General features: G+C 35.5%; 1 protein-coding gene across 3 annotated transcripts; it reads left to right on the top strand.

Moving 5' to 3' along the window:
- The first annotated feature begins 16,297 nt into the window (after positions 1 to 16,297).
- NAPB (NSF attachment protein beta) lies at positions 16,298 to 71,174 on the top strand. 3 transcript variants are annotated; one of them, XM_072634616.1, is made up of 11 exons: positions 16,301 to 16,613; positions 48,790 to 48,869; positions 52,231 to 52,347; positions 54,324 to 54,370; positions 54,521 to 54,598; positions 57,321 to 57,376; positions 57,558 to 57,642; positions 58,076 to 58,180; positions 59,250 to 59,318; positions 60,225 to 60,275; positions 65,728 to 71,174. In XM_072634616.1, exons 1-11 carry the CDS (start codon positions 16,516 to 16,518, stop codon positions 65,836 to 65,838), a joined length of 897 nt encoding a protein of 298 aa, XP_072490717.1. In that variant the 5' UTR covers positions 16,301 to 16,515; the 3' UTR covers positions 65,839 to 71,174. The 3 variants fall into 3 exon arrangements, with proteins under 3 accessions (XP_072490718.1, XP_072490719.1, XP_072490717.1); XM_072634617.1 differs by lacking the exon at positions 58,076 to 58,180 and having other exon boundaries at positions 16,298 to 16,613; XM_072634618.1 differs by lacking the exon at positions 54,324 to 54,370 and having other exon boundaries at positions 16,300 to 16,613.
- The last annotated feature ends 915 nt before the right edge of the window (positions 71,175 to 72,089 follow it).

Genomic DNA, 72,089 nt, shown 5'->3' with positions numbered 1-72,089 from the left:
TACATCCTAGAATAGTGATTCTTGACTTTTGGGGACAGAGCCAAGATGGCAGAGTAGAGAAAGCACTTAGCTGAGCTCTCCCAGGTGGTGCAGTGGATAAAGTACTAGGCCTGGAATCAGGAAGAATCCTATTCCTGAATTCAAACCCAACCTCAGATACTTAGTAGCTATGTGACCCTAGGCAAGTCATTCAACCCTATTTGCCTCAGTTCCCTCATTTGTAAAATGAGCTGGAAAGGGAAAAGGAAAACCGTTCTAGTATCTTCACCAAGAAAATTCTAAAAGGGATCACAGAGTTGGACATGACTGAAAAAATGGCTAAACAAGATTCTCCCAATATTCTCCTCCAAATAACTTTGCAATAACATTTCAGCTCACTCTGGAGTGGCAGAACCAACAAAAGATCAGAACTGGACATTCTTCCAACCTAAGACAGTATAGGAGGTCAGAAGGAGAGATCTGTGGTGGTGGAAGAGTTGAGATGAGGACTGGACAAGAGTCCACACGTTAGTGGGATTAAGTAGTGCTTACAAAAGCAGCAGCATCTTTATGAGCTCTCAAACCAGAGACTGTCAGAGGACCTGGAAACTTATCAAAAAGAGATTACAGAGTTGGGGGCGGGGGCGGTGTATGTAGCATTGGACAGAGAACCAAACTCTGTGTGGCAACTCTGTTGCCTATGCCCATTCCTGGATCATAGTTCAAGGGCAGAGAGAAGCATTTTTGGTAAAGAAGGAGTGGAAGTCCTGAGGGGTAATATCAGTCTCTAGGGATGAAAGATCCTGGGAACCAGTGTCAATTGCAATCTCAAGGGATCAGGGGTCCTTCCTGGGTAAGGATCAGAGTGCAGACCAAGAAAGTAGTCACCACACCTCTCCCCAGATTATACCACCCTGGAAGCACTGAAAACTTCCAAACTCTCAGAACTAGCACGAAAAACAGCAGTGTAAAGAAACCTGAAGCTGAATAAAACAAAACAAAATAAACAAAAAACCCCACCAACTTTACAATATAAGACTCAAGGGAAACATAACAAGGTAAATATGAAAGAGAAATCATAAGAGACTCAAAAATTAAACTGTTTACCTTTTTGTATACTTAAGATAATATACGTATCTTCTAAGACTCATTGTTAGGGCAGGTAGAAGGATTCTGCTTGGAAAGAGGGTGCAGGAATGAGTTGATTGCGTTGGAATATTTTTAAAAAATGGATAGGTGGGAAAGAGGGATGCACTGGGAGAGGAGGGAAGGGAGAGAAAGAATGGAAAAAATTATTTCACCTAAAAAGGTGTTCAAGGAAGAACCTTTGCAAGGGAGGAAAAAGTGGGGGCAAGTGTGTGTGTATGGAGGCAAGGCTTGAGCCTCACTCACATGTAAATTGGTTCAAAGACATATATATATATACATATATATATATGTATATATGTATATTTACATACTCAACTGGTAAGAGAAATCTGACTTGCCCAACAGGAAACTAAGAGAGGAAGGAGAATAAAAGAAGGGGGAGGGGTGATGAAAGGGAGGACAGATAAAAAGAAGGCATTGGTCAGAAGCAAAACATATTTTAGAGGAGGAACAGGATAAAAAGAGTGAGAAGGATAAGCAGAAGACAATAGGATGGAAGGAAATATACAGTAAGTTCATAAATGTGAATATGAATGAGATAAACTCACCCCTAAAATGGAAGTGGATAGCAAAATGAATTAGAAACCAGAATCCAATAATATGTTGTTACAAGAAACACACTTGAAATGGAGAGATATACACAGAATAAAAATAAAAAGCTGGACCAGATGCTATTATGCTTCAGCTGAGGTTAAAAAAAGACAGGGGTAGCAATCATGATCTCAGATGAAGCAAAAGCAAAAATAAACCTAATTAAAAGAGATAAGTAGGGAAACTATATTTTGCTAAAAGATACCTTAGACAATGAAGTAATATCAATACTAAACATATATGCACTAAATGGCAGAGCATTCAAATTCTTAAAGAAAAGGTTAAATTAGTTAAAGGCAGAAATAGATAGTAAAACTATATTACTGAGGGACCTCAACCTCCCCCTCCCAGAACTAGATAGCTCCAACCATAAAATAAATAACAAGATGTTAAAAGATATTTTTTAGAAAAGTTAGATATGATAGACCTCTGGAGAAAACTGTTGTTGTTGTTGTGTTCATCCTTCAGTGCCAAAGAAGACCATGCCATCAGAGAAATGATGATATGATTTGCACTTGATTTTGTTTTGAATGAGGGAGGACTGTGCAGGTCACCAGCCTCACTTCTCCTCCAGAGCCATCTGAATCCAGTGACCAGATATTCATCAGGATGACTGCAGGACCCAGGATAAGCAATTGGGGTTAAGTGACTTGCCCAAGGTCACACAGCTAGTGAGTGTCTAGTGTCTGAGGTGAGATTCAAACTCAAGTCCTCCTGACTCCGGCACTGGTACTTTATCCACTGCACCACCTAGTTGCCTCATTGACTTCAGTATGAGTATGCTGAATACCATGTTAACTCTGCCTCTCCTATTCCTTTATTTTATTTATTTTGCTTTAAATAGCATTTTATTTTTCCCACAATTACATATTAAGAAAAATTTTAGCATTAATTTTTATACAATTTTCAATTCTACATTTTTCTTCCACCTTCCCTCCCTTCCCCCTTCTGAAAATGATAGGCAGTTGATATAGTTTATACATATGCTATCATACAAAACATATTTCCATATTCATCACAGTTGTGGAAGAATAAACGGATTAAAGAAAGAATGAAGGAAGTGAAAAAAACATGCTTCGATGTGCATTCAGAGTCCATCAGTTTTTAATCTGGATGTGGATAATGTTTTACTTAGTGTGTCCTCTGTATTTGTCTTGGATCATTGTGTTGCTGAGAAGAGCGGAGCATAATGGATCATCATACAGTGTTGCTGATACTGTGAACAGTGTTTTCTTGGTTCTGCTCATTTCACTTTCCAACAATTTGTATAAGTATTTTCAGGTTTTCCTGAAATGTGACTTGCACTTGACTTTGTTTTGAGTGAGGGAGGGCTGTGCAAGGTCTGGATCCAGTGACCAGATATGCATCAGAATGACTGAAAATGGCCCAGAATGCAATGAGTAAAAACTGAATGGAAATAGAAAGGAATATACCTTTTTCTCAATTGTACATGTCATCTTCACAAAAATTGACCATATAGTAGGTTATCAAAAACCTCACAAACAAATGTAGAAAAGCAGAAATATTAAATGTACCCTTTTCAGACCATTATTGTATTACAACTTGAAACATACATTACAAATTAATTGGAAACTAAATAATCTGATTCTAAAGAACTGGTGGGCTAAAGAACAAATCATAGAGACAATCAATAATTTCATTAAAGAACATTACAACAATGGCACAAATATACCCAAATTTATGGGATATAATCAAAGCAATCCTCAAGTGAAAATGTGTATCGCTAAATGCTCAATAAAACAGAGAAAGAGCAGATTAATGAATTGGACATGCAAATAAAAAAGTCTAGAAAAAGAACAAATACCCAATTAAACACCAAATTAGAAATTCTGAATATGAAAAGAGAGATTATTAAAACTGGAAGAAAACAACTGGACTAATAATTAAAACTAAAAACTGGTTTTATGAAAAAAGATAAAATAGATAACAATTAATTAATTTGATGTTTCCAAATGAAGAAAACAAAATTACCAGTATAAAAAATGTAAAGGGTGAATTTTCCACAAATGAAGAGGAAATTAATGCACCTATTAGAAGCTGTTTTGCCCAACTATATGCCAATAAGTCTGACAATCTAAGTAAAATGGAAGAATACATATACATATTATATATATAAGATATATAATATGTATATACATATGTATATATATTATCTAGATTAATAGAAGAGGAAATAGAATACTTTAATCATTCTTTGGGCAATTGATGCTGTACTGGCTGGCCAGGAAACCCATCATGGACTCTGTTTCTGATCTTCTTGGCAGCTTGCTTCCTTGACAAGATCATGACAATCTCCAATAAAGCTTGATAGGTAGCATGAAAGAAAATTATAGAAACAATTGAAAGCCAGGAAGGGAAATTTAGGCAAGAGAGTGCTATAATAGATTCTTGTCAGAGTAGTGACAGGTAAAGTGGTATTACAGGAAAATAATTTGGTAGTTATATGGCTGCAATATATGGAACGCAATAGCCTCAGGGAAAGGGGAAAATAATATCAATCAGAGGGTAATGATGAGATTTATGATGTGTCTGAGCAGCATGGATCTATTAGGAACTTCAAAGGACTAGACATCAGGGACTTGATGGTCAAAAAAGAGATGGTCATGTGGTGAGGGCTAGAGATGACAAGTGGACTGCCTGAGTGCTCCACCGGTATTTTTATGATAACAAAAAAAAATAAGAATGTCTCCCAGCAAGTTGGGTAGACCCCCTCCTCTCTTTCTTCACAACCTCTACGCCCAAATTTATAAAGACATAGATAGGAGTAGCAAAGGGTGGGTAGGCAGGCATGAGATTGGCATTATTATGGGGAATATTAAAATCAATGAGTTCAATGATCCATTTGAATCTTTGAATATATTCTGGCAGTTATAGGATAGGTTAAAGCATGGAAATCAGAGGATTCTTACACTAATTTAAGCATCTATGAAAAGTACTGGGATAGAGCTATTAGGACTGAAGAGAAAGAGATGGATACAAGAAATATATATTTTTTTATTTCCTTATTTCAAAATCTCTTTGCCCTACTTTTTGGGACTTCTTTCACTTCAATCCCCTCCACATACACTATGATCTAGCTACATCAGTCTTTTTGGTGGTTCCTCACACATGACTCAATGCCTTTTCATTTATTGTCCCTCCTGCCTAGAACTCCCCCACTCCTCACTTCTGCCTCCTCCCACCGGCTTCCTTCAAGGCTTAGTCCACATTTTCTGCAAGATGACTTTCCTGGTCCCTTTTATTCTACCCAGCTCTGGCCACTGATAATGTGTCCCCCCTGATGTTACCTTTCATTTTCTCTGATAAATAGTGCATGAATAGAGTTGTTTCTTGTCTCCTTTATTAGAATATGAGCTCCTTTATTAGAATAGTTCAGGGACCATCTTTTTGCCTTTATTTTTATCTCTAGCACTTAGTATCATTCTTTGAACATATTAAGTGCCAAATAAGTGCTTGGTGACTGACTTCTGGTTTCCTGGTTGATTTTCTTTTTTAACCAATTTTTATCCTTATTTTCTTATTCTATTTTCTGTAGTTTCACTGTATTTTATATCATGTTCTAATTTTTATCTCCATTTTCATGTTTTCCTTATATGTATTAAAAAAGATTAATTGTGAGCAAATCTTATTTGACATTCCAGAAATATAATACAGACACATTTCAGAATGACTTTCGATTTTAATATAAACATATCTGACATTAAAGTATGGGATTATGACAGCTGCTTATATGCAATCCTGATGTGCAATATGGAGTTATTTTGAAATGAATTCCAGTTCTGCTAAGACAAAACTACTAAGCTAGAAATGATTTTTTTAAAATAAAGGACACTCTGAAGCATCAAGAAGAGTTAGCCTTGAATGATATTTCACAATTTTCATAATAGCAAGCTTTTCCCCTCTCCTATCTTGAGGGTCTTTCTTCCTCAAAACAGCAAATCTGATACTCTTTGCTGACTTTCTGTTCTCCTCTTCTCTGCCCTTAATTTAAAATTCTGTTTATGTTTCAGATTTCTCAAACCTACAGAAATGCAAGATTAATGGTTAGATTCTGATTAATATGCATTTAAATTTTTCTGGAAAGTGCCGAAGCAGAAAAAAAATAGATGCAGTCATATCAGAAAAGAGAATAAACATTTCACCATCAGAGCACTGTTTCATAACCAGAAAGCTTCCTCTGTCATATCACATTAACATTAAATTCCAGATCGGCTTGGGCTCTTGGCATCAGGGATGACTCATTTATCTGCTTAGAAAAACACCATCGATTATTTTGCATTTGATTCTTCAAATTTAGCAACTTTACTAACTCTAATTCCAGGCCTAGTGACAGCTAAATCCTGCTTTCATATCACACTATTTTTAGAGGGAAATAAAATGCTTTTCCCTATACTTTTGACTAATTAAATAATGTATACTTTCTGAAAGGCCACTTTGTAACATTAAAAAGAAGAATTCTCCCCTCTCATTCAACATGTAGCCTCTCTTCCTAACAAACTAAATAGGATTTAATTAAGGTCAAGAAGAGATTGCATTTCACAATTTCTTTAAGTCAAATACCTGATAGAACAAAAGCTCCTTCAGGATAGAGACTATTTAACTTTCATTTTTGTATTCCCCAAATCTAGCATATGTGGTACATGGTATAGCAGGAATTTAATATAAATGCTTGTTGATTGAATAACTGGAGTATTGTTTTAAAGCACTTCTATTCTTCACTTCTGAATCATAGGAAATATATTTTGTAATTACAATTTGGCAGGGAGGAAGTGAGGGGTATGTATCTTCAGATGGCCCTAGAGCTTGAATAATATGGATCCCACGTTGGAGCTCCATGGCCATTGTGGAGTAATTCAGAAAGGCAGCATATGAGGAAAAAGTGGTGAAGGAGATAGATTCTCCATCTAGTGCTAAGAAGACAAGAGGCATTCATATACAATTATAATCATAGTCAACATTCATTAAATCAATCAAGAAGCATTTTTTAAATGCATACTATGTGGCAAGGGCTGTGTTAAATTTTAGGGATACAAAGATAGGCAAAAGACAGTCCCAGACCTCAAGGACTTCACAATCAAATAGAGAAGACAACAGCAAACAAATTTGTACAAACAGGCTATACAGTGAATAAGCAGGAAACAATGAATAGAGGGAAGTCAGTAAAATTAAGAAGAATTAGAAAAGACTACCTGTAGAAGGTGAGATTTTAGTTAGGACCTGAAAAAAGCCAGAGAAGTCAGAAGGTAGAGATGATGAGGGGACAACCAGAGAAAATGCCCAGAGCTGAGAGATGGAGGTCTTATTCATGTAATACTAAGAAGGCCAGTATCACTTGATCAGAGTGTACATAGAGGGATGGAAAGATGTAAAATGTAAGAAGACTGGAAAAGAAGGAGGTGTGGGGCTTTGAACACAAAACAGATTTTGCATTTGATCCTGTAAGTGAAAAGAAGTTTATTAAGTATGGGAGTGAAATCACTTTGGTGACTGAATGGAGGATGAACTGGAGTGGAAGAGATTTGTGGCCTGCAGACCAAATAGCAGGCTATTACAATAGTCATAAAATGATTGAGAGACTGCATGTGGATGGTGGCAGACTCAAAGGAGAAAGAGGGGCATGTCCAAAATATGCTGCAAAGGTGAAATTGATAGGCCGTAGGAACAGATTGGAGATGGGGGGCAAGAGATAGTGAGAAGCTGAGGAAAACAACTAGATTGAGAGCCTGTATGACAGGGGGAATGGTGGCACTCTCAATAGTTATAAGGAAGATTGGAAACATGGAGAGTTTAGGGAGGGAAATAGCAAGTTCAGTTTGGACATGGAGATGTCTATGGGACATCCAGTCTGATATCTGAAAGGCAGTTGAAAATATGAGTCTAGAAGTCAACAGAGAGGTTAAGACTGGATAGATAGATTTGAGAATCATCAGTATAGCAATTATTACTAAATCCACGGAAGCAAATGAGATTACCAAGTAAATCGTATAGAAGAAAAAGAGAAAAAGATCTAGGACAGAATCCTATAGCATGCCCATGGTTAGTAGGCATGACCTGGATAAGGATCCAGTAAAAGAGACTGAGGAGAGATCAGATATAGGTACTAAGAAAATAAGAAGAGAGCAGTGTCTCAAAAACCTCGAAAGAAGAGTGCATCTATCAAGCTAAAGTGAGTGATCAACAATGTCAAAGGCTGCAAACAAGTCAAGAAAAATGAAGATTAAGAAAAGTCCATTGAACTTGGCAGTTAAGAGATCATTGGCAACTTTGGAGAGAGCAGGTTTTCTGGAATGATGAGATCAAAAGCAAGATTGTAGGGAGTTAAGAATGAAAGGAAAGAAAAGTGAAGTAATATGAGATGAGAAAAGGGGAGGAAAGAGGGAGATCTTTGAGAATAGCCTCTTTTTTCTGTAAAAATCAAGCAAGATTCACAACTAGGAGATTAGAGAAAGGGAGAGCCATGGGAAATTTGAGGAAGGATGAAAAGGTTTGGAAAAGCCACCATGAAGAATATAATAATGAATTGATAATGCAGGTGTAGAAGGATTGCCTAGCAGTAGTGAGGGCCCAGTTCAGGTTGTGCAAAATGAATTTGTAGGGGACCTAGCTCGCTATATACAACCCAAATAGCTGTATGATTTTTCTTCACCTTTGTTCAGTAGTACAATTATAGGAGTGAAGTCAGCAGATGGTAGAAGTGATCCAAGGCTGAGGCTTGGAAAAGCACAATCAAAAATACGATAAGGGATTCAGGAGAATAGGACAGTGTAAAATCGAACTGATTCACTAGAGGGTCAAAATGGGGGGAAATGAGAGAGTATGGAGTTCAGGAGTGAGATAGTCTGAGAGAGAACTGAGAAGAGATTGGAGAACATGGTATGAACAGAGGAAAGTTTGGTATGAGAAGGCAGAGGGAGTGGTGGAAATCTAATACATTGTGGTCAGATAAAAGGATTTCAGAGTTTTTGAACATGGAGGTAGGGCATTTGTGGGTTGTGACAAGATCAAAGGTTTGACCATCTTTGTGTGTAACTGAGATAAGGCAGAAGAGTTTGTCACAGGAAGTGAGCAGACTGAGAAACCAAAGGGTTAGGGTGTGTGAGGGAACATCAATATGCATCTTGAACTCCCCTACTACATAGGCAGGAGTTAGGGAGAAGTCAGATTGAAAGCCAGGTGCTGAACTTAGTGAAGAAGGAAAGAAAATATCTGGCTATCAAGATTTTGATTAGGTAGAATCAAATAAAACACTCTGTTTACAAAGCACTTTATATGCATTATCTAATTGATCCTACAACAATCCAGTGAAGTAGGTGCTAATCTATTTATAAGTCCCTAGACTGTGTTCAAGTCAAAAGAATGATACTGAACCTTCCCTATATTCCCTTCAGTCACCTTTGCAACTTTGTATGTCTTCCTTTTCAAGACTATCCTTGGCCTGACCATTGTAACTATATATACATATGCATGTTTTATATACGTATGTATGTGCATACGTACACAATACACATATGCATATATAATATATAAAACACAAATATGCATTACATACATATACATATATACAAGTATGTGTATGTAAGCACATGTATACATACATTGGTATACACACACACACATATATATATATACATCCTCTGAACATAAATTGTGTGTGTTCGTGTGTGTGTGTGTGTGTTGTGTGTGTTTGTGACTTGCCTCTGGTTAAAGTCAGGATTTAAACTCAGGTCTTCCTGAGATCCAAAATTGGCCTTTTATTCAGTATGGAATGCTGACTCTAACAAGAACTTACATAATAATATTAGCGAATGGGGAAGGGGAGAAACACACACATGGCGGGGAGAAGGGATCCCCAGGGAGAAATTCCCTGAATTTTTTAGTATAATAAGCTGAAGGTAGGGACACGATCCAGGTGTTGGCTCCTTTACATGTTGGCTTCTTCCCACTCTTTTCCTTTAAAGACCTGTCTTTAAAGAGAATTTGGAACCATATGTCTTCTCTTTTGAAGTTAGAAGCTAGAAAAGACCAGGATCTTTCTTCTCCCAAGCTCTTGCCAAGTCTGATACTCATGCAGTTTTGGAGCATTTTTGGAGCATTCTAATCAGTTCCCACAAATGAGGAGAGTCTTATGACACCATATTCTGAGCCAGAGATTATATCTATATGACATGTTAGGTTTTATGAAATGTGCTCACAACAACCTGAAGAGGTAGGTAATATAAGTATCCTCCCCATTTTAAGGAAAAGAAAATGATGCTCTACTGACTAAAAGGGGACTCAATTTCCTCTTCTGTAAAATAAGAAAGGTTGGACTAGATAAAGTCTGAGGTCCATTCTAGATTTAAGCCTATGGTCCTAAGACTTTCCAAAGGTCACACGTTTAAAATGTAGTTGAGGCAGAATTCAAACACAAGGTTTCTGACCCCAAGTCCAACCCTCCCTTTACTGTACCAGGCTGCTTCTTATATGATTATGGCCCTGCCTTGCATAGTTCTAAAATTCATTCATTCATTTACCAAACCTATACTAAGGATTTATTGAGTGAAGAGCATAGCAGATATTGGACTTTTGCTGCTGAGGGGGAAATACCCCTATTTTAAACCAATTTATACAACTATTTCCTTTAGTCCTCCTTGCTTTTTGTTCTAATCATATCTTGTTTTCCTCTAAATCAAATGACTCTAAACTTTCTGCTGATCTAGACTTATCTGTGAAAAGAATTAAATCTATTCAAAACTACCTTGTGCAAGATTTCAGTGTATTGTATTCTGCAATCTATCCTTCCTTAGGAAGCTGCAAACAACCTATAAGCCTGTTTCCCCTTTGGGTAGTCTCCCAGACATAGGCCAGACTGCAAAAGAGAATGCCAGTGTAATCATCCTGTGATTTCACATCCTGGCTGCTGCAATAGAACAGCTTGGCTGACCTTGAGATGAGGTGCCCTTTTTGGCTCAAGAGAGCTGTCCAGCATAAGTGATACTGAATGACAAAATAAATAGAATTCTGCTTTGGAATATCCCTCAAACACACCCTTTTACAAGGTTATATGGATTAAATAGGCTGAAATCTTGGTATATTTGAGTACACAAGAAAACTAATTATAAAATCTTGTTATTTGCTTAGGATGGTTACATGTTTATAGACTCTCACACCTATCATTTTACCTTTACAATATATCTATATAAACTAATTCAAGAAGTCACTCACATTTTACACATGACAAACCTGAGGTGTATGATTACTGTCATGATGAAAGTCACACATGGAGCTAGTGACAAGACAATATAGAACTTGGGTCTTTAGACTTTTTCCATTATATTATATTGCTTCATGAATCCTTTCAATTTGAAAAGCCTTCAGGCTTTACTTAAATGATAAATAAAAGAGTTTACTCTGGGATAACATTCACCTTAATTTTTTAAAGCTATGTATGTTTATAACTTTGTGGATGACAAACTAGGAGACTGGCAATACACAAATAGAAATTAGTGTTAAAAACAAACAATAGCTCAGGGCCCCCAAAATTTTGCACCAGGATTCAATATGCAACATTTGCTTAGTATTAGACAACTTTTATTTTACCTCATCAAAAAAAAAACCAAAAACAACAAGAACCATAAAACACTAAGGACTCAAAGAAATCCACAAACAAATGAAGAACTAAAAAATACTGGAATAGCCCTTTAGCCTCTCATATCTTCTATAGGAGAATGGAACTTAGTAGCTGTCAGGGTTACCTTTCATTATGACAGTGAATTCTTCTTCCCTAACCTCACCCAACAAGACTTGAAATACTACTCTGGGGTTTAGAATTCCCCAAAAAGCAAACATGTTTTGGAGTTTGCTGTACAAGCCAATCCCCTTCTCATCAGACTTCTTCTGTCCAACTAACTCATTAACTTTTTTCTCCAGTTAGGAGACTGTGTAGGATCCATGTTCACTGTCTTCTTAATTCTCCAAGGCACAGTATGTATCAAGAAATCATAACTCTCTAGAAGATCCAGTCCCCAAACTCTCAAAATCAGGAAGTCTTGAACTTGGAATTACTCACAAAGCAACTCTCAAAGTTGGTGTTTCCCAGGGAATGTGACAGTTGGGTTTGTTAAACTGTTTTTGAAGCAGTTGATGATATAATGGATAATGAGGTAAACCATAATAGTAGGGTTCTTGTGAGGATCAAATGAATAATAATTGTAAAGCTCTTTGTACAGTGCTTGGCACAAAGTAAGTACTATATAAATGTTTAGTTATTATTATTATCATATCCTTAGACACTTACTAGCTGTGTGACCCTGGGCAAGTCACTTAACCCCTATTTGCCTCAGTTTAGGGATAATAATGACATCTCCCAGGGTTTTGTGAAGATCAAATGATATCATAGTTTAAAAAAAATCAGTTAGAACAGTGCTGGTACACAGTAGGTGTTATATAAGTGCTTATTTCCTGCTCTTTCCTTTCTATGGGCTATACTATTGCTATTGTTCTTATAAAGGAAAGATGGGGGTAGGGATAAGGAAAAGTACTCTAATAAATGAAGGCATCAATTTAACTTTAAGGAAAGAAAAAGAGAGAGGGCAGGAGAGAAGTATGATCTTTTAACCTCAGCAAGGAAAATGTCTTTCTTCCCTGGTCAATATAAATTCCCAAGTTTTCGTGCTGACAATTATGAGGCTCATTTTACTAAATGAAATGCTATTGTCCTTTTTTTTTTTTTAAAGATATTCTCCAATAAACGAATAAAGCATGCAGTGGGCTGGTCACATAATATAAATAAGGGAAAAATAGACAAATGCTATATTCATACATAAAAAATGCTAAGAATTGGAGCAAGACTTCTAGTAGACTGAGTAGATAATATAACAGAAGAGACAACAAGCAAACAAATATGTATGAACAAGATAGAGATAGATGTATAGATATCTGCAGTTATATATGATAAATGGAAAATAATGAAAAGAGGGAAGACACCAAAATTCAGGGATTGGCAAAGGCTTCCTGTAGAACATGCCTGCACAACATATGGCCATGGGACACCAAAGGATTTTGGGTAGCTCACAAAAATTATAGAGAATAAAAAACAAAGTAAAGATGTAAAGAGTGCTCTGTCTGCATCCTGCTTAACCTGCCTTCCACTAGTCACTATTGCAGCTGTCATGTAGCTTGGTGGGTGAGTTGCTACTGTATACTCTCTCCTGTTTGTTAGGTTGACCCTTGGCAACCAACCATTGTCACTCTGCCTCTAGTCTGAGAGGGGTGAGAGTTGTAACTTTTCACTGCGTTTTCAGTCATTACTAACTGTAAGCAGTAAGAAAACCCAGAAAAGTGTTTAAACTTGTACCACTTAATGTGATTTTATGAAAAACAAAAACTTTAAGTAATAAATGTAATTAATTGATACTAATTAAATTTCTCTTTTCAAGATATGGTTTATTTGCAAAATAATTTAATCATTAGTTATACCTTCACTTGGAAAGTGAGCCACTAAAAACCTATCTGCGACCCAAAGAAGGTTAGCCTATTTTAATTTTGGTCCCTACCTACTGCCAAATTGTGCAGGTGTGCTGTAGAAGATGAAATTTTAGTTAGAACTTAAAGGAATCCAGGGAAGCTAGGAGGCAGAAATGGGGAGGGAAAACATTCCAGATTTCATGGACAGCCAGAGGAAATATCTGAAGGTGAGAGATGAGTGTCTTGTTCTTGGAACAGCCGAGAGGCCAGGAGGCCAGGGTCACTGTAACAAAGTGTAATGCTGTGTGTGTGTGGAGGGGGGTGGCAGGAGGGAAACTGGGGTAAGATGACTAGAAAGGTAAGAAAGGAAGGATAGTATAATCTCAGAATTTTTTAAATTTGCATTTTTCAGTATATCTTGGGACTCTTGCCATCCATCCCGCTATAATTGTCAGCCCTCCCCCTCACAAATCACTTCATTTTTCTGAGTTTTTCCCTTGCAAACTGGAGATATTCACATATAACATACCTCACAGTGCTATTGTGCAGATCATATGAAATTATATATATATATTTGTGTGTGTGTGTGTGTGTCTAGTAACTGAAAGTTCAGTATGTCAACAACAATTCAAGTAAGCTCTACCTGTTACCTTCCTGATCAATTTATTTCAAGGAGTTTGACCACTCATACCAAACTCTAAAGAAAGGCCTTATTTTCATAATCCGTGGAGCTGAATATGTGTGCCAGCATCTCAGGAATATTAATAGTTGTTGCAAATTCTCTTTTGACATTGATTTAAATATTTGCTTCACCAATTGGACTTTAGCATTGCCAAGTGGAAGTAGTCCTTAAGCAGCATTCAAAAATAACTCCCTGTAAAATGAGCCTAAAAATGTCCTGAAATGAGGAACAATAGACTTTTGGAAACCTCACCCAGACAAATCAGATTTCCCCTTGCAGAAAGCTCAAAGCTAAAGCTCTATAAGAGATACATCCATTTAGTGAAGGATACAGTATAGTACATGGCAGCTTTGTGAATGAAACACAAAATAATCCATAAAAAACTAGAGTATATAAAGTAATAATTTATTTACATGTATAAGCAAAAGAAAACAAAACCAAAAAGTTGAAGGGATATGGAAAGTAAAATTGAGGTGGGAAAAAAAGACTGAGATATTTGCTTAGGAATGGTAATGCATTCCCTGTATTCTATCAAATCAAAACCCTCAAAAAAATAACAATTTTAATGACTTTTTAGTTATTCTTTTCTTTTCATTTGAAGGGTGGGTGGATATCAAGTGATTCTTAGAAGAGATGGTGAGAAGAGAAATAAGACACTTATAATTTATATGCTACAATGTTGAGATTCCAGATAGGCTACCCACTGACTCTTCATTGACATTCATTAGATATTTCAATCCTAAGGTTGCATGCAGGAATTTTATACCAATGAAACACACTAACAGTGTGTATCCTGGAGACTACCCTCTCCTTTCTTACTGAGTCACATTGGCTAAGCTCTCATTTAGCATTAATCCAACAGTCAAGAGTGGTTATAATTGTTTAACATGTACAATGATGACTGCACTAATATTGATTAGCAGCTGTTAGTCAGACATAGTAATAGGAATGCTAGATTACCTTGGACTGGTCTTCCTCTTCTACCTGATCCAACATACTAGAAAAGTCTGTGGCAATATTCTGAGAGAGAAACCCAGGGGCAGATATATAAATATTGTTCTCTAATCACCATTTAAATAACTGGTTAAGAGGTTGAGGAGTGAACAGAAAGGCTTCCATTTGAGGTCTAGGTATTGTCAAACGAAGGAATGCCCTGCTGAAATCATAATATGTACACACAATGTACATATAAAGTGTTCCAAAAGTATTAGTGTTGTTTTACGTCTTGAAAGCATAAAACTGCACTAAGACTTGTGGGACATCTTGCATAGTTACATTTATTCAGTGCATTAAGATTTATAAAGTGATATCCTCACAAGCACCCTGTGAGGTCAAGTCAAATGAAGTCAGCAAACATGTATTAAGCTCTTATTATATGCCAAACACTGTGCTAAATGCTGGGAATATAAATAAACGAGGGAGAGAGACACACACAGAGAGAGAGAGAGAGAGAGAGAGAGAGAGAGAGAGAGAGAGAGAGAGAGAGAGAGAGAGAGAGAGAGAGAGTTTCTGCCCTCAAGGAGCATATACATTAACTGGGGGGAGACACATAAAAGGGAACTGAAAAGCAGGAGTTCAGGCGATTACGGAGGTGGACTTCCAAGATGAAAAGGCTACTGTGGCACGGTGGAAGCAAGTCTTTCTAGAATCAGGCGCTAGAACCGGGATCTCTATTCTGCAGATATGGAAACAAGGTTTATCAATCTAGAGCTAGAAGGTCCTTTAGGGTAATTCAGTTCAACTGTCTCGTTTTTTTAGATGAGTCCTGGCAAGGCTGAGATCCCCAAGGTGAGTCAGGTTCCACTCCCGCCTCGGTGCTGTCACCGCGGAGCTGTCCAGGGTCCCAAAGCCGGTGTCAGGCTGAGGGCTTGACGCCTCCCGTGTCCTGACTGCAGGACTTTCTCTTCTGCACCTTGCAGACGTCCGCACCCCAGCCTGTGATCAATGACCTGTCAATGACCATTGCTCATAGAATCCCGAGATTCCGTGAAAGCCTTAGAAACATATTCCAGGGACTATGAAGAGAGAATCAAGCCTGGTGTTTGGGGACCCAAGGATGGATCATCGTGTCCTATTATCTGCGTCTGTGCCTTCTTTCCCCCCTTTAGACTTCAAGCTTCGTGAGGACCGCCACCTCATTTAGAATGCATTATTTTGTCCTGTACCTTAGTACAAGGTTCCCTATCAAAGTGGCCCTTAATAAAGGTTGGGTGAACGGACAAAATGGCTAATGATAATATGCATTTTATGCTTCCCAGGCTCTGGCGACTCTTTAACTCGCATCCTCCCTACCCCTCCTACGTCGGGTCACACCCCCCCAAATGCAGCATCTCTAGCATACAGGTTTGCCACACCAGGGGGCGGAAGGGAGCGAGTCCGCACACTGCACCGGTCCTACTCTCTTCTGGGAAATGTAGTTTTCGCCTCTTCGAATTCTGAGACCAAAGCGGGGAGAATGGACTACAAATCCCGAAATGCTTTGCGACCCAGACCTGAGCTTCTCCCTCCTCCCCTCCGCTGAGGAGAAACTCTAGAGGCGCGTTCCCCAGCCAGCAAGCTGGGGGTTCCGTTAGGCTGAATCGTCGTTCTCCGCCGCCGTTACTCAGTTATTCTCCACCCGGAATCCGAGGAGCTTAAAGGCGACAGACATGGACAATGCGGGCAAGGAACGAGAGGCGGTCCAGCTGATGGCGGAGGCCGAGAAGCGCGTGAAGTCCTCCCACTCGTTCTTGAGAGGGCTGTTTGGGTGAGCGCCAGCCCTGCGGGGTAGCTCCTTCCTCCCCCTCCCCGCCCCCGCCGCGCTGCTCCGGGGGTTCCGCCACCGTCCGCCCCCTCTCTCTCCCACGTCCCCCGGGGCCTCCGAGTGGGCCTGGCGCCCCGCATCAGGGGGCGGGAGGGATAGACAGCGCGCACCTCCCCACGGCACTGAGCCGGAGCTTGGGCGTCGGGGATGGGGAGGCTTCCTGCCTCCCTCGGGGAGGAAGCTGCAGTCCCCGCGGGAGGCTCGCGGAATCCCTGGGCCTCCTGGTGCCCGTCACCTCTGTAGGGTGGATAAGGACAAATAACCCGTCCACCCCCTCCTCCGCCTTGCGCCCGGCCTACTGCGAGTCTAGCACTTCTTATTTAGGGAGCGGGGTTGAGGGGCCTTAGCCGCCGTACTGAAGGACCCCCCAACCCCCCGACACTCGGGTGCATGCCGACCAGCAACAGATTGTCATTTCCCCCCTGCCGGAGGTTCACTGCCGAACGCCCGTGCCTGAGTTCGTTTCTTGGTTGGTTGGAAGCTCCTGGGTGGATGTTAATTTGAGGACCATCTCGCCTTTAGTTCTGAATTGAAGTCTTTAAATAGCCCTTTGGGAACCCAGACTAAAAACGAGTTAACTTATCTTCCAACGTCTGAGGAGAGAGTTTTTAATAATGTAATCTGGTATGAAAGCGATGCAGAGATTTAGCTACTGTTAATCCTTCGGCTCTGGCTTGTGGCCATGTTATCACTAGAGATTTATGCAGGAGGAAAGGATGAATTCTCCTTCTGGGTTTTTCTGTTTCTGGCAGCAGACGCTGGGCCCTGTAAGAATTCCTCTCGGATTTTAATCATTTGCTTAGTGCCTGTTTGCTACAGTTATGCATAACACAGAGCCATTTGAAGGCACTCAGTTTGATAAATGAATAAATTGCTTAAATGGGTTCATTTCTTTTGTCTCTTCTATAGCCAAAAGAGCTCATTTCATTAATAGTAAATATTTAAAACCAGTATCAGAAATTCAGCTGATCTCTTAATTATTTTCAGTAGTTTCTGATGGGAAATTTAATTTGGCACACTTGATAAAGAAGAACTAGAAGAATAGCAATATTTGCTGCTTCCTGAATTCAACTGCTTTTGAATGATTCAGCTATTTAAAATGGAAAAACAGTGACATTTCCTCACTCCCGTTAAAAGTGAAAACTCACCCCATTTTAATCAAGCAGGGAAGATCTCACTGTCGTTTAATTCTGGCAAATCCTTTTCAAAATTCTGCTTCCTGTAGAGGTGTATTTTATAGCACTCTTGTGTTATAGTTTTCTTTTTTTTCCTGTAGTTTTAGTTTGAAATCGTAGTAAAGAAAAATACATGTAACAGGTTCACTTTTTCTGGAGCCAACTTTTTATTTTCTTTAATTGGTCATTCTCTTAATAGAGTGTGAGTTTGGAAGAAATCAAATTCATTTAGACTGCTTTTTCTTCTGCAAGTTCAGCGTTTGTTTGGTAGTGGATTTATCATTTATTGTCATTTTTTCTCTTTAGTTAATGGTAAATATTCTTTATTACATTTGATACAGAATCTGAAATTCTAATGACTATCTTATAGGATTTTCTTTTAAATCTTGATGTTTAGCAAGTACTATTAGCATACTTGAAAAGCAGCATAGTGTAATAGAAGCAGCATGAGAGTAGAGCTAGAAGAACTTTAAGGCAGTTTCCTCATCTATAAAATGAAGATATTACTTTCATTGTCTACCAAGTAGGCCTTGTGAGATTTATGTGATATAATATACAGTGTATACAAATACTTTATATAGAGTACCTTGTAATTTATGATTACTCTTTGATGATGTGCTATTAGCCCATTTTTCAGACCCTCAGATTAGTTTTATTTAATATAATAAAATTTAATCAAAAGAAATACTAAGATTATTTTCAATTTCATATGTCACTCTATGTAGTAGGAATCATTTTTACAATATATTAAATTTGTATTGCTCTGCTTTTAAAGTCAAAAGGATTATCTTCAAGGAAAGTATTCAGTGTTATTATTAGGTTGTTGCTTTTTTAAAACATATTTTCCTTTACACATTTTTTCCCAAAAGAACTCAGCTAACTCTTGAGTAGTATATAAAACATAGACCTAAAAGAACTTTTGGAAATCCCTTTTGTTTTTCTTTCTAAATACATTTTTATTCATATCTTTCTTAATATATATCTCCCAAAATAGAGGGGTTCCTTTCGTTTTAAGGAAAGAATAGGTTAAAATTTTTTCTTTTTTATCATATTCTATTGACCCAACTTATTTCACCTCTTTAGAAGACCATAAACCTCGCAAGGGGAAAAACAAAACACCTCTCAATCTTTCTGAAGTTCCTTCTGTCAGTAAACATTAGAGTCATATGTCTGAGTTGAAAGAAATCCCCAAAGTCCCTAGAGTTTGATTCCTTTCCTTCAGGTAAATAAGATAGCTATTTTAGATGAAGTAAATAAAGACTGCATACTCTATTACGGCCCACTGACTTAATTACTATTCCTCAAACTTGGCATTCCTATTTTCAGCTTCTGAGCCTTTCCACAGACTGTCGTTTCATGGCTGGAATGGAATCCCTCCTCATTCTGCCTCAGAGAATCTGCTTTTAACTTGAAAGTTCAACTGTGCCATCTTCTATGTACACATTATTGCTACCTTCTTTTTCATATAATCAATAATATGTTAACATTCATGTGTACCATACCAGAAGAATGTAACCTACTAAAGGGCAGGGGCAGTTCTTCATTTTGTCATCATATTTTATTCCCAGCTCTTTGTGCCTTGCATGAAATAGAGGTTTAATAAATACTTGTTGGATTTGGATTTATATTAAATCATTGCTATTGTTGTGTTTCTCAGACTGACTTCCAGTGGAAACAGTTACATATTGATATAATTGTGGAATTTTTACAATAAGTTACAGTTCTTGACTATATCATAATTATAATATGAGGGTGTGTGTGTGTGTGTGTGTGTGTGTGTGTGTGTGTGTGTGTGTGTGTGTGAAGTGCATTTAAAGAGCATTTAGATTATTGTAGGTAACTTTAGGATATGTTTTTAAAATTCCCTTTTAAAGGCAGCAACTTTGGCTTCTACGCAGGCTCTCTTCATTGTAGTGGATTTTGAGTCATCTAGGTTTCTCTCCATAACTGTTCTGTCATGTTGCTAAGATACCACAACTTGTACAAACACAATACACTCCAAGTAATTTGTTATTTAAAAATTATAATGAAATAATAATGTTCTTGATAGTTAAATGTATCCTTTGACTGTTTTGTTAGGTTCTGTCAGCCTAGAAAAGCAACAAATCTTGCACTTTCAGCACAGGAATGATAAAACAATAAATTTGGCTTTTAATAGTAAATGATTTGTAGTTTATTAGCTCTTTGTGACTGTATGTATAATATTTCAAATATTGTAGTTAGTTCAAAAGAAATTATATTGACCAGAGAGATAGCATAATATGGTGGACAGAGGGCTTGCTTTGGAGTCGGGAATACTCCCAAGACTCAACTCTTGGGACTAAAGTACACTAGGTGTCTGAATATGATTGAGTAGTGACTTTTTAATGGCCCAGGCAAACAATAAAATATAAGTCGCAAACCAGTCACTGAATTGTAGTACTGAAGGGAATTCTCTATACTGAAGAAAGCACAGGTATGGCTCCCTCCCAAAAATCTTTCGCTTGAATACTTGAGGCAGCTGGTCTTTTTTTCTTTCTTCAGAAAGATTAATAAACATTTTTGCTTCTGTTTGGCAAAGCATATTTTCGTTTTCCAGGACCAAAGAAATATTTACATAAGACATAAAGTTTTAGAGCTAGAAATGAGAAAACTAGATCCAGAAATGCTAAGGGATTTACTAAATTAGGGTTGTTTTTTTAAATCAAGAGATTCTGATGGGTAAACATCTAGACTAAAATGTTGGAAGATTATTCCAAATGGTCACAAATAGCTAATATGTTGTTATTTTTTTCTTTTCTTTCCTTCTCTCTCTCTCTCTCTCTTTCTCTCTCTCTCTCTCTCTCTCTCTCTCTTTGTCCCCCTATCCCTCTGTCCCTTTCTCCCTTTCTTTCCTTTTCTTTCTTTCTTCCAGTGATTTCATTTGTGTAGGTAGTTTCCTGTAAGGAATTTCCCCTACTAATGTCAGTTAACACCTCCTTAAATTAATAGCTTTAGAGAGCAGATTGAGGACATTGAGAGAGATTTAGTGATTTATTTATAGTCACAGAGCTAGTGTCAGAGGTGGTATTTGAACCCAGGACATCTTAACTCAGGCCAACACTCTGTTTACTCAGTTTACTTCATGTTTATTTCTTAAATATGCAAATATTAAAGGAGGAGATGTATCTAGTTTTCTAATTAATATATTCATTCAAAAAACAATTTATTATTACCATCCTTTCCTAGGACTATGCTAAGGTTGGAGATGCAAAGATAAAAACAAAACACTTCCTATGTTCATGGAACTTATGTTCTTTTGGGGGAAATGTGTACATATATAAGGAATGAATGATTGAATTAAAGAAGCATTTATTAAGTGCCTACTATGTGCCAAACTTTAAATTTGTGTTGCTGGAGTAGACTTTCTAGAGTTCCTTAGAAAGCAAGGAGATCAAATCAATCAAATTCTTAAAGAAATTAACTCTAACTATTGATTGGAAGGACAGATACTGAAGTTGAAGCTTAAATTCTTTGGCCACATAATGAGAAAACAGGACCCATTGTAAAAGACTCTCCTGCTGCTTGAAGGCAAAAGGAGAAGGCAGGGGATGAGATGGATAATGTCATGGAAACAACAAACATGAACTTGGACAGACTTTGGAGGACAGAAGGGCCTGGTGGGCTACAGTCCATGGGTACACAAAGAATTGGACATGACTGAATGACGTGCTAAGCACTATATTAGGTTCAGGGGACTCGGTTTCTGCCTTCAAGGAGCTTACTTTCTTATGGGGACACCAATCCTGTTCAGGGGACTCAGTTTCTGCCTTCAAGGAGCCTACTTTCTTATGGGGACGCCAATCCTGTAGAGTGGCCAAGGAAGGGAGGTTTTATTTGGGGAGCCACAGGAATTGTGAGTGGAGCCAAAGGGCAGCCAAGTGTCATGTTCCTTTAGAAGCCATCCCAAGACAAGAAGTCAAAGGAGGGTGTTTTGGAGGAGATATAGCAAGTTATGTCTTACTTCTTTGGAAGGGGTAGATAGTAGGGTCATTTACAGACCCTAGGACCAATTTACATTTCTTTAAAGCCAGTCAAGATTAGCCCTAGGGAAGCATGCTCTCTTGTCCAGATGGAACTGCTTCAGGTGGGGAGGGAGGAATAGTACTAGGATGGAAGGAAAGTGAATAAAATATATACAAAGTAATGCTATTTTCCAGTTTGAGGAGACAGTAATAAAGATAATAAAAACATGTTTTTAAGATTTGTCCCGTTTGCCTCCTTCCTCAAGCTCAAAGCATACATTTTATTTAAAACAGCTAAATATAAATTACCCAGGAAAGAAATCCCTATTTGACAAGTTACTGAGAAAACAAAGAGCAGTCTGGAAGATAATTAGATTTGGACTGAGAAGATTAAATTGATTTTTTAATCATTTTTTATTAATTCTATTTACAGTTAATTGGCTTTATCCTATGACTGCCCAAGTCATGGTTCTTTGTCTCTGAACTTAGTGCAGAAATTCAGCTGGCCTGTAATGAGTTTAATTTAGAAATTAAGTTCTCTTCTAATCACTACTTTAATGTTACCTCAGCAAAATCTACTATCCTTTAGAGATGCAGGTGGAGACCAGGAATTCTGGTGTAGCATCTTTAAGCTACCAAGCTATCCTTCAAGGATATCTGTTTTGCTACGCAAAGAAATCTGACCCACTATCTCTAACCTTGGAGGTAGACTCAGATAATGAACTTTTCTTAGTCGCAGAAGGAAAGAAAAGGATTGTTGCTAACCCCTCAGTCCCAACTTCCAACTTATATTATGCCCCATGTTTCATGTCTAACCAATCATGTTGGTACTCTTTCTCTGCTCACCTGTGATGCTGCTAACCTTGTAATCAGTCATAACTTATTTCCTCACCTACTTGTTCTGCCCTTTGTTCTATGCTTATAAAAAAGAGCTGCATGTTGAACTAGTGATCTTTTTTGGCTCACTGAGTCAATCATTAGATCCATTTCATTAACAGGGTCTGTTCCCTACTGATAAACTGTTATCTTGCTTTGAGGATACATGCTTTAGTCTATCTTTGTTGAATTTCACTCATGATAAGATCAACATCTTACAACACGTCATAATAAATTAAAATGGAAATGTGACTTGAATGTTAAAGGTCATACTATTAAAGAAAAAATTATAAGAGAACCAGGCCAGGTATTTTTTTCACAACTATGGCAAGGAGTGAATTCTTAACCAAGTAAAAGGTAGAGGAGGTTACAAAAGATAAAATAGATAATTTTGATTACATAAAATTGAAAAGCTTCTGCACAAATAAAATTAATGCAACTAAAATAAAAAGGGACTTAGTCATTGGGGAAAAAATCTTTGTAGCAAATATCTGTACAAAGGGTCTGAATGCAGGATATATAGTCCACTAACAGAAACATGTAAGAACAAAAGTCCTTCCTGGACCAGTGTGGATTTTGAATATTAACTTAGGCTGCCAATTCCCTAGGAGTCTTTTTTCTTTTCACTCCCCTAACTAGCATGACTCAGCACCAGCCCCCAGATCCAAGTTTCTTATTCCCTTTCCCCAGTGCCAGGTCCTGCTTGAGTCATATAAGAACCTATAAAAACCCACTAGTCTTTGCCACTAGGTTTGGGTGCTCAGTTCCATCCAGAGCTCCAATATGGTACCCACTTTCAGTAGGCCTCATCTATTTACATGCTCCTTCACTGCCCTTCCTTGTTGTATGTCACCTCAATAAAGCTGGCTTGACTTTTTCTGTCTTGATGTGTACTTTGTGTTTCCTTATTCTGAACTTTGGTATCCTGAACCTTAATAAATTTGTATTAAGACAGCATAGTGTTATGGATAGGAACTGAACCTGTTTACCCAGAGATTCCATTGCTAGTATTTATACTCCAAGTTCAGTAATAAAAAAATACAGGCCTATGTATATGCCAAAATATTTATAACATCACAGAACTTGAAACAAAGTAGGTACCCATAGATAGGGAATTGCTAAGCAAGTTGTGATATATGAATTAATGGACACTGTGCACACTATGCAGATATGATGAATATAGAAAAGCATGGGAACTAAAGAAAAGCCAGGAATACAGTGTACACAGTGATTACTAAGACATAGCAACAAGAGTAAAGCAATCAAAGCCGAATGCAATTTTTTTTTTGTGATGACAAAGAATTGGAAATATAGTAGATATCCCTTGATAGCCAAACCAATTACGGTAGATGAATGTAATGGAAAATTACTATACTATAAGAAATGATGGGTTTGATAAATACAAAGAAATATAGTAAGAGCTATAAGAGCTGATACAGAATGAAGTAAGCAGAGCCAAGGAAACAGTATACATGATGACTATAATAATGTGAGTGGAAAGAAAAATCACACACAAAAGAAAATCAGAAGTGAATGTTGCAGAATTACAAAGAACAAGCTTAACTCCAGGGTGTGAAACACTACAGTTAAGACTTTTGTTGTGTTGGTTAGTTTTGCTAAACCATTGTGGTTCTTTTTCCTTCTTTTTATGCTATAAGGATGTACCATTGGGAAGATGGAGTACATTGGGAAATGTAGGAAATATTTTAAAAGGTATCAATAAAATATATAAAAAAATAGGTACAATGTCCCTGAGCTTGGAATTGAGAAGACATAGGTTCTCCTACCTGTGCTACTCTGCATTTGACCTTGGGGAGCTTACTTAATCTTGAGAGTGATACTTGCAGCACCTACCCTAATTATGTCAAATGATATGCTATATAAAGCACAATAGAAATATTAGTTATTATTTAGACAGATATGCCTTCTAAAAGGAAATATATTTGGTTATTTGCTTTTGCATGTGAATATTTGATCTAGGAGGTGCTTCACATTCTGCCATGAATAAATTCACAAGGAGCCTTGTGAGGATTAACCACTTACTGGTCATTCATACCTTAATGTCATTTGCTTTAATCAGATGAGCAACTATCTGAGATAACCTCTAGTAAATGAAGTTGAAGGAGGAGGTATGGGAATAAAGGATAATTTTGGAGGTTGGTTCTGATGGAATAGGGTGGAGGGGATCAGGGAAGATGAACTGGGATAAGGAAGAACTAATTGTGAAATTGGAGCCTGGTGGCAGTTGCTGTCCTTTGAAAAATCATCTTGCTGCTTCCATTTTTAGAGAAATAGTTGATTTGTTAGCACTTTTTTGAAAGGTTGTAATCTGCAGTGGTTTATTTTAATCTTCCCAATCCAGACTATTCTAGTCTGTTCTAGTTTACCTTCTCTAGATTAGTTCATTCTTTTAACATTTTATTCCACTTCCACTTGAGAGAAGAAATGGAGAGAGGATATATGTGCCAGCTACCTGCTTCTGAGGGACAAGTACAAGTCCCTTCTCCATTTTATTCTCCCTTTCCATCTCTATTATCTTTAACAGTTGGACTCAGTTTCTTTTACTCATAGGAACCTCTGGGAGCCTTGAGAATTTGGAATTCACTATAATAACAGTAACTGTAGAGTGGAATTGCTTATAACCTGAGTATTATTTTATATCCATGAAATTGCAGATTTATCCAGAGGACTTCAGTGTAAGTTATGCTTTTTCCACGTGGGTATCTTCATATGTTCCAACACAATTAGTACTTCTTATTTATTAGAAAAACATATGTTCCAAGGGATTGTTCATTAAAACAAATAATAATGACATATTAACAAATATTTGAGAAACTTTCCTTTTCTACAAAAATCTGTTTTCTAAGCAGGTCAAGGGCTTTAGCGATAAAAATGTATAGTCATGAAAAATAAAATGTTTGCTTCTCTAACACTTTTGACTTAGAAAACAAGTTTCTGAAACATTAATTCAGAACACTAAGAATTGTATTTAAGAATACTTGCTAAGTTCCACCTATACTTTCCATGTAATAGTTGCACATTAATTGATAAGATTTGTAAATTCAGACTTTATGGATTTTTCCTCTTATAATCAAATCTTTTCTGATTTGGGGGGCTATTTAGTATCTTTTTTTTATTTGAAAATGTTAAAAGACTGTTGAGCAAAGGAGTATTGACTTCAGTGTGTGCTTGTCCTTCGTTTCCAAAGAAGACCATGCCATCAGAGAAATGATGACATGATTTGCACTTGACTTTGTTTAGAATGAGAGAGGACTGTGCAAGTCACCAGCCTCACTTCTCCTCCAGAGCCATCTGAATCCAGTGACCAGACATTTATCAGGATGACTGGAGATGACCCAGGATGAGGCAGTTGGGGTTAAGTGACTTGCCCAAGGTCACACAGCTAGTGAGTGTCAAGTATCTGAGGTGAGATTTGAACTCAAGTCCTCCTGACTTCTGCACTGGTACTCTATCCACTGCACCACCTAGCTGCCCCATTGACTTCAGAATAAGTATGCTGAATACCATGTTAACTCTGCCTCTCCTATTCCTTCCTTTATTTTATTTATTTTGCTTTAAATAGCATTTTATTTTTCCCACAATTACATATTAAGAAAAATTTTAGCATTAATTTTTACGAGATTTTCAATTCTACATTTTTCTTCCACCTTCCCTCCCTTCCCCCTTCTGAAAATGATAGGTAGTTGATATAGTTTCTACATATGCTATCATATAAAACATTTCCATATTCATCACAGTTGTGGAAGAATAAACGGATTAAAGAAAGAATGAAGGAAGTGAAAAAAATGTGCTTCAATCTGCATTCAGAGTCCATCAGTTTTTAATCTGGACGTGGATAATGTTTTACTTAGTGTGTCCTTTGTATTTGTCTTGGGTCATTGTGTTTCTGAGAAGGCTGATCCATCCTTAGTGGATCATCATACAGCATTGCTGATACTGTGAACAGTGTTTTCCTGGTTCTGCTCATTTCACTTTCCATCAATTTGTATAAGTCTTTCCAGGTTTTCCTGAAATGTGTCTATTCATCTTTTCTTATTGCACAATATCATTTGCAAGATAGAAGAATTAATGTCAACAGGTTAGAGCTCATCTCTCAGTGGGAGCAGTTCATTGCTAACTTGGAGGGAAAGTTGAGCCAACACACAGTTGGCAACAGTGAAGCAGAAGAGGAGTGGGCAACTTTCAGAGATTTGGTGTACAGCACTGCATTTGCTCATCTGGGTCAGAACACTCACAAACACCAAAACTGATATGATGAAAATGATGGGGAAATTCAGAGGCTGCTGAATGAAAAATGAGAACTCCACAGGATTTACCAGCAGGATAGTTCATCCATCTCTAAGAAGGAAGTATTTAATTCCATCAAAAGTAAAGTACAAAAAGAGGCAGGATTCTTGGCTCAATACGAAGGCAGATGAAAATCAGTTTTATGCTGATAGTAACAATCCGCTATAGTATTCCATTATATTCATACAGCTTGTTCAGCCATTCCCCAATTGATGGGCATCCACTCAAGTTCCAATATTTTGTCACCATGAATAGGGATGCTGTAAATATTTTTGCACATGTAGAACCTTTTCCTTTAGGATATCTTTGGGATACAGACCTAGTAGTGGTATTCCTGGATCAAAGGGTATGCATAGTTTTGTTGCCTTTTGGGCGTAGTTCTAAGTTGCTCTCCAGAATGTTTGGATCAGTTCTCAACTCCACCAGTAATGCATTGGTGTCCCAATTTTCCCACGTTCTTTTCAACATTTATCATTTTCTTTTTTTATCATATTAACCAGTCTGAGTGGTGTAAGGTAGTATTTCAGAGTTGTTTTAATTTGCATTTCTCTACTCAAAAGTGATTTGGAGCACTTCTTCATAAGCCCAGCTTTGATTTCTTCATCTGAAAACTGCCTCTTCATATCTTTTGATGATTTATCAATTAGGGAATGACGTATCCCCATTTCTCTATATATTTGAGAAATTAAGCCTTTATTAGAGATACTTGCAGTAAAGACTGATTCTCATCTTTCTGCTTTCCTTGTAATTTTGGTTGCATTGGTTATGTTTGTACAAAAGTCTTTCAATTAATATGATCAAAATTATCTATTCTAAATTTTCTAATGCTCTTTATCTCTTGTTTGGTCATGAATTCTTTCTGTCCCCGTAGATCTGACAGGTAGACTATTTCTTGTCCTTCTTACTTTATTGCTTCATTGTCTATGGTACCTTTTAGCAGGGTATAGTTTTCTTCCTTAACTCTTAGTTTGATTTATTTTTACTTTTACTTTGTCTGAGATCAAGATTGCTACCACTGCATTTTGTTTGTTTTTTTTTATTTCAGTTGAAGCATAATAGATTCTACTCTAGCCACTTACCTTTACTCTGTGTTCTGTGTGTGTCTCTCTGTTTCAGGTGTGTTTCTTGTAAGCAACATATTGTAGAATTCTGGTTTTTGATCCATTCTGCTCTCTGCTTCAGTTTTATGGGAGAGTACATCCCATTCACATTCACAGTTATGATTACTTCCTGTGTATTTCCCTCCATCCTGTTCTTCCTCCTGTTTGTCGTCTCTCTCCTTTCACCCTTACCCACCTCACCACTGTTTTACTTGTCTATCACCTCTCCTGATCTGCCCTCCCTTCTGGCAGTTTCTTCCCCCGCTCCCCACCTTTACTTAATCTTCTCCTCTCCTATTTGCCTGTTGAGTAGATAGATTTCTCTATTCATTTGATTATGTATATTATTCCCTCATTGAGCCAGTACTAATGAGAGTAAGGCCTAAGCAATGCCCATTGTCACCTCCTTCATCTTCCCCTCCATTGTAATAGATCTTTCTGACCTCTTCATGTGAGATGATTTACCCTGTTCTGTCTCTCCCTTCCTTATGCACCCATTGCACTCCTCTTTCTCATCCATTAATTTTTTTGTGTCATTCCTTCAGATACACCTTATACCCTGTACCCTCTGTCTATGTATATTTCTTCTATCTGTGCTGTTAGTGATGCAACTTTTAAGAGGTACAAGTATCATCTTCCTGTTTACAAGGGATGTAAACAATTATGTTTTCTTTTCCCTTTTTTATCTGTTTATGTTTCTCTTGGGTCTTGATAGTAGAGGCCAAATTTTTGGTTAAGTTCTGGTCTTCTCCTTATGGAGGTTTAAAATCCTTCTATTTTGTTGAATGACCATTTGTTCCCATGATGTATTATGCTTAATTTTGCCAGATAAGTGATTTTTGGTGGTAATCCTAGCACCTTTGCCCTCCAGAATATCATGTTCCATGACCTCCAGTCCTTTAACATTGCAACTTCCAAGTCCTGTGATCCTGGTTGTGACTCCTCAATATTTGAATTGTTACTTCTGGCCATTTGTAGCATTTTTTCCTTAACCTGATAATTCTGAAATTTGGCTATAATGTTCCTTGGGGGATTTTATTTTAGGATCTCTTTCCTGAGGCGATCAGTGGATTCTTTCAATGACTATTTTGTCCTTCAGTTCCAGGACATTAGGGAAGTTTTCCTTGTTAATTTCTTGAAACATGGTGCTCAGATCCTCCCTTGAATTATGGCTTTCAGGTAGTCCAATGATTCTGATATTGTCTTTCTTGGATCTATTTTCCAGGTCAGTTATTTTTCCCATGAGGTATTTTACATTTTTTTCCATTTTCTCATGCTTTTGAATTTAATTGATCCATGATGCTCATAAAATCATTAGCTTCCACTTGCCCAATTCTAACTTTTAAGGTGTTGTTTTCCTCAATTATCTTTTGTACTTTCTTTATGTTGGTCAATTGCAGTCATTTAAAAAAATCATTTATTTATTTTTAGTTTTCAACATTCATTTCCATAAGATTTTTGAGTTCCACATTTTCTCCCCATCTCTCCCTTCTCCCCCACCCCAAGGTAGCTTGCATTCCAATTACCCCTTTCCCAGTCTGCCCTCCCTTGTATCAGCACCCCCCCCCCAATCCCCTTCCCCTTTCCTTTCTTGAAGGGCAAGATAGATTTCTATACCCCATTACCTGTACATCTTATTTTCCAGTTGCATGTAAAAACAATTTTTAACATTAATTTTAAAAACTTTGAGTTACAAATTCTCTTCCTTCTTCCCTCCCCACCTACCCTCAATGATAAGGCAAGCAATTCAACATGGGTTGGTTATACATATGCAGTTATACAAAACCGTTCTATAATAGTCATGTTGTAAAAGACTAACTGTATTTACCTCCATCCTGTCCCACCCTCCACTTATTCTATTTTCTCCTTTGACGCTGTCCCTTTTCAAAAATGTTTGCTTCTATCACTTTCTCCAATCTACCTTTCCTTTTATCATCTCCCTCCATCTCCTTTCCCCTTACATTCCTGTAGGGTAAGATACCCAATTAAGTGTGTATACTATTTCCTCCAAAAGCCAGATCTGATGAGAGTGAGGTTCACTAATTCCCTCTTACCTCTGCCCTCTTCCTCTCCATTGTGAAACCTTTTTCTTACCTCTTTATCTGAGATAATTTACCCCATTCTTATCTGTCCCTTTCTCCTCCTAATATATTCCTCCTTCACCCTTTAATTTTATTTTTTTAGATATCATCCCTTCATATTCAACTCACCCTGTGCCCTCTGTCTGTTTGTCTTTCTATCTATCAGTCTATCTATCAAATCTATATATTTCCTCCAACTACCCTAATACTGAGAAAGGTCTCATGAGTTAAAAATATAATTTTTCCATGTAGGAATGTAAACAGTTCCACTTTAATAAGTCCCTTATATTTTCTCTTTCCTATTTACCTTTTCATGCTTCTCTTGATTCTTGTGTTTGAAAGTCAGATTTTCTATTTAGCTGTGGTCTTTTCATCAAGAATACTTGAAAGTCCTTTATTTCATTGAATGTTCACTTTCCTTCCTGAAGTATTATACTCATTTTTGCTGGGTAGATGATCCTTGGCTTTAATCCTAACTCCTCTGGCCTTTGGAATATCATATTCCAAACCCTTTGAACCCTTCATATAGGAGGTGCTTGATCTAGTGTTATCTTGATTGTATTTCCACAATACTTGAATTGCTTCTTTCTGGCTGCTTGCAATATTTTCTCCTTGACCTGAGAACTCTGGAATTTGGCTACAATATTCCTAGCAGTTTTCCTTTTGGAATCTCTTTCAAGAGATGATGGGTGGATTCTTTCTATTTCTATTTTAGTCTCTAATTCTACAATATCAGGGCAATTTTCCTTGGTAATTTCTTGAAAGATGATGTCTAGGTTCTTTTTTTTTTTTTTTTTTTTTGGTCATGGCTTTCAGGTAGTCCAGTAACTTTTAAATTATCTCTCCTAGATCTGTTTTCCAGGTCACTGGTTTTTCCAGTGAGATATTTTACATTGTCTTCTATGTTTTCATTTTTTTGGTTTTGTTTTATAATTATAATTTCTTGATTTCTCATGAAATTATTAGCTTGCATTTGATCCATTCTGATTTTGAAGGAATTATTTTCTTCAGTGACTTCCTTTTCCATTTGGACAATTCTGCTTTTTAAGGCATTCTTCTCCTCATTGGCTTTTTGGACCTCTTTTGCCATTTGGCTTAGTCTATTTTTTAAGGTGTTATTTTCTTCAGTATTTTTTTGGGTCCCCTTTAGTAATCTGTTGATTAATTTTTTATGGTTTTCTTGCACCACTCTCATTTCTATTCCCAGTTTTTCCTCTACTTCTCTTACTTGATTTTCAAAATCCTTTTTGAACTCTTCCATGTTTACCAGATGCTGTGCTACTGTTACCCTGAGACCCCCCCACAGAGAGCCCTCATGTCTGGTGCTGTCTTGAGGGGGTATGGCTGGTGCTGATGGAGGCTATAAAGGGTCTGTCAGTTTACCTGGTGCTGAACTGGGGTTCTAGAGGTGGTGTTTGGCGTTTGCTGAGACCAGATGGGATTTTTCTGCATTACCCTGAGGCTACACTGAAGCACATGGGGGGTCTGGCTCCTGGAAGATGCTTGTCTGCCCTGGGCTGTGCTGAAGCACATGGACATCCAGCTGTTGGAAGAGGCCTGCCCAGGGCAATGCTGAATTCTTCAGAGGTCAGGCAACTGCAGGATACCTGCCCATTCGGGGCTGTCTGCGCCCATGCCTGTGGTAGTTCTTGGGACTGGAGGCACACCGGGATCCTGGTGGTGGTGTTTACCTACTCCTCCACACTGGGACTCAGGATATCACACTGGTTTGCTGAGGTGGGGCTTGCCAGGGTCCTTCCAGTCCTGGAATGCTTCCTGTCCTGGAATGCACTCTCCTTTTACCTGACATGGACCTTTCTTACAGATCCTCGAAGTCTCCAGGATATAATACTGCTCTACCTTGTCTTTTTGCTGGCTCCACTGTTCCAGGATTTGTTCAGGGGTGCTATTTTATGGTTGTTTGAATATTGGGGAGCTATAGCAATTTACTGCTTACTCTGCCATCTTGGTTCACAGAAGTCCTTCTGTTTCTTTCTTCAAGGCTCAGCTCAGTTATATCTCCTCAATCCTTCCCTAAAATATACCTTTCCCCTCTCCTAAAGTTGTTAGTTCTTCCCTCCTCAAATTACCTGTATTATTAAATTATTTGTATGTATGCTCTATCTCTCTTACCTCCTTCCCCCATTAGCAGTACATTCCCCCAATCAGGGATTGTGAATTAAGTTTTTAATATCCTCCATATGCCATAAAATTATAGATTCATGGCTATGGAATATTTGAGAGTACCTTCTAAATATCTCTAAGTCTGTGTTGCTGTCTAGGCAGAGTACAGAACTTGTTTTGGTAAATTCTGTAGCACAAATGTAGGCCTTTCTGTACACTTGAGCTTTAAATTTTTTCAGAGACTATCAGTGCTACTCAGTCTCGTTTGAAGCTGGAGTTCTGTTGGCATATCATTTAACAGCTTGTATCATTTCACATTAAGACTTGTAAGATTTTATAGTTTTACGGACATTTTGCATATACCAAATTTTATCTTTGTGGTTCTAAACTGAAAAAGTGAATTAGACTTGAAAAAGATATTTTGAAAAGCTTTGTATTTATTTCCGTTTTCAACAAGTTACAGGATACTAGGATTTATCAAGCTGGACAAAATGTTAAAGATCATAGTCTAGCTTCTTGATTTTAATTTATCTATTAAATGTTTTATTAGAAATTTAACATGAGATGGATATAATTAATTTATAATTATTCATTTAAAATATAGTAAATATAATAGCTTTAAAATAATTCCCTGTAAGACTCTGCTAGAATTTTATGTCCATTTTAATTTATTTTTTTCCCATGCTGATCAATAATCTGTACTCTTTATATTCCTCATACTTTTTGGTCTTAAATTGAATTGTCTTACTTTATTTTGGAACAGGAGCAGAATTATTGCAGAAAAGTTAAATGACTTACCCAATGTAACACAGGCAAGAAGTAGGAGATCTGGGACTTTAACCAACATTTGACCAACTTCAATTTTTTTTTCTGCTACATTGATTATTTCTCTACCAGTAATTTTTCTTCTTTTCTGGTTCAGCACTATCAGTGTTATTTTTATAACATTTTCAGCTTCTGGTTATTTCTTTAAATATCCTGTGGTAGAGATATCATGTCACTGGGCACAGGCATCAACATAAATTGAGAAGGGGCAGACCTTCCAGAGTCAGTTGCTGGTGAAGGTTCAAAGATGGGGGATCTAGGAGCAGGATCTGGCAGGCCACAAACATAATCCTGAAGATCCCTGGCACATGACCACTAGATCTTGTTTTTTTAGGCAAGGTCAAAACTTTTGGTATATGGTGCTAAACTAGTCAAGACTTCCATTCAAAACCTTCCCTAAACACTAGTTACATGGTAAGGGGTGCACAATTAATCTTTCTCAGCCTTTGTTTCTTCATCTACAAAATGAGGATAGCAGTGGCACGTAACATCATGGAATTGTTGTTAAGATCAATTGAACTGTTATTTGTAATGTACTTTTCAAACCTTAAAGTGATATACATATACATATATATATAAATTTTATGTAGTATTATTATTGGAGGGACATTCATGCTTTACTACTCTATTTTTTGGGGGAAATTTAGCAGAGCCATAATTCAGTTCTGTCACTCTTCTTTTTCACTATCATGAAGATTCCCCTAGGTAAAAAACAAAACAAAAAAACCCACTTTTTTTTTTTTAAAGCTGTGCATTATGATGGAAGAAAAAGAATATGAGTTGTGAGTATTCTAGGTGGGTTTTTTTTTGATTGTTTTGTTTTTGGTGGTGGTGGGCATTTAGTTTTATCTTGTTTTTATTGCTTTTTACATCACATTTATTTCCATGAATAAAAGGGGAAAAGCCATTCAGCCAAACCAGTCAACAATTCTCCAGTGGATTAAGGCAAATGCAGATTAAATGAGTTGCCCAGGGTCACACAAGTAGTAAAGTGTCTGAGACAAGATTTGAATTTAGGTTTTCCTGACTTCAGGCCCAGTTCACTATCCACTGAGCCATCTAGCTACCCCTCTGTAACTATAGCCCCCTGCTTCTACAGTGTTCTTAACTCTTCTCCAGGACCAAGCTTTATTAGTGTAATTACAATAAATTCAGTTTTATATTTTCATGCTTTCCATTTCTATTGTAAATAATTTATATATTATTTTCTTGCTTTTGCCTCACTCTGTATCAATTCATGTAAATTTCCATACTTTTCTGAATTCTTCATAATAATTTCATGAAACATAATAATCTTCCATTATATTCATGTGCCACGTTTTGTTTAGACATTACTCCATTGATATACATCTACTTTGCTTCCAGTTCTTTTCTACCACAAAAAGTCCTGTGGAATATTTTGTTGTACATTGGGATCCTTATTTATGTATTATTTGACTTTCTTAGGGTATTATATATTTAAAAGTAGCATCTCTGTGTAAAAAAAAAAAATCACATTTTCGCCACTTTTAAACATAATTCTAAATTGATCTTTAGAATAGTTGAACTAGTTTTTTTTTTTTATAGGCCTACCAAATGTGCTTGCCTTTCTACAGCCCTTTCACCTTTATTATCTCTTGTCAGTTTGAAGGTACATGATGAAATCTCAAAATTGTATTTCCCTTATTATTGATTTAGAGCAGTATTTCAAATTGGTTGTCTCACAAGTGAAATTTAACAGATAGGTAAACCAAAGCATGTTTTTTCCAAGCAAGATAACAGTTTATTAATAGGGCTCCATACTTCTTCATAAAGGGAGTCAATGAATGCCTGACTTTCTAGTCAAAGATTTTGAGCAAAAGGGGAGCTTTCCTTTTACAGGTTTTGGGGAGCCCAGAACAGGGAAGGTAACATCATGAGATAGAGGACAACATGATTGGTTATATAACTAGAGGCATGGGGAACAATGTAAATAAAAGTTGGGAATGAAGGGCTAGCAACAAACTCTCTCATTCCCACCTATGACTAAAATATGTTCATTGTTTGAGTCTACCTGTAAGGTTAAAAGATAGAGGAATAAACTTCTTTGGATAGAAAGCTAGACATCCTTTGTTTTTTAAATTTTTTATTTTTTCTACTTAGTATTATTTTTTTCCCAATTACATGTAAAGATAGTTTTCACATTTTTTTGTAAGATTTTGAGTTCCATATTTTTTCCTTCCTGTAGTCTGATATGGGTTGTAACATATATAAATATGTTAAACATATTTCCATATTAGTCATGTTGTAAAAGAAAAATCAGAACAAAAGGGAAAAACTATGAGAAAGAAGAAAACAAAAAAGTGAAAATAGTATGCTTTGATCTGCATTCAGACTCCATAGTTCTTTCTCTGTATTTTCTGTCATGTGTCTTTTAAGCTAGACATCCTGAAGAATAGTTTGGTTGTGTAAAGATATAAAACCAGATTCCCTTATGTCCACCATGCAGGATAGCAAAATTCTTTGAGGCAAGAATAGAACAGCGATTAGCAGGAGAACTGGGTTTCTAAACTTAGCCCAATAGAGACCAGTTAAATTCTGAACTAAGTTCAGAGACAGAGAATCATGACTTAAGCCGTTACAAGACAAAATCAATTAATTGTAAGTAGGATCAATAAAAAATGATAAAGAATTTAATCTGAGTTGTTAATAGTTTGCATTTATTTTTTTCTGAGAAGTCTTCATATCCTTTGGCCATTTACCCATCAAGGAATAGCTCTTTGTCCTATATTTCTGTTAATTCCTTTATGTGTCTTGGACTTTGGATCATTTCACAAATACTTGATACAAATATATTTTTTTTAACCATTGGACAGTTCACCTTATTATCTTACACCAGCATTGATTTTTGGCAAAAGTATCCATTCCCTGTTATAGAAATTATCTATTTTATCTTATTTTCATTATTACCCCTGAGATTCTAAGAGTTTTGTTACTCCAAATAAGAAATTATTATTTTTTCGAATTGTATATAAAGTGCCCTCTTGATAGTTTGATTGACAAAGCAGTAATTTGTTAGTTAGTTTTAGATAATGCTGTGGGGATTTTTACTTTAGCATGGTCCAGTTGTTAGCAATTACTGAAGTCATTTTTTTTAAGGATTTTTCAGAAACCGTATCTGTGATTTCAGTGATGTAGGGAGTTTCTGGTGATGAACTGCCTCTTCTCTACAGAGATTGTCACATTCTCCGAAGTTACTGCACTGAGCACTGAGAGGTTTAGTGACTTGCCCAGTGTCAAATAGCCACTTGTTGCAGAGGTAGGACTTAATCCCAAGACTTCCTGTCCCATAGACATTAGGCCATGCTGTCTCTCCTTTAATTCTTTAAAGAGTACCTTGTATTTATATATATATGTTATATTTGATAGTTATTTTCACTGGATTTTCCCATTTTTTATATCTTATTATCTTATCATTAGCATTTTCTTTCACATAGTTTTAAATTCATTTTATTGTCATTTTTCATGATATGATTATTATAGACTCCATTTAGGTCTTTATTTTTTGTTTGTGTTCCCTGTCTTAATTACTATATTCAATAAATTATTGTTTGTAAAGGATGTTTGAAATTTCTGCTTTGGTATATTTATTGTTTCTACGTTCTCTTGCTTATGTTATCTTTTTGTAAACCATGTGGTACTGACAAATATGTATGTCCTTTGATGTTCCCATTTATCAAATGCCATGTCTTTCAGATTTAACTTCTCAAAGAGTTTATGTGCTTTTTTCCTTTTTATTTATAACTCTGTTAGAGTTCCAGCATTGAGAGAAGAACGTTAAAATTAAAGTCTTATTCTGTTCCTATTAATATCTTTTTTGTAATTCAATTAGCCCTTCCTATTCAGATGCTGTATTTATTTTGGTACACATATGATTAGTATTGTTATTGTCTCTATCTCCTTACTTTAAGCATAATGTACTTTCCTTGTTTATCTCTCTTCATAATTGTAAATTTTTATTTTATTTCATTGCAACTTCTTTTTTTTTTTTTGGAATCACTTTATGCATAGTGGTAAAATTAGTTCCACTGTCTGATTTTTATTTTGAATATATTTTTGGTTTTTTAGATGTATTTTAAAAACCAGCAGGCTGCTTACTTATTCACTCTAGAACTATCTTATCCCATTGTTTATTCACATATAAGGTTATGAAAGTGTGGCTTCTGTTTTCCTAGATTTATTTTTTATATTGATTTCTGTTAATTTTCCCTTTAAAGACAGTGTTTTTTTTCTCAGTATTCAATTTTCCTTATGTACTGCTCTTACGTCAGTCTGTTTTCACGGCTCATCTCATGTTCAGAATTCCCTAGGCTATTTTAAGTACTTTGAATTACTTAAATTGTTCATTTCCCTTTCATTCTTTTTATTTACTTACCTTTTTGTCCTTTTCTTTTGACCTTTGTTTTTTACTACCAAGATAAGCATGTGGTTCAAATTCTTTTCTATCCAAACCTCGTGTTTTTATAAGTAATATTCTTTGTACTATTTTCCTAATTTTCTTTTCTTTTGTCCTTATTATTTCTCTTCCCTTGTAGTCTAATTTGAATTTCATTCTCCAGTTCATGGGCTGTATGCATACTTGTCCCTTCTCTATGTCCCTCTTAAGACCACTTCGTGCAGCAATTTGAATGAGAAATATTTCTGTGAATGCAACATGTTTTAAAATGGGCTTGATTAGTTTTTTCTACTTACTTGAATGCCTACATTTAGGGGTACAGGTCTCTCCAAAGAGTGATTATATTTTAAACCAACATTTCCAGTAGGAAGGGGGAAAGAAGAAAGCCCATTCATAAAACTTCAGTGTCCAAATTAGATATCCTTTATAGCTAGCCAGAGGTAGCAAAGATTCTATGATCTTCCAAGGTTTTTCTAGATTGAGGTGATAAGAAGTCAGGTCCAAATATTCCTTCTTAGCTTTTTCCTTTTGTACACGAAAAGTTCCATTTCTGACATACATTTGGGATAGTCCTTTGCTTTTGAGTGTCTTTAAAGCATGATTGATAAAGAATTAAGGTGTTATCTATTCTGACATCTATATGTAGGACCATATAATTGGTTGAGAGAAATGACAAAGTGTTGCCTAAAATCTAAGGTACCATAATGATACCCTTTGGGGCCAGATCATATTTCCATTAAATTATGAATTTTGGGGACACCAATTTTCATTGGTTGAGATTAGGGAATGTAAGCAAAAAAAATAACAAGAAGTAATTAAAGCAACATATACAAGTAAGTAAACAATTATTATTGAAATGAGTATTCTCAGGATGGTATACATTCCTTGACCAATTGACAAGAAAGTGTGCTCCACTGATTTTATCAGTTGAAAGGATAAATATCTATTTTTTAGAAGTTCTTACAGCTTTTTCCTCAGAATTTTAGCTTTGAATGCCATCTCTGATTCTCTTAGGGGAGGAGATAAACAAATCTCAGGCCAGTAGAGTGATTTAAGGTCAGTATTGGAACACAAGGAAATATTTGTGGACCATCAAATTCAGTATTAAAAAAAAAAAAGTTGTAAAAAGATTTAAAAGAATTTATGTACAAATTATAAAGCTATGTGAATTTGTTGAGACAAGCAATACTTTTGATATTTTTAAATTTTGCTTCATACATGCATACATCTACCATCAATAGTCTAACTCGGAATATTGATCTTAATAATACAAATTATACAAAATACAAATAATACAAAACCAAAACCAAATTGAGCTTTCTCCATTTTTAGTTAGTTCCTTTTGATCTGAATGCTGAATTTTATGTCACACACATATTTTATTAGTCTCTTTTGTTGTGCTTTTAATTTTGAGATTTTAGGAATGGACATTATTCCAAGGAAAGTGCAAAAATTTATAGCTCTTAAAAAGCACACTTGAATGACTATTAGAGATATTACAGGGTACAGGTGATGCGGGACATTTGAAGGCATTCAAGGATCATTCATACATATAATGAAATAGGATCAGTCCCACCAAAAAGCAAATGAAAGTACAGTTGAAGACAAAAACACCAAGAACAAACTATTGCTGCATAATAGCCAAATTAATCCTCAGAAATCTACCAGAACTCTTCAGAAGGACCAAGGAGCTGGAGGGATTATTATGATTCCTCTAGATAGGCATTTTGAAGTGGAAAGAACAAGAAGGTTAGTTAAAAAAAAAATGCTGCTGACCACAGCAAGGAATAAAAGTATCCTTGCCATTAGAAAGCTAGTACAAAGACTGGAATATTGAAGACTTAAAAATAAGTCATCTTTACTGACAAAAACTCACTTTTTTATTGAAAGTACCCCAAAGGGAGGAGCCAAGATGGCAGAGTAGAAAGATACACATATGCTAGCTCCAAACCCACAGCCCGTAAAATACCTGTAAAGAAGAACTCCCAACAAATTCTGGAGCAGCAGAAGCCACAGAACAACGGAGTGAAGGAGATTTCTGTTCCAGAGAGACCTGAAAAACTGACACGAAAGGTCCATCCTTCACCAGACCCAGAGCACAGCCCAGCCCTCCTTGGCCCTGTAGCACCGAGAGGAGCATATCCGAGCAGTCTTCAGGGACAGAATCTCCAGCAGCTGTGCAGGTCCCTCCACCCACAGGCGGCAACGGTCAGTGAGAGGGTCTTGTCAGCTCACTGAGAGGGGAGCGGGGTGTCTCCATAACTCAGGCCCCTCGGGAGACAGCAGCAGAGGCAGCAGCAGACAGGGGCTCCCAAAGCAGGCAGGAGCCTGGATCCATTGTTGAAGGTCTCTGCATAAACCCCATGAAGGAACTGAGCCCCAAAAGGCAGCCCTGCCCCTGCCTGAGCACCTGAACTTAATCTCACACTGAATAGCAGCCCTGCCCTCGCCATAATCCCAGAGGCTGGGAAGCAGCATTTGAATCTCAGCCCCCAAGCACTAGTTGGGCGGATCAGGAGGTGAGGTGGGTGTGGAGAGAACACTCAGAAGTAAAGTTACTGGCTGGGAAAATGCCCAGAAAAGAGGGGAAAAAAAATAAGACCATAGAAGGTTACTTTCTTGGTGAACAGATATCTCCTCCCTTCCTTTCAGAGGAGGAAGAACAATGCTTACCATCAGGGAAAGACATAGAATTCAAGGCTTCTGTATCCCAAACATCCAAAATAAATATTCAGTGGGCTCAAGCCATGGAAGAGCTCAAAAAGGATTTGGAAAATCAAGTTAGAGAGGTGGAGGAAAAACTGGGAAGAGAAATGAGAGAGATGCAAGAAAAGCATGAAAAGCAGGTCAACACCTTGCTAAAGGAGACCCAAAAAAATGCTGAAGAAAATAACACCTTGAAAAGTAGGCTAACTCAAATGGCAAAAGAGGTTCAAAAAGCCAATGAGGAGAAGAATGCTTTGAAAGCAGAATTAGCCAAATGGAAAAGGAGGTTCAAAAGCTCACTGAAGAATATAGTTCTTTCAAAATTAGAATGGAACAGATGGTGGCTAATGACTTCATGAGAAATCAAGAAATCACAAAACAAAACCAAAAGAATGAAAAAATGGAAGATAATATGAAATCTCTCATTGGAAGAACAACTGACCTGGAAAACGGATCCAGGAGAGATAATTTAAAAATTATGGGACTACCTGAAAGCCATGATCCAAAAAAGAGCCTAGACATCATCTTTCATGAAATTATCAAGGAAAACTGCCCTGATATTCTAGAACCAGAGGGCAAAATAAGTATTCAGGGAATCCACTGATCACCGCCTGAAAGAGATCCCAAAAGAGAAACTCCTAGGAACATTGTGGCCAAATTCCAGAGTTCCCAGGTCAAGGAGAAAATATTGCAAGCAGCTAGAAAGAAACAATTCAAGTATTGTGGAAATACAATCAGGATAACACAAGATCTAGCAGCTTCTACATTAAGGGATCGAAGGGCGTGGAATAGGATATTCCAGAAGTCAAAGGAACTAGGACTAAAACCAAGAATCACCTACCCAGCAAAACTGAGTATAATACTTCAGGGGAAAAATTGGTCTTTCAATGAAATAGAGGACTTTCAAGCATTCTTGCTGAAAAGACCAGAGCTGAAAAGAAAATTTGACTTTCAAACACAAGAATGAAGAGAAGCATGAAAAGGTAAACAGCAAAGAGAAGTCAGAAGGGACTTACTAAAGTTGAACTGTTTACATTCCTACATGGAAAGACAATATTTGTAACTCTTGAAACCTTTCAGTGTCTGGGTAGTTGGTGGACACACACACACACACACGCATGCACACACACAGAGACAGAGAACACAGAGTGAATTGAATAGGATGGGATCATATCTTTAAAAAATGAAATTAAGTGGTGAGAGAGAAATATATTGGGAGGAGAAAGGGAGAAATGGAATGGGGCAAATTATCTCTCACAAAAGAGGCAAGCAAAAGACTTTTTAATGGAGGGAAAAAGAGGGGAGGTGAGAGAAAAACATGAAGTTTACTCTCATCACATTCGACTAAAGGAAGGAATAAAATGCACACTTATTTTGGTATGAAAACCTATCTTGTACAGGAAAGTGGGGGAGAAGGGGATAAGCAGGGTGGGGGGGATGATGGAAGGGAGGGCAGTGGGAGGAGGGAGCAATTTGAAGTCAACACTCTTGGGGAGGGACAGGATCCAAAGAGAGAATAGAAGCAATGGGGGCAGGATAGGATGGAGGGAAATATAGTTAGTTTTACACAACACGACTATTATGGAAGTCATTTGCAAAACTACACAGATATGGCCTATATTGAATTGCTTGCCTTCCCAAAGGGAATGGGTGGGTAGGGAGGGATGAAGAGAAGTTAGAACTCAGAGTTTTAGGAACAACTGTTGAGTTCTGTTCTTGCTACTAGGAAATAAGAAATATAGGTAATGGGGTATAGAAAGTTATCTGGCCCTACAGGACAAAAGAGAAGATGGAGACAAGGGAAGGGAAGGATGATAGAAGAGAAGGCAGATTGGTGATGGGGGCAATCAGAATGCTCCGTGTTTTGGGGTAGGGGTAGGGGACAAATGGGGAGAAAATTTGGAACCCAAAATTTTGTGAAAATGGATGTTAAAAATGAAATAAATAGATTAAAAAAAAAAAGAAAGTACCCCAAAACTATTGTCAGAGGAAATCCAAGTAAACCTTTAAGATTTGGGCATATTTATCAGACTGTAAAACATCCCCCCAAAAAAAAGTTGGGGGGAATTTTCACTTCTAGTAGATCTCCTAGTCTTGCTCTCATCAGGGAATTTTGAACATTGTATTGTTAATGCATTTTTGTTTATTGTTAATATAATTTTGCTTCTTAATGGGAAGATCTTCCCCACCCATTAATTGGCCTGCCCGTTAAGGGGCATTTGATTGGGGGAGATTTGTAGGAAGGCCCATACCTTTTGTTAATGAGGCACTGGTTCTCAAGGGTTGTGATGCCCTCTGGCTCTGAAAAATGTATAAATACACTGAGGTGAGATTTTACAATTCTACCTAAATTAATCTACTTATTCAGTGCCATCTCAAATTGCCAAGCAGTAAGCCCCAAAGTACAACCTCACCTCAGAGTATATATTGCTAAACAATTATTTTATTGATTTAGAAAAAAAAAATGTTATTTGAAAGAACAAAAAATCAAGAATGTCAAAGGAATTAATGAAAAAAATGTAAAGAAAGGAGGTCTAGCATTGCCAGATCTTAAACTGTATATTATGTCAGTAATTATCAAAACTATCTGGTACTAGCTAAGGAATAGAATGGTGGATTAGAATAGTGGAATAGAGTATATATACAATAGACAAGAGTGTATAGTAACCTTGTACTTAGAGTATATATACAATAGACAAGAGTGTATAGTAACCTTGTGCTTGATAAATGTAAAAATTAAAGTTTTGGGGATGAGAATTCATTGGTAAAAATTGTTGGGAAAAATACAAAGCAGTCTGCCAGAAACAAGGTATAGACCAATACCTTATACCATTTACCAAGATGAGGTCAAAATGGATACATGACCTACATATAAAGGGAGAAATCATAAGTAAATTAAAAGAACATGGAACATACTACCTATTAGATTTATGGATAGAAGAATTTATGAATAAATTATAGAGAATACTGTAAGACGTAAAACAAATAATTTTTATTACATTAAATTTAAAAGGTTTTGTACAAATAAAACCAGTGTAACCAATATTAGAAGGAAAGCCTGAAATTGGGGAAAACATTTTTATAGGCAATTTCTTGGATAAAGGTTTCATATCTCAAATACTTTGTCAAATTTTTAAGAATATGAGTCACCCCCAATTGATAAATAGTCATATGAATAGGCAGTTCTTGGAGAAAGAAATTAAAACTATATATAGTCATATAAAAAATCATTATTAGAGAAATGCAAATGAAAACAGCTTTGAGACACCATCTCACACCTACTAGATTGGCTGAAATGATAGAAGTGGGAAATGACAAATATTGGAGGGAATGTGGAAAAATTGGAACACAGATACACTTGGGGAGCTGTGAACTGATCCAACCATTTTGGAGAACAATTTGGAATTATGCCCAAAGAGTTGTAAAACTGTGAATACCCTTTGATCCAGCAATACCTCTATTATATCTGTTTCCCAAGGTGATCAGAGAAAAAGGAAAAGAATGTATATGTACAGTAATATCTGTAGCAGCTCTCTGGGGTGGCAAGGAAGTAGAAATTGAGGAAATGCCAATCAATTGGAGAATGACTGAATAAATTGTGGTATATGATTGTGATAGAATACTACTGTGCTGTAAGAAATGATGAGCAGGTTGATTTTTAGGGTTAGAAATAGCTTTCCATTCTTGTATCTGGATTGAGTAAAGACTCTCCTTTAACCTTAGCCTTCAACTCAGGATGACTACCAGATCAGCTTAGGGATTACCTTTCTTCAAAAAACATTCACATTTCTAGTAATTATGTAAAAAACAGTTTCGGCTCAAAGGTCTCATGATGTTATTAAGGAACACACTTTCCAAAAGTACCACTCGTTGGTTCCCCAGGCTGTTTTTGGTAAAGGGCTTTCCAAGCCATCCTGGGGAAATTAATCCTGCCAATTAATGAGGGCTTGGGATTTGACACAGTAAAACATTTGTGGACCGTAAAATTCAATAAAAATAAATTTCCTCGGAGTGATTTAAAAGGATATTAATAACTAAAATTGATGCTGCTCCTTTCCTCATCACCACCTCCATCTTTACTAGGGTAGCAATGTTAAGTCAGAAAGTCATACCAGTGGTTCAAATCATAGCCCTCTAGACCAGGGCTTCTTAAACTTTTTCCACTTGTAATCCCTTCAATGCTTCTTAAACAATGAGTGAAAACCCCATAAGGTTTCATGGCCAACTAACCAAGTCCTTTTGGACAATCTCTTTGCCTCCCTTGAAGGAAACTAGCTTCACTTACATAATACAGATGCTACTCCTATCACAGATCTTAATATGAGTGAAAATGCCTCTTGTTATTAATATAGCAATATATAATTTGTATATGCATGTATATGTCCTAGCAAGCAATATCTGTTCATTTATATTTCCAGAGGAAGGATAACATTTGGAGCTGCATGAAACATATCTTTATGTAATTCATAAGGATCATAGTAACTGAAATGAAAGATCATGAAATGAACCACAGCAGTGATAGTTGAGTGAGCCTTGCAATATTCTCCATGGTGGTGGTGGTTTTTTGTTCTCCTGAGGGTAAATGTACCAAATTTTTTCCCTTTACTCTTCCCTTATGAACTTGGGGATATGTTTCTAGCTGTAGTTTGTTTTTTACTTTTTCTCTCCCTATTCACCTGACTTCCCACTTTATTTTCCTTTACACAAAAAAATATTGATTTTACTCATAGGAGGTCATAGGATTTAATCCATTAATTAAATTCTTCATTTTTTCAGATTCTTTAAATTGTCCCTTAAATCTTTAGTCTAATATACCCTTTTTCTGCACTAATGATGATTCTTTATTATTCTTTTACTCATTATTATTATTTTTTGGGTTTGTTGTTCAATTGTTTTCAGTCATGTCTGAGTCTTGGTGACCCCATTTAGGTTTTTCTTGGCAAAATTGCTTTGCCATTTCTTCTTCAGCTCATTTTTATAGATGAGGAAAGTGAGGAAAACAGGTCAAGTGGCTTGCGCAGGATCACACAGCTAGTAAGTGTCTAAGGTCAGATATGAAGTCAGGAAGATGAGCCTTCCTTACTCCAGTCCCAGCATTCTGTCCACTGTGCCACCTAGCTACCTTGTTGTTATTGTTTTTGTTGTTGTTGTTTTTGGTAACAATGACCTTGACGGTGGTGGTTCTTTGTTCTCAAAGAAGACCAGTGACATCATGAGAGTGATGTCTTGACTTGCTAAAAGCATGAAGGAATTAATTCCATTGGTAATTTTCTTGATAATAGTTGTTTTGGGGTATTTGTAAATCAGATATTGGGTTTCATCTCTTTTGTTGATTAGGTGAGGGGGGTTTTCTCAAAGGTTGCTTCTGTTTTCTTGAATGTCATTTTCATTAATTATTAGGCTTATTTTTGGTAGGATATGTTAATTTGGAGTTGTGATTTAACTTTCTTTTTTTTTTTGGATTATACTGTTATTCCTTTCTCTTGTCCAATTTCATGTCTGTATGACATTAACCCATATCTGTGTTATTTGAGGTGTAGTTCATTCATATTTCTTTGGGCTACTTGCAAATTTTATTTTTTATTGAAATTGGAAATTTTAGCTACAGTATAACTTGGATTTCTTTTCTAGTAATGATCTATGAATTTGATTCATCAGTGCTTTGTTGTCTTTATTCAAAAATTCTGCACATCTTTCTTCTGTTTATTTCCTACAGTATTGTTTTCAGGTTTTTAATTTTATTTTCTTCTTCTGGGAGACCTTTGTTCCTTCAGCAAACTCTGGGCATTCCTTCCTCAAGGTCTGTCATTTTGGCTTGTGTAGGATGGTTGTATAGGATTATTGCATTCTTTTAATATTAATTTTTGTTGTTCTGCTATCAGTTTTTCTTCTGGTTCTATATTTTTGCATTCCCAGTCTGTTATTTTCTCTCTCAGGGTCGCTGCTTCTGTAGATACAGTGTCATCTGTGCTCTGCTGTTATTGTGATTTTCAGTTCTATACCGAAATCTCTGATTTCTGACCTAATTTCATTCCTTATTTTTAAGTTGTTTTATTTCTTTTTTGAACCATTTAGTAGTTTCTTGCTGTTCTTATCTGTTTCTCTGATTATAACTTCTCTAGTGATATATATACATATACATATATTTATATATGTATATATTTCACGCCGCTTTGCATAGATAGCTATGTCATCGTTGGACATGTTATAATCTCTATGCACCTACTATAACTCTTTTGCCACCGGATCATTTATAATGTTGATTCCTCAAAGATTGTGACATTCTGAGATTTGAAGCCATACAACATCAGTCTTAGAACATTTATGTTTGAGTAAGATGTTTTTTGTGTGCCAAGGAGCAACTTGGAATCTTTGAAAACATTATGCAATTTACCAAATAATATCTAGCCCATTTTCAATTATATGTTCAATTATAGACCCACCACATTGTCCTGCTGTGTTTGTTCTAAACTTGTTAACTTTTTTAGTAACTGAGTGGATTGGCTATCCAATAATCTTGTCATAGTTGGATTACCCCATAAGATTGAAAAAATTTAGTTTGCACTCCCAATATAGGAGTATTTACTTATTTATAAAGCATTCAATTGTACTACTGTAGTAATAATTACGTATACTGTACTATAAAATGATGTTAAAATAGAAATTAGAGAGTGAAATAAAGATGAAATAATATTTAATCCAAGTTATTAGTAGTAGTGTCTGAATAGGGAAGTGACATGGTTTTTAAAAAAGCCCTACACTTAAGGAAAATCATTTTGACAGTTTTGTGTAGAATGGATTAGAGAGGGAGAGTCAGGGAGACTAATAAGGAAGCTGTCACAACAATCTGAGAGATAATAATGGCCTTAACTAGTGTAAGTAGAGAGAAAGGGGTGAATGGGAGAAATGCTGTGTTGTTAGAAATGCCAAAATTTGGCACCTCGTCATATATCTGAGGTGAGGGAAAATGAGGAGTCAAGGTTATAATGCCAAGTTAATTAACCTGGATGACAAAAAGAATGGTGGTATGGTGGTACTCCTAATGGAAATAGGAAAGTTCCAAAGAGATGTGAGTTTGAGAGAAAGGTAATGAGTTTTGTTTTGAAAATGTTAAGTTTGAGATGTTTAGGGACATAGTATTTAAAATGTCTCATAGGTGGTTAGTGATATTGCACTAGAGATCAGGAGAGGGTTTAGGGATGAATATGTAGATCCAGGAGGTATCTGTGCAAAGAGATGATTATTAAACCTATAGGAGCCAATGAAGTTACCAAGTGAAAGAGTGTTCAGAGAGAAGAGGTCTTAGGACACAGCTTTTTGAAAATACTTGTAGTTCCAGAGCATGATGTAGATGATAATCCAGAAAAAAAGACTAAGAAAGAATGGTCACAGAGGTAGGAGAACCAAGAAAACAGTCTCACAAGTCAGGAGAGAATAATTATCTAGGAAAATAGAGTAATAAACAGTATAAAACTGCAGGGTGCTTAAAATGGATGAAAACTGAGAAAAGGCCATCTGATGTGCCAACAAAGAGATCATGAACAACTTTGAAGGAAAGGCTTTTCAGTTGAGTTGAGGAGTCAAGGGTAATACTGTGAACCCAAGAAACTGGATAAACAATGCTGTCCTCTGCAGAATTAGGTCAATTTGGAAGAAGGGACAGTTTAGGGGGGAGATGTAATGTACTTCATTACATTAGAATGTAATGCCATGCCTATCCATGTCTGTTCATCCTCTACTACTCAGTCTTTCCCAAAATGAAGAATATATTAGGGACACAGTGTGGAGGAAGGGAAGTGTCAGGAAAGACTTACCCATGCAAGAAGGACTGTTTTACATTTGGCTCAAGGAAGGAATAAAAAGCACACTCAATTTAGTACGAAAACCTACCTTACAATACAGGAAAGTAGGGGAGGAGGGGATAAGCAGAGCAGGGGGGGATGATGGAAGGGAGGGCAAATGAGAGGAGAGAGCAATTAGAAGTCAACACTCTTGGGAAGGGACAAGGTCAAAAGAGAAGAGAAGAAATGGGGGGCAGGATAGGATGGAGGGAAATATAGTTAGTCTTATACAACATGACTGTTATGGAAGTCTTTAGCAAAACTGCACATATACAGCCTATATTGAATGTTTGCCTTCTCAGTGGAGATGGTTGGGGAGGAAGGAAGAGAAGTCGTAACTCGAAGTTTTAGGAACAAATGTTGAGAATTATTTTTGCGTACAAATGGGAAATAAGAAATACACGTAATGGGGTATAGAAATTTATCTTGCCCTGCAGGACAAAAGAGAAGATGGGGATAAGGGAAAGGGGAGGGATGTTAGAAGGGAGGGCAAATTGGTGGTAGGGGTAACCAGAATGCTCAGCATTTTGGGGTGGAGGGAGGGGAGAGATGGGGAGAATATTTGGAACTCAAAATTTTGTGGAAATGAATGTTGAAAACTTAAAAGAAATAAATTTTTTTAAAAAAAGAATGACAGTTTTAATTGCAGTGGCAAAAGTGACCTTGTCTTTTTTTTATTTCCTTAGAGGAAATACAAGAATAGAAGAGGCTTGTGAGATGTATACAAGAGCTGCAAACATGTTCAAGATGGCCAAAAATTGGAGTGGTATGTATGGACTTTTTGTTTTTAAAGACAGTAGATCAGTATTTTCAAAGCAAGAGATGATACTCTGCCTTAAGTTCTGTTTAGAGAAAAGGACTGTGCCCACCCAAATCCCACATTGTAAGCACCATGAAAGTACCTAGATGGTAAATTGTCATGTAGAAGTATGACAACCAAAGACATGTCCTAGTGAAGTAATAAACATAAGAAAAAAGTAACCTAGTTTATTTTTTTAAAACCTGGAAACTGCAACTACTTTGTTTTCTCTAAACCACTTAATGCAGTGGGCATTCAGTAAATGTTAACTCATGATTATAAAAGTAAAAATTAAGCTAAGATTAAGAAAGAATAACCATCATCATAATTGCATTCATATTGTATCAGAAAAGGATAAGAACAGAGATAATTTTTAAAAAGTATTTTGAAATACTTTTAAGAAATTTAAACATTTATGTTACCAGTTAAAAGTGTCTAATAACTTTATGTGAACCAGATGGCAGTGATCTCTGATCACTATCAATTCCCATTAGGACAAGTATTTCTTTGGGAATTATAATAATGGCAAAGCTGACTAAATATGAACATCAGCCCTCATTTTTTAAAAACTAATCCTTCATTAATAGAATTTTAAAAATAATAAAGTTAATAAAATCAACTTTTATTTCATCTGCAAAAAAATGAGTTATTCTTTCTGAATAAATGACATTTTTTGAAGCCAGTTTTAGAGGGAAATAGTGATAAGGAACCCTAATTTTTCCTTCCTGCAGTTGATTTTAATGTCTTTATATTAAGGGGAGGTAGGTGGTTTTTTTTTTTTAAGTAGAAACAAAATGATTAGTATTTTTGAGCAAGATAATGCTGTGACATTTTCTTAAACATAGTTTACCCTAAATCATACCTTAGTATTATATTTTTGTTTTAAGAAGGCTTTTAGATTCAGTCTACATATTCTGTGTACCAAAATATGTGGATTTATGTGAAAGCAAGCTATTTAATTTTATTTGTCCACAGAATTAATTTTATTTTCTAAATATGGAACTTTAAAATTTTTAACTTAAATTATTTTTAATTAAATTACCAACATTAGACCTACATTACATATTTTGGTGATTGTAGTGTTCACTTACATACCTCCTGATACTTTTTTGAATCACTGCCTCCAAGAAGAGATAGACATTTTGAGATAATAAATGTACTACATATAATTGTTCATTTCATAGTATTAATACATCATGAACCTGAAAAGATCATACTGTGTTGAGAGAAAATAAAAATTCAAGTGTTTTAAAGCCTTTGTTTATTTATATTTCAAGAAACTAGATAAGCTAATTAATTGTGAGTTCCATACATGCCCTGACTCTTCAGAATTTTAGATAGATTTCACTTAGCATTATTTAGCAATGATTACAAATAAACAAAATTTAGTAAATCTTTTTTTAAAGGTAGAAAGGCAGATATGCAGAATATAGATTCAACATGTTATTGGTTTTTGGAGAAACAGAGAAAGATGGAAAAATCCCAGATGTTGGACTGTATTCAGACATCTATGATTGAGCATATTACTCATAATTTGAGAACATTCTGTAGGTGTTTGTCATTAGTGCTTTTAATTGTGTAAAGTTCTTTTATTAGAATGTTTTTCTTTGCTATTCTATTTTAGATATAAATTGGGTGGCCAAGTATTAAATAACTACATAAAGAAATGTAAGGTTTAAAATACATCTGTTTGGCAGGAGCAGATGTCTTCCTTTGCATTCTCATGTAATTCATACTTATACAACCCAGGTATTCTTTTCATTGTTCCTCCAGTAGATCAGTTTTTTTTTTTCCCCCCAATCCATACAACTTTATGATGTTTCCTGCCCCCTATAGGAAGTGTCTTTCTTAACTCTTCTTGTATGTATAAATCTTACTCATCCTCTCAGACCAATCTCCACTTTTTCCCTGTAGTCTTTCCTAGCAATTTCTGTGTGTCCTGAACTGAAACCTCTCCTTCCTTGTGTCTCATAGCACCTGTGTGGTATTTCTACTATATATTGGGGCACATAAATATGTCCTTCCTTGTTTTCTTCTTGAGTAGTATCATATACTGAGTTCTGTCACATCTGCTATAGTCATGAAGTCATCTAAAAATACCTCCTAAGGACAGGAATTGTAAATATCGGGCACTACTTTTCTATCCTCCCTATTGCCTCACTTCTCTAATACTACATTATTTTTAAAAATAAGTTAAATGCAAGAGAGTTGAGCTATATTGGATACTATTTTTTTTTTAAATGAATGTTGTTACTTGTGAGCTACCATACTTAAAGGGACAAGGCCTTCAAAACTGTAAAATTTCATACAGGTATACCCTGTATGGCATGGCACCAAAAAATATGTTTTACAGTAATGCCATTTGGTCTAATAGTAATTTTAAGATTATAGATGTAGAATTGAAAGTCTCCCTACCTCCTCTACCCCACTTTTTTTTTTTTCAGACAACCCCTACCCTTTTATAGACAATGCACATAAGAACAGAGAAGATTACTTGCCTATGTTTATACAGGGATTAAGTAAATGACTGAGCAAGGAATAAAACCCATGATCTCTGACTTCAGATTCAATACTCTTTCCACAATACCATAATAACTAATATTTTTATAGTATTTTAAAGTTAATAATGCACTTTACATGCATTATATTTCATTTTCTTGCTCAATCCTTGCAACAGTTATGTGAAGTTATTTGTAATCAAACCCCACTGTAACATTCAGTGTAGGTAAACTATTCTTCAGAGCCTAGTTTCACTTGCCTTGTGATCCAATTCCCTCATCCCATGATTTCTTTTATACCCCAGAACAGGGGTGGGGAACTTGTGACCTCAAGCCATATGTATTCTTTTGGCTCCTTGGGCGCAGCCTTTTGACAGAGTCCACACTTTATAGAACAAATCTTTTTATTAAGGGGATTGTTCTTTGAAGTTTGGATGCAGTCAAGGGGCCACACTTGAGGACCTGAAGGGCAACATGTGGCCTTGAGGCCTCAGGTTCCCCACCACTGCCCCAGAATATCACCGTCTGAGACATGGAGAAATCCTGATTTTTCCTTTCTGTACTCCAGCTAGCCAGTGTTAGTAAAGAGCTAATTGCCCCACTAAAACATTATTTTTGCTTCACTTAACATTTTCTTGTGTGGGGAATCAGGTAATTTTGGCAAGGTACATTTTTTTCTCTAATCTATTTGTTTCTGCCTTGAAATACTATATTTCAGTGAAATCTTGATTTAAAAAAATTAGATCAGGCTGCTGATGGTTATACTTTAACTCTAGATCTCTGGGTGTTTAGTAGATCTAGAGAAAAACAGCTTTTCTTTTCTTTTCTAGCTGCAGGAAATGCTTTTTGTCAGGCTGCCAAGTTGCATATGCAGCTACAGAGCAAACATGATTCTGCTACAAGTTTTGTGGATGCTGGAAATGCTTACAAAAAGGCTGATCCACAAGGTAAGATCTAGAATACTATGTACTTAGCAATATCTGCTTAACTTTGTAAATGTTTTCGTATTTTCAGATTTTAGGTAGAACATTAGCTAAGTCTTGCATAGACTACTGGAATATTTTATTTTGATCCTTTTGAAAAAATGAACTACTGTAACCTAATTTAGAATATTTGAGTTGTTTTCCATAGTTTGGGTTTAGAGTACCCTTATTTACTTATACAAGTATTTGGAAGTAGTAAATGATTTTGACTGTGTAAGTATGAACATAGTTACTGCAACTATCTTTACTTATTGGTGATATTGATTGTATATACTTTCTGTGTTCTTACTGTCTTTTTGTAGAAGCTTTAGTTTGTTTACATTTGGAGCGTGTAGGTCACTGGTTTGGGGCTTTAATTCTGTCCTAAAATTAGAGGCTTACATTTTATAAAAGATTGAAATATATTTTAAAATTCATTTGTAACTCTTATAGAAATCCTCCCAGTTATAGAAATGAAGTTGTGAAGTGGCAGAGTAGAAATTTGGAAAAATGTATGGTACATACAGTTATTATATATCAGGTTTGAAAAGGATTTTTCAGAATATTTTGATTTTTCTATTTGGTATACATGGTGAAAATTTAAAAAAAAAAGAATATTTTCTAAAATAAGAAAGACTTTTGTAGAACTTATTACTGTCTTTACATAAATGCACTTTACATAAATTACTATTACTCCCAATTGTCCTCTTGGCATGTAATAATATTAGTAACTTTCACTTATAAAGTTTTAAAATTATAAAGTTTAAAGTTTTCATAATGTTTTAATGGATATAGTTTTCTTTGCTTCTCTAGAGCATTGCTTTTTGAACTATTTCCCATATGAAGTAACTAGAGATTTAATGAGAATAATTTTAATACTAGCTATAGTTTCCCCCTCTGAAATATTAAATAAGAAAGAATATGTACAGGGTTTCCCAAAAGTTTTAATAACATACACGTGATGCACACCTACACAAGTGTACATGTATAAATACATGGATACCTATACAGTGCATGCACTATGTAATCAAAGATACTTACATGTGGCAATTTTAAAAATTTCACATATGCTTAATTTCCTCCATTTTCTTCAAAAGTTCTGTGATTGCACTTTTTCCTCTTGTCTACAGTGTTGCCCAGTATGCCCTCTAGACCAACATTTATTCATCTGAAGCTAAAAAAAGTCATTGCCATATTAGTTTGGGAAATTATTTAGTATTTCATCCAGAAATACTCACTTTTAGATTACTAAAATAAGAGGTTAGAATGGAATTAACTTTTTCCTCTTAGTGTATTTTATGGTGCTGAACTATTTTTATGCTATGGTAGAGTTTTTGATAGCTTTTATTGGTAAAGTTGTATATTTTAAAGCAAATTTCCATAGTTTATTTATGTAGATATGTTTAATAGAATAATAGTCATGTCCTTTCTTGAGCATGCTAGAAAATGTTGGCTTGACTTGTTTAAGGAATTTCATCAAAATCTTTTTGAGTTGAGCTTCAAGAAGACTAAAACTCATAGCACTGAGCTTTCTTGTGTCTCAATGGCAAGGATGTATATGAGACCAGAAGAGGACAGCCTTTCTTTCTACTCTGCTTATGGTTTTAAATTATAACTGACCCAAGTTAATATTAATGAACCCATCCTTTTGTTTTCTTTGTGATGCAGTCTTTCATCTGGATGGAATGCTCATTTAAAGGTTATAAGTAAATAAGCCAAATACTGCTAGCACAAGCTGTAATTCCCTAATTTACATTGTAGTGGCTGGGAACAAAGCCAAGCTATTATTACAGCTGGACTTTTGCATGATTGTGTTTGCTTTTTACCAACTTCCCTGTCTACCTTCCATCCTCAAATTATACCTAATTAATATTCTAATAAGAGCTGTGAAGAAAATTTCACTTTAACCTTATTTGACTGAATGGATTTCTCATTGTTTTTCTTAAATGCCTACGCTTCAGAGGCTATCAACTGCTTAAATGCAGCCATCGATATTTACACAGATATGGTAAGAAATTCCATTGCTTGAGCGGCTGTGGGGTGCAATCAATGAGATTTCTTGGAATAATATTCTTTCTTCACTTTTTCCCAAACTGATTTGGTAGAAAACAAATGAATATAGTAGATGAACCTCTCCTTTGATTTCTTTTGTTCCCAGGGAAGATTTACAATTGCAGCTAAGCATCACATTACTATTGCTGAGATTTATGAAACTGAGCTGGTAGATATTGAAAAGGTGAGTTTGCAATAGCTTTTCTTGCAAAATTTTGATCTAAAAAAGATAGATAAAATTAATCTTTTTTAAAGAGAGCATTTTATTAGTAAGTCAGTTAAATTTTTACTAAAGGAAGCCAGCATTCCTGAAGTTGACTTACATTTTGGTGGTAACTATTTATTTTTCATTAGGTCTTTCACTGATCAGTGTTACAAATGTCCCTTAATTTTTTAATGTAAAGTCATCTAAATGATAATTTAATGGATTTAATCCTGTAGTCTGCCAATAATCTCTTACAACTCATTTTATCAGTGAAAATGAAAGTGTTGCAAAAGAATCCTGAATGTAGGTGACTATATCATCAATGTATCTTTCTTATTTTTGATAGAAAATCCAGGTGGTGCTTTCAAGGAAAGCTAGGTTGTGAACTTCATTCAAGCTCTCCTTGAAAATCTATTTTAACCTAGGTAGCCATTTGAATATGAGACCAGTATTGGGGAATTATAAACTTCAGAGCTAATCAAAGAGAAAATCAGTTCATTTTACTTCTGTCTTCACTATTAAACAACATGATCTTCACACTAGAAAGTTATAGAAGCAATATGGTCAAGAGGAAATTGAAATATGTAGGAAATACTTAGCTGTTTAATTTTTTTTTCTGTTCTTCAGGTCTAGATTATTCATATCTGATGTTTACACATTTTCATGTATAAGAATTTGAAGATTGAATAAAGAGTCATTCTGTTTGACAAATTATAGCTAATGGGAAAGTTGCCAGAACACTAGAAGAGGATAGATATTGTTTCAGAGTTTGATATGGAAGAGAGAGTAGATTGCAGAAACTAAAAATAAGCAAAATTCAGAACAGATTATTAAATGTGTCTCGTGAGCATTCTCAAAGTCATTATTACTAGGAACTATCTTGTATTCACTAAAAGTCAGTTATGTTAAACTAATTTAAGTCCTTACTTCCTTAGAATTTCTAGATAAGTAGATCACGTGACTGTCACAGATACCATATAGTTATTCTCAGTGTCAGAAAGGCAGTTGACAAAATCTATCCTCATATTTTTACGTACATGTTAGGCAGGTGCTTCCTAAATGACACTGTGGTTAAGCAGTGCTGGCTACAAATCATTGCTAGGCTAGAGGGAGAGCTGCAGTGGTGTCGCAGTGCTCTATCCTGGATAACATTCTGTTCTGCATTATTATCAATAATTTTGGGGAATATATAGAAGGCATGTTTATCAGATTTTGTGGGTGATACAAAACTTGAAGAGAGCTAATACATTGAATGACAGAATTCAAAAAGATCATTACACTGGAAAGATATGTCAAAATTAACAAGGTAAAATTTTGTAAGGATAAATGTGAAGTCCCACGCTTGGATTTAGAATAACTAATTAGAAGAGATTAGTAACATTGACAATTTTTTAAGTGAAAAAAATCTAGAGACTTTAATTGATTACTAGTTCAATATGAATCTTAATTTTGATAATATCTTCAAAAAAGCTAATTCAGTTTTTGACTGCCTTAATAAAAGAGTAAATTCAGAATGATGGTAGAATCGTTGATCTTGAATATTCACTGTCAACAGTAGCATAGACTGCTACAGGATGGGCAAGATCCTAGAAATCATATGTGTAGGGTCATGGAATGGAGTCAGGAGATATTCAAAATGCAGTCAGGAGGAAGTAGCATAAACAAATGATATTAGGACAGTACAGTAGTAGGCAAAAGGCAGATACCCTTAATGGGAAAAAGATCATGGGGTCAGGAAGATTTATTCTGAGGTCTAGAGGGGCAGTTGGCATTATATACTCAGATCTCAAAGGAACTGGAGTACTGGACTCAGGTACTGAAACATCAGACAGTTTTGAAATTTGAATTACAAAATTTTCAATTTTGAAACTTGAGTACAATATAAGGACTCACTTATTAAAAGTAAGGCAAGAGGTCTGTTCTTAGAAGTGAACCTTGGGATCACAGTAGAACCAGCACAAAGACTGTGTTGATGATGAGCCACTGACACAAGAACCAAACATTTGCATGTCCTAAGCAAGTTTTGAAAATTTTGCTGTGCTTCACCAGAACCAGAATCAGTCTAACCATATTAACTTATCACAAGATACTTTTGTACCTTGGAAGTTGAAATCTTTCGACATTAAATATATGCATTTATTAAAAAGTGTGACATCCTCCCACATGTCTTGATGTGGGTAGCTTACTACTTTGCTCGTGGTTTTCTTTAAATACCTGCTTTTCCTACCTATATGGCCATTTTTTTTCTTTGTCACCTTTGCTATATTCTTATCCAGGTCACATCTGCTAACTGTGCACATCTCACAGGGTTCTGTCTTGGGCCCTGTTCTCTTCTCCCTCTGCACTCTTTTTCTTGGATAAAAAGATTACTTATGGAGATGATGGGGGAATAATCATTAAGAAATAATAGTGATATTAAAGCAAAAAGTATCAATGTAGCATTTTTTAAAAAATGTTAATAAAAATGTACATTCCTTTCCGGAAAATGTAATGTTAACATGATAACATATACTTTTTTTTATGGGACCAGAATATATTACTTATTTCACTGATGGTATTGAAAGATAATGCCAGAAGAGGTTTAATACAGAAGAAATCTTAAGGTTATGAAAAGTAAACAAGAGGGAGGTATAATGTTAAATGAAAATATCATGATTAAACATTGATCTTTATGAGGAAAGTTTATTTGTTTTGCTTTCAGGCTATTGCACATTATGAGCAATCAGCTGATTATTACAAAGGAGAAGAATCAAACAGGCAAGTTTTCTTTTAAAAATTAGTAATTTTTTTATGCATGTACCAAAGTTGACAGATGTTCAGGTCTTTGTCAGTTTTATAATTTGAAATAAGACATTTTTTTAGGAAGAATCACTTCAACTTATCCCTTTTTCTTTTTGGAATGTTATCTATTTTTAACTCTATGATTCTTGATTTTCAGTTCAGCCAACAAGTGTCTTCTGAAGGTGGCAGCATATGCTGCTCAACTAGAACAGTACCAGAAAGCAATTGAAATCTATGAGCAGGTTAGTCCATTTAAAATTAATTGTAGGTTACATTTAGGGAATGCTTATTGAATTACATGAAGTTTCTTTGATTATTTTCTGTAATTACACATGTAATTTGCCATAAATCAATGATATTGGTTTCTATATCTAGTAATATTTCTTTGTACTAGACTAGGGAGCAAAGATTACCTGGCTAGAAAGTTTTCAAAGCATAACATGCCATTGTCACTGGAGTAAGAGGACCTGTGTGACTTTGGGCAAGTCACTTCATCTTTATGGGCCTCAGTTTCCTCCCCTCTGAAATGAATTAGCTTTCTGAAGTCCCATCCTGTTGTAGAGCCATGATTCCACGAATATTGTATGTTTGTTAATGTAAAACAGACAACAGATTTTTCACTTGCATGAATTATGGTAGTATTAACATTACTAACCCAATAATTTCTGTTACTAGGTTGGGGCAAACACTATGGACAATCCTTTGTTGAAGTACAGTGCAAAAGATTACTTCTTTAAAGCAGCCCTTTGTCACTTCATAGTTGATGAATTGAATGCTAAGGTTGGTAGTTTTAAAGGGTCATTTTTCTAATGTTATAATAATCTAAACAAAGTTTTTCCACCCTCAACCTGTCTAATATCATTGTTGTTATTAGTGTAGGTAATTCCTATGCTTGTGAACAAATTACAAATAAACTACTAAAATTGAATTTCATAGGTTATTCCATTTTAGTCTTGACTATTAAAAAAAAAAGTAAGGTTTTATTATGTCTAAAACAGGACTTTAGTAGAGAATAAGAAGGAATCAGAACAGATCCCTACCTCATGAATCCTGATCAGCATCCATAACTGCTTAATCATCATGTTGGAATTTGGTAGAGAATGAAAATTGGGGAAAAGTTGAAGAGGGGAATCAGTAAGAAATAGAAGGAATTGGTTGAGAACAGAATGTAAGAAGAACAATTTTAGACAAGATTGAACCAGCTCATATTTGGGAAGCAAAAGTTAATAAGGTACATGAAAAGTATCCCTGTCTTCTAAACTAAAATACCAGTCTAAGTTCATCTGATTCTGTACCGCAGAGGCATATACTCTCAAGTGGAACAAGAACCAGATTAAAAAATAACTGGGAAAGGCTTAACAAAATAAGTAAAATTATGGTATAATATTGTAATAATACAATATAACATCAATAATTTGTGGTTTTCTAATTCAACATGTAGCCTATGTATTTCTTTTTCTGTTTGAGTTTGATGCCACTACTGTACTGTGAGAAAGAAGCTTTTATGTTTTCTCTTTTTCAAGAACAAATGTTGCAGTGAGGCAGTCCCCCCAGTTTTGTATGTCTGAGAAAGGAGAACAAAAATGGTTTAGCTTGAGAACTTTCAAATTAATTTTGCATTAGCTCACATTTCATCCTTCTTACAGGACTTCTCATTTTTATATTGTTTCATTTTTTCCAAGGGGTCATATTATAAAAGACAAACAAATAAGGTCACATCTGTTAAGAGTTAGGTTTTATGATGTTTCTTAAGTGTTTATGTAAAGAGTGGAAAATGTTATTAATGGCATTAAATTTCATGAGAAAATGAAAATTTTCATTACTCAAGCATTTGGTCTGTCTGTTTTAGCTTGCTCTTGAAAAATATGAAGAAATGTTTCCTGCATTTACTGATTCAAGGGAATGCAAATTGTTAAAAGTAAGTAAAATTGGTACTGTTAACAGCAATAATAATAGCTGGCCTCATATATCACTTTAAGGCATTCAAACTACTTTATTTCATTTGATCTGCAAAGCAATCTTATAATCATTATACACACTTAATATGTAGTACTATTTTATAGATGAGATATCAGGCTCAAGGAGATTAAGTGATTTGCCCAGAATCACATAGTTTGCAATTGTTAGGGCTGAGATTTGAACTCAGGTTTGAGTCTGAGTTTAGAATTCTCTTTACTGTAGTACATCCTTGCCAAGTAAATAACCTCTAAGATTTGTATGTGCATGATGCGCACTTTAGAAGATATACGTCGTCTTTTTGAGATAGCACATACATTGATCCTTTAATGTCAGATGACTCTAACTTACAGAATGTGGAAATCACTGGGTTGTTTGAGACCTAGTCCTTTGCTACTTTCATAGTCATTTTTTCTGGCCATGATATAGTGAAGCAAAAACATAAAGGACTCCTAAAACATTAGAAAATTCAAATATTAGAACCAAGATTATAGTTGAATGTTGACCCAAATGTTGTTTTTGCTGATTTACTAAAGAACTATTTTCAAATTTTTGGAGCAATTGACATTTTCTGAGAGTATTTCAGAAATGGCAAGCAACATTAAGTAATTTAGGTACTCCAGTTCAAGAAACAAAGCTGTATCTTTATGATTTGATCACACAGACAGGAGTTGAATGTTGGTGTATATAGACTCTCCAAGAAACAGCCTCTAAGATAAATTAGTATTGTCCTTTCGTTTCAAAGATGAAAGAACTGAGCCCCAGAAAGGTTGCCCAAGGTTCTTGGGTGAGCAAACCTAGAACCTAAATTTCCTGCTTTTCTACTCTAGGATAACAATGCTTTTTATCCATATTTTTATATTATCAGAAACTGCTAGAAGCTCATGAGGAACAGAACAGTGAGGCTTATACTGAAGCGGTAAGTGGCACATGGCTTTTTACACTTACGTAACTGCAATAGAGTTTTCGAAGATTTGACTTGCAGTATTTTTTTGATGTTCTCAGGTTGTAAATATGTCCATATTTTCCCAGACAGCACTGTCAAAGTTTATTTGTATTGTATGTGCCACATCTGATATCAGTAGAAATATTCAGTCAGGTTCCATAAATATCATATTTATGGCATGGAAGTAACCCATAGTTCTTTAGGGTAATGCCAACAGGGTGTAACAATCTAGTTTTACCAAAGTTCTACCAAGCTAGAAAGCCTTAAAATACAATCTTAGTGACAGAGTAGGTCTGCTTTTTGAGAACAGCCTAACTTAGAAGGGAGAGGCTCTTCACCACTAGAGTAACTTTTAGGTAATGAATTATTTGACCATGGCATCCCATAAAAATTAAAAAAAAAAAATTGTACCCAGTCTTTTTTCAACCCCTTTCTGTTTCTGCAGTAATAGGGGCAGAGTGGCAAAGAATGCTAAAAAAAATTACAGTTTTTAGTATGTTTATAAATATTAACCTGATTATTGCTACTCTAACTTAAGATTTTTACTCAGTAACTAGTAAATGAATATACTGCCAGAGGAATTGAACCATGTCAAAACTGACATTCTTGCTATAAATGAAATCAGGAGATATAAGGAAGTTCCAACTAAATGGAAGAAAGTCTCACAATTCTTAATAAGGCAAATAAAGAAATTGGTAGCATTGGTTTTACTATGTTTTAAAAGAACCAGAAAACATTTCATTTGACATTTGTTCATCTCTCATTGAAGTGTTTATAATGAGGAGCAAAAAACCACCTTGATGATAATTACAGCTTATATACCATCTACTGGAGAGGATGAGGATGTAGAGAAATCCCATGAAGAGCTTGATAAAACTATCCAGATTAAATCCACATATTCCTTAACCCTTAATGTTTTCAATGCAAAGGTGAACAGAAGGGAGAACAATGAAAATTAAGTTGGAAGTTATTACTTGAGGTTCAAAAAGCCTTACATCTGATTATCATGAATACTTTCTTCAAAAGGAGAGCTAGCACAAAAATTATCAATATTTCTGTCTACTATTGATTTTTAGAAGTTGGAAATGCAATAGAAAAATTCCATTTAAAATAGCTACAAAATTTATATTATTTAATTATTGAAGACACACATATAAACATAAATACAAAACACTACTGAAATAAGGGAAGGTTTAAGTCATTGTAGAGATAGTAATTTTTATGTTTGGATCATGTCATTATAATAAAAATGATGCTAAATTAATTTTTAAAGCTTTAGTAGTATAACAGATTATATAAACGTTACTTTATGGGTCTAGACAAAATAATAGTTAAACTCATTTGGAGGAACAAAAGGTAAAAAGTCATTTTTTAAAAAACTGAGAATGAAGGGAATCTAACATTACCAAATCTCATATTATATTGTAAAGCAATAGTCATCAGAACTATATGGTACTGGTCAAAAAATAGAGCAGTAGGTTAGTGGAAGAGACTACAAAAGAAAAATCTGGAAACAGTTGAAGACACGATTTTAGTGTTCAGTAAACCTAAGAGAAACTAATAGGAAAAGCACTTCCTATTTGACAAGAACTCCTGGGAAAATTGGAAAGCAGTTTGGCATAAAAGAGCTTTAGACCAGCAAGTTATACCGTATACCAAAGTAAGTTCCAAATGAATAAGAAAATAGTCACATTACAAAATTAAAGAAAAATAGAAGGAGGTGTCTTTCCTAATTATGGCCTAAGAGGAGAATTCATAACCAATCAAAGGATGAAAACAAAAGGCAAAATAGTTTTTATTATATGAAAATAAAGCCCTTTTGCATAAACAAAATAAGTACAATTAGAATAAAAATATGTAGTATCTCCCCTATACATGCAGCACCCCTCGAATAGTTAACCTGAGGTTTAAAGTACATCTGGATTCTCCAAAATGGTTCTTGAACCCCAACTAATATGTTTGTTTTTCTCTTCTTGAAAAAAAACCCATTTAGTTAGAAGCAGGGACATTTAATGAAATAATAGTAAGAAAAGTTGCAGTATCACATTCTTCACTCTTATCCCCTACCAGGGCATATTCTTCCATGATTGCACACATCTTAAATAGGAAGAGTGGACATGTGTAGCTATTATTCTGAACCGCTTATAGATAGGGGCAAATAGATCACTGATATCCCTTGGTGATATCTATAGGTCCCCAGTAGTCTTGTGCCTTTGTTTCCTTGGTCTTACGGTGGCTGCTCAGTTGAGCAGTCTTTGCTGGTCTCCTGTTTCATTGTTTTTCAACCTGTTTTGGCAACTGGTAATTACTGTCCATAATTTTTTTTATTCCCTCTAACTGACTTCTGGGCTTATCTCCTGAAGGCCACCCACTCACAGTCTCAGCTCTAGTCTGCTAGGATTTCTCTTACTCAGAGAAGACCAGGCAGATTTCTGCCTTAAGCTTTGTCTTTTCAACTCTTTGTCTAGGTAGATATTTCAGCCCTCAGTTAGAATTAAAGATCTGATCTAGGGTTAGACTCCTTTCTCTTTTAACATGCAAATAAATGTGAGCCAAAACAAAAAGTAAACCAAAAAGGTCGTGCCATTGTTCTCTATTACCTAACTCTCATTTATAACATCTTAGATTACCCGATCTTAAATCCAGAGCTGAAAAGGATCTTAATGCCTCTACTCCAGCCTACTTATTTTAGAGAAAAGGAAACTGAAGCCTCATCCAGAGCTTTAACAATTCCTGCTTTTGTTCTACATATATATATGAGCAGCAAAGCCCCATTGCTTTGCTTCTGTGTTTTGGCCAATTCCACTGCTTCCCAAAAATAAGAGAAACTGTTAATTAGCGAGCAACACTTCTACCTCAGATGTTTCTGATAAAAGTGTGATATATTTAGGGAATAGACATAGATATTTAACAGCCATTTCTCAATAAACAAGGATTCTAAGAATGCAAATAGTGTGCAATAGTATAAATTATTGATAACCAAATGAAAAATGCTCCAAAATACTAAAAATAAAAAGAGGTGTACATTTATCAATCAGGAAACATTTATTGAGCACCTACTGTTCTGAATTTTAGGGTTACAAAGACAAAAACAAAACAGTGCTTCCAAGGAGCTTACATTCTCTTGGGGGAAGTAATACATGCATAAATATATAAAAAATATATGAAAATACATGCGATTGGATAGGAGCCAAACTTGTAATTTCATTATATAAGGAGCTCTTGGATTAGTAAACTCCCTCTACTAATGCAAGTCAGCACTCTCTTACAGAGGCATAGAGTTGCCTAGAAAACAGAGATTAAATGATTGCCTTGGGTCATATGATTGTCAGAGGTAGAACTTTAAGTCTGATCTTCCTAGCACAAAGGCCAGCCCTCTATTCGTTATGTTAGAGCTACCTCTCCATACAATAGGTGCTAGCAATAGGAAATCAGAAAAGGCTTCCTGTAGAAGGTGGTGCTTAAAAAGAAATTTTAAAAATACAAAAAAATGGATTCTAAATCAGATCAACTCTTGAGTTTTCACCCCATGTTTACCAAATTGACAAAGACATTAAGGCAGAAACAGTTATTATCTTGACTGTCTCTGAAGAGTCAGGCACTCTAATACACTATTATTGGAGTCAGTTTAGAAAATAATTTGGAATTTTGTGGAAAAAGTGGCTCATATCCTTTGACCCCAATAATACTAAGACTGGAACTCTTCTGAGGAGGTTAGTGACAGAAAATATCTGGCATATAGTAGATGTTGAATAAATATTCGTTGATTGAAAGAAAAAGACCTGTATATATTCAGATGTTAATTGTAGTACTTTTTGTAGTAGCAGAATAAACTCAAGGAAAAGAGTGTTCTTGAATTGCAGAATAGTTGAACAAATTATGTTGTGAATACAATGTAATATTATTTTGTCTTAATGTATAAAAAAGCATGGAGGGATGTGTATGAACTGAGGGAGATATAGAAACCAAAATTAGAAAATGATATCAGAATTCAGAGTAAATATAATGCCCAGTCTCTGTTCATGGGCTGATGGTGAGTCATGCTTCCCTTATCTTGGAAGAGAGGAAATAGACAGCAGGTGTGAAGTATTGACTGTTGTAATCAATCAGTATCATTTGATATACATCTCTTGATTATATTATGGATTCATCAAGTAGTCTATTAAGCTAGAAACTAAATAGATTCCATCAAATATTAGAATGTATTATAATATTCTGATTACCCCCAGATAATTAGCATGTATTTCTATATTTCAGTAATTCAAGACCCCTTAATTTCATCTCTTGAATGATCCCGTCATCAAAAATTGCAAGCTTTCCTTGCTTTGGTAAATGATTTCTGTGGCCAAAAATATTTAAAAGTTGGTGGCAACAGTTGTGATTAGCCTCTCTGAAATTCATAGGTTGTTCTTCATATTGCAGGAATAGTTTGCTGTCAGATCCATACATAAAAACCTTTCCAGTTTAGTGGCATCTACTGGAATATGCTTTCTGTTGTCAGTCTTCCAACAACTCACAGCCAGCTTCATGTCATGAGGAGGAATGGGAATAGGAACACATTATAAGGCTTTTTATGAAGTCAAGACCAGTTATTGTAAGAAATGTACCCACTTTTCACTCTCAATGGCAGAACGCATTTTGTAATTTATTTGACTCATGCTTAGAAGGTTTTATGATTCCAGTCCAAAATTACCCATTTATTTTGTGTGATTCTTGTTCATATCCTCCACTGGAGGTCCACCCATTGTGCTGAAGACCTTCTTGTAGATCTATTGCTATTGGGTGGGTATTAGTGGAACATAAAATTTTGCATCTGTGAGCCCTTGTTCTCACCATTTGATAGCACCATTTCCTTTTCCAGGCATATATAGGGGGTCCCAAAAGTCTTAGTTCAGTTTTAAGCTAAAAATGTCACTATTAATATGTTCCTCCAATAGTATGTCCACTTCCTGATCATTAGACATGTATCTCACTTTTAGAATACCAGTATTTAACTTGATGTTCATAGATAATCTAAAAATAGTTGCACCCTCTAAATAAACAAATTAGAACCCTCTGCACTAATTTAGAAGACTTTGCATCATTGCAGAAGTAGAAGGTGCCATACAGGACTGAGATATATTTTTTTGCTTTTATTTCATGGATTGTCTCTTCAGAGAGTTCATCATTTAATGGGTAACCTCTGGTGACACACTTTTTCATTAAAAAACTATCTACCATGGTATATAACTTGACAAGAGATGGCACTCTACTAGCATGGCATTTGAGAACCTCATCTATCTGGTTCTTTGTGCACTCTTTGTGAACACTTCTCCAAATGGATAGATTAAGTACATCATGTATTAAAATACTTTATAGAATGTATATCCTATGTCTTCATTTTTATTTGCATTAATCTAATATTTTTTTGCCTCCCATAAACTAGGTGAAAGAATTTGACTCAATATCTCGCTTGGATCAGTGGCTTACTACTATGTTACTTCGTATCAAAAAGTCAATTCAAGGGGATGGAGAAGTGGATGGTGATCTGAAGTGAACTGCCTATGATCTTTGTGGCATGCAGCCTAACTTCTATTTATATATATATATGTTAATGGCCAGTGACCATTACGGGATTCCCCATTTCCCATTAATGGCTTCATTTTTGTTGCATATAAACCAGATGACTGCATATTGTTTAAGATCCCTCTGTCTATGTTATGATGAAATGAATGAATAAGGGTCCTCTAATGTTGTTTGTATGTGCTTTGGAAATAGTATATATTTGTCAGATTTCTAAGATCTCTGGAAAAAAATACTTCATGAAATAATATATTTTTCATTCTTTTTCAGTGTTTAAAGAACCCAGGTTTTACTTTTGCTTGATGTTTCTGTATGGTGCCTTAGGCTTTAGCACCAATTTATTCATGTAAATATATGCTTTATGCATATGAAATACACATTTAGCATTTTACTCTATACTACTTTTAAACATGTGTATGTATGTAATGGACAGTTGTCGGGAATGAGTTTATCTTTTTGTTTTGTTTGTTAGAAACAAATTTAAGGGTTTTTTTTTTTAGTTATTACAAAACTATCTTACTGGTGCTAGTGATTAGCTCCTTTGCTTCTATGCCCTGTTTATGGGCATAAAAAAAGATTATGTAGTGATCTGGGTCTGTTGGTATTACTTGTCATGAGTATAGGGACAGCTAACAGTTTATTTTTCTCATGCCATTATCAAATTCAGTCATCATCACATAACACGTAAACATACACATTGCTGAAAAACTCATGAGGAACAGAACATGAAGTTGGTCCATGCAAAGAGAACTTTTAGAGACCTTGGTATAGTGGCTAGAATGCTAAGTTTAAAAGTCAGAAAAATTTCAGTTCAAACCCAGTTTCTGACACCTTTTAGCTGTGTGACTATGGGCAGGTCACTTAATAATATCTTTGAGCCTGTTTCCTTACCTGTAAAATGGTGACACTGCCTGTGGTACCTCCCTCACACTATTGTTGTGAGGCCTTAAATGAGATAATGTATATGAATTATTTTTTCAAACTTGTAATTACTATTTAAATATAAGTTATTACTATTATGCCCATGCAACTATAATATTGTTACAAATATTTTTGTTAGTCTATTTTTTGCCTTTTCTTCTGGTTTGAAGTGTTAAAACATTTTTCAGTTAATTTAAAAAAAAGTGCATCATAGTTACCCTGTGATAGTAACTGAAATGTTCCACTAACCTCTAAACAAATGCCTGTATGTAGATACAGAAAAAAAAATTCACATTCCTACCAGTTATTTGTTGTGCAAATTACTATATGTAGATAGTACAGTAAGATTTCCATTTCCTCACTGTGTATGCACGTACAATATATGTGTATTCTATATGAAATAGTTGTTTCATTAGAAAAATTTTATTGTTTTTAATTAATGGTAGAAATTATTTTCATCTCCAGAGTAATAAAAAAATGGTTTCATCAGGAAATATTTTTCTGACTTTTTCAATGCCACTTACCTCTGTTAGAATGTTGAGTTCTTTTCTATACATTTGTGGTATGTCAGGGAAAGGTAGGCTTTTAGGATTGTTGGCAATGAGTTATATGCAATTCATGTGATTAAATTAGTGATTTGGGTGTTGCTCTCTTTTTCACATGCTTATCCTTTTGGTTAGGGAGTCAAATAAATTTATTAGGGGCCCATTAAGAATCTCTCAGCAGATGGTTGTAAATGTTTTAACGTTTGACACTATTTTGGGTTATCTATATTTTCAGACTTCATATGCAAAAACTATCCTAACTGTTAGATTACTAAACAGATGCTATATGTAGACACAGTAATGTTTCTAGCCTATCACTGTGCTGCTGTTAATATTTCTTAGGCTGAAACAGCCATGTCGATACTTTTTTAGACACTGGGACTAAATGTAAAGAAGTATGCCATAGCTTGTTTTAAACTAGATTGCCCTATGAAAGACAAAAATGTTTTGGGTGACAGTGGAGCAATCACAAGTACTAATGATAATGTGGAATTTGAAGGTATACCATGTTGTTTTTTGGACATTTCCAACTTAAAAGATCTCTTTATAATCACTTTCTGTTTTCCTAAAAGTTAACAATAATTTTCCTTGGATTAAAATAATAGTGTATTTTAGACTAGGGCAGTAACCTCAGAAGGACAAAAAATGGATGTTATTTGGAGATTTAAGAGCAAATGGAATTGGTTATAAATCTTGGTAGTCAACAAGTGACTCTTCTACACATATCAACATGGAGTGTTTTTACTTTGTATACTTTTTCCTACCTATTTTCTAGCCACATGGTAATTAAGTAAAAAAACAAGGCTGGTTGATTTTGCCATGATTTTAGCTTTACACAATTGTACCATTCCTGGGCTTTTTCATTTTGCTTTGTATAAACCTTTAGTCCCCACCTATAGCTGTGGTATGTATCACAGTCAGAAAGTCCATTGGATTGCCTTTTCCAAAATACATTGGAGAAGAAAAAGTGAGAAAAATAAACCCTGATTTGGCAGCTTTTCAAATATTATTTGGCGGTTCTTTTTTAGTTCTTAGAAAACTATAAAATGTCATTACGAAATGTCTATGTAATGACTATTGAAATCACATGCTCAGAGGCATCATGAGATTTATTTACAGGTTATTGTGAGAATTTGGTTTTATACCATTTCTAATTTTGGAAAGAAACACTTCTCACTAAATTTATACACTGACTTCATCTGCCTGTTCCTCTTTGCAAATGTATTTATTGATTGTGATAAATGTAAAGAATGACAAATAGTTTTGTCCCTTTCATAGCTTCTCAGGTTAGTGAGAAATACTGAATTGTCCTTGATACCTTTAGGTATAATTAAAGGAGAGGGTGTGGTAAAGTGGAAAAATCATTAGGTGTGCCGATTTGCTTTAGTTAATTGTACATACATATATATATTTTGCTATAAGAAAGAATTGTTTTGGTGAAGTAGTGCTAGAAAATTCACAGTGTTAAAAAATATATCAATAAACTTTTTTTTAAAAAAAGTGTTAGACTGAGAGTTGAGGAAGCGACTTGGGTTTTGCTGTGGCTCATTCATTCAAGAAATTATGGAGCACCTTCTTTGTGCAGTTCGTTGTGGTAGGCATTGTTCTGTAGGACTCTGCTTTTTCCCTCAAAGTAAATAAAAATCTATTGGGGAAGATAAGACTTGTTTGTGTTTACCTTCAATGTAAGGAAAAATGTTATAGTACCATGACAGTGATTCAAAGTTCAGAGATTGGCAAGATTCTCTTGGGCTAGTAATCACAGAAGAATGCTTAGAGAATGTAGCATTTGAGCTGGAACTTGAAGGATGAGTATGATGTTGGCTGATGATAATGGAAAGAAAGGAAGAAGTAAAGGGTATATAATGAGCAATGATAGGGCAAGGGAAGTCATGTTCAAGAAATGGTAAATAGGCCATTTTTGTTGGATTGTGGAGTACATGTAAGAGGATAAGTGGAGAGAAGGTTGAAGAGGTAGCCTGGGGTCAGACTATACAGCGCCTTAAATATCAGACAGAGACATTTGCCCTGTACTTAGCAGGCAGTGGGGAGCTATGAAAAGTTTTTGAACTTAGTAATAAATAATGCTGAAAGTAGTAATATGTTAGTATTTTCAGTAGCCTGTAAAAGTGTAAGATAAAGAGACTAGAGTCAGGGATACCTGTTAGGAGGCTGTTGCAATAATCTAGGCAGGTAATATAGATATCGAAATATAATAATGGGACAGGAAAGAAGTCACAACTTCTCTGGCCTGACCAATGAACTTTGAAGGAATCTACCAATTCTAAAATTCTGCAAAATATAATTATCAGTTAAATCTCAAATCAACATTTACTAAGTACCTGGTCTGTGGGCAGAACACTGTAGTAGATCCTGGGCTAAGTACACTGGAGTTGCAAAAGAAAATGCTTTGTGAGGTGTGAGGAAGGTAAACTTTCACTGACTTGTGCTGTGAAACCAGAAATTATTTTTTTAGAGCAGCATAATATAAATTAGACATTGAAATGGAGCACAACACAGTATTTCAAAAAGCCACTGTTGCTTTCCTTTGTGCAGAAAAATGTACTTTTAACCTTAGACAATATACATAAATACTTCTATGTGATGACCTGATAGTATGCTACTTAACAGTAGTTTATCAGGATTGGAGGGCTGTTTGTTATTCATTTACCAGTGTAGTTGGCTTTCTTCTTACTTAGAGAATTTTATTAGAGGGACTGTGCTTCCATTTCTCTTGCTTGCTATAACATATTCATTTTCTCCAAGGCTTCTGTTCTCAACATACGATAAAGATAATTTTAATCATTGATTCTTTTTAAGTGAGCCTTGTTTATTTTCCTTTATCAACCCCTTAAACTGTCAGTTCACTACAGACTAATAAGTGACATGACACTTTGTTTTAAGGATTTAGGTATGTTAAGTGGTCATGATTATAATCTGTTGCAACAGTTGTTTCAACACAGTATCAGGGCTTGTTAAGAACTAATAGCTATTTGTAGCCCAGAAGCATAGGAAAATAGCAGTTCCTGTTGATGGAACAAACTAGCCAGAGAATACAAACAAAGAAAACCCCAAACTAGAATAGAGTGAATATAAATTTAATTGCATTGAATTGCTATCCCAATATAATGGAATAGTGCCATATTTCTTTCAACAAGCTAAGGAGTTGGATTTTCAAGACTCATAAAATTTTCTTTACAAATAATAGTAATAATTATGGAATTATGTTAAAGTTTTTGTATTTTAGCAAGGCTGACTCATTTATGGTAAATATTTTTTCCATGGATCAACCAAGTTATTTGAGAAAGATTACATATACTTGGTTATTCGTGGTCAAAGATGACAGTCACAGGTAAAATTTCTTACAGAAAAGCATTGCTTTTGTGGAAATGTTTTTACAACTTGTCTCTTGATTTTCTTTTTTGTGGTTACTTTTTTTATTTATCCAATGATATGAAAACAGTATTTTTGCACAATTGTGATATGCATAAATGATCTCTTAATAGTATAGCCAACTATATGCACTAGCTTTTGTGGTGTTTAACAGTGTTTTCTCTGCTATTGTGCACATATTTGTCTAAATGTAAAATGTTGTGATTTTGTAGATTTGGCAGTCTAGCATGTCAACTATAATGTAATTAGCCTGTTATAAATGGTGATAACAGCAGTTTTCAAATCATGTAAAGTACAGAGAATAGAGCTGCTAATATTCCGCCTATCACTTTCTAGGTCAGAAAACTTATCATGAAAACTATTTAATAACAACTCTGCCTTAGCAGGAACAAATTGTGTATGTTTTGTGTGAACTTGTATAGTAATAAAGTCAAAATTATGATTAATGTTACGATTGGTAATTCTTACTGTTGTTTATAAGAGAGAGATAGCTTCCTTACCAAGCACAATCTGCCCATTAAGTTGAAAACTTGAAATTGTAAGATAAGGTGCCAAGTTGACCTCTTATAGGTAGGTAGGTTACAGAGCCTTCCGTGGTGATTTAACATGGTGAAATTTCTATTATCTGAAATGCTGTAACTAATTTAATTGGTTAACTGAGGGTTTACACAGACATACAGCTCTAGAATCTTCCTAAAATTGTTTCCTGTTTAGGAAATCATAAGAAAAATACTTTTAAAAAAAATTAGGAAAGTTCAGGAGTTCCTACCTGCTTTTCCTCAATTTATCATTTGTAGTTTCACACTTTTGAGTTGTGAAACCTTCGCAGGTCATTTTATTTTGCGACACCTCTAATTTCTTGTTTTCTATACCATTATGCTGCCTTTTAACTTCTATATTAGTTGCAGTTTACTATTATTTTGCTCATTTAGCCTAAGAGCATCAGTCATTTTCCTTAGATGTGCTACATCTAAGTTTCACTGAGGTTTTAGAGTATACCCTGTCTTATATTCATATTATGACATGATTTTTAAAAATAATCCTGAAAGTATCAACTTCTGAGCAAATGATTTAGCTTGAATCAGGGAGAGAAGCAATACTTGTGTGAATTAGTTCATTTGTTTAGTGTTGTATGGTTTATACCTCATGCTTTCGTAGGGCTTTAGGCCTTACAAGGCACTTTCTCCACAGAACTGAGGTCCATAGTGCAAATACTATCATTTTACAAATGAGAAACGTTTAGAGATGCTATAATCACTTATCTAACGTCCCATAACTAGACCTAATACATATCCAAGGTGACATTTGTCTTTACTATGGTGTCCTTTTTTCAATACCACAGGAGGGCTATGAAGTAAACTCAAGT

The sequence above is a fragment of the Notamacropus eugenii genome, chromosome 1, assembly GCF_028372415.1.
Source record: "Notamacropus eugenii isolate mMacEug1 chromosome 1, mMacEug1.pri_v2, whole genome shotgun sequence".
In the NCBI taxonomy this organism is placed as follows: domain Eukaryota; kingdom Metazoa; phylum Chordata; class Mammalia; order Diprotodontia; family Macropodidae; genus Notamacropus; species Notamacropus eugenii.
The sequence above is the reverse complement of the archived record's forward strand: the minus strand, read 5'-3'. Positions and strand labels throughout refer to the sequence as shown.

Excerpts from the sequence above, each read along its gene's own strand:
- NAPB (XM_072634616.1), top strand. The coding sequence starts at position 16,516 with ATGGACAATGCGGGCAAGGAACGAGAGGCGGTCCAGCTGATGGCGGAG. Across the intron at positions 52,348-54,323 it reads CAAAAAGGCTGATCCACAAG|AGGCTATCAACTGCTTAAAT; the intron begins GTAAGATCTAGA and ends CCTACGCTTCAG. Across the intron at positions 60,276-65,727 it reads GTGAGGCTTATACTGAAGCG|GTGAAAGAATTTGACTCAAT; the intron begins GTAAGTGGCACA and ends CCCATAAACTAG.